Source organism: Camarhynchus parvulus, chromosome 20 (assembly GCF_901933205.1).
Source record: "Camarhynchus parvulus chromosome 20, STF_HiC, whole genome shotgun sequence".
Classification (NCBI taxonomy): domain Eukaryota; kingdom Metazoa; phylum Chordata; class Aves; order Passeriformes; family Thraupidae; genus Camarhynchus; species Camarhynchus parvulus.
The window spans coordinates 2135415-2206492 of NC_044590.1; the positions used below are offsets into that span (position 1 = coordinate 2135415).

At 44.2% G+C, this 71078-nt stretch overlaps 3 protein-coding genes across 3 annotated transcripts in view; 1 reads left to right on the plus strand and 2 right to left on the minus strand.

Moving 5' to 3' along the window:
* Positions 1–17241: 17241 nt before the first annotated feature.
* CBLN4 (cerebellin 4 precursor) lies at positions 17242–22178 on the minus strand. Its single transcript, XM_030963342.1, has 3 exons — positions 21858–22178; positions 20322–20438; positions 17242–17881 (listed from the first exon to the last, which is right to left on the minus strand). The coding sequence occupies exons 1-3, from the start codon at positions 22125–22127 to the stop codon at positions 17684–17686; spliced, it is 585 nt and encodes a 194-aa protein (XP_030819202.1). The 5' UTR covers positions 22128–22178; the 3' UTR covers positions 17242–17683.
* A 9474-nt stretch (positions 22179–31652) lies between these two features.
* LOC115912146 (formin-like protein 19) lies at positions 31653–52340 on the minus strand. Its single transcript, XM_030963556.1, has 15 exons — positions 52269–52340; positions 51267–51353; positions 50200–50373; positions 47991–48139; positions 44788–45199; positions 44129–44291; positions 41923–42034; positions 38255–38345; positions 37629–37715; positions 35853–36005; positions 34816–34945; positions 34647–34679; positions 33131–33234; positions 32363–32446; positions 31653–31757 (listed from the first exon to the last, which is right to left on the minus strand). Exons 1-15 carry the CDS (start codon positions 52338–52340, stop codon positions 31653–31655), a joined length of 1956 nt encoding a protein of 651 aa, XP_030819416.1.
* Positions 52341–70625: 18285 nt separating this feature from the next.
* MC3R (melanocortin 3 receptor) overlaps positions 70626–71078 on the plus strand; it is a 978-nt gene continuing 525 nt past the window's right edge. The window contains exon 1 of the mRNA XM_030963351.1: positions 70626–71078. This exon is cut by the window's right edge and continues 525 nt beyond it. Coding sequence (XP_030819211.1) covers positions 70626–71078 — 453 coding nt within the window.

A 71078-nucleotide genomic window follows, 5' to 3' on the forward strand; every position in this document is an offset into this window, starting at 1 on the left:
GGAAAACAAAGGAGGGATTTGCATATCTCTTTATAATGATGAGTTTGCAGTTCTTCCCTTGCAGCAAAGTGTAAATCTGAGATGTGGGATCCAGAGCTGCTCAGGTTCCTGGGAAAGAGCTCTTTGTGCTCCTGCTACTACAAATTCCTGCACTGTTTTACCTTTAAATCTCCAGGGAATCCTCTGCTTCCCAGGCAGAACCCCATTCTGTATTCCAGGCAGCATTCCCTGCGAAGATACAGAGCTGGGTCAGATTTTCTCTGGATATTTCCCTGTTTGGGGACATGGGCTGGGCCCTGGATCATTCAAATAAATCTGTGCCACCCTCAGCTGCCTTTGGCAGCTTTGGAGGTGAGCAAATGCACATGGAAGGACTTTGAAACAAAGCAGGGTTTATATAAATATCTGTTTGTAGGAAACTGGTGGATACAATGTGGATCAGAAAACAGAATTATTTCTTCCTAAAGATTCAGGACTCAATCCAGAGAGGTTTTATTCATTGCAAAATCATAGAAGGGATGCAAACATCGCTCACAGAAGTCTCAGGATCTTCACTCCTGTGTCCTCGTGTCACAGAGAAATTTAGAGAAATTAAGATATATTAAGCCACACAGATATGAAGCAGAAGCATAGGTTTAAGTTTTAAGTAAATAGAAGTGCAAGTTATAGTTTTAAGTTTTAGGTTTTAAGTAGAAATATATTTTAAGTGCTTTAAGAAATTGTATTAACTAGCAAAGGCCCTAAGGCCTTTAGAAGTTCATGTCAGCTTGTGCCTAATCCCAACAGAAATTCTCTTTTCTCTGCCTCTGCATGTCCAGTCTCAGCTGGGCTGCACGGACTCCTCAGGCTGGGATGGTTTAATCCTGGATCAGAAAACTCTCAGTGCTTCACATCCTCTGGGATCTGCTGTGCCCATTCCAGCCATTAACACCAAAATTACAATAATTCCATTTAAATTATGGCTAGACATCCCTGCTTGGGCTCAGCTGCTAAAGGCAGACCTGGCCCTGAGAAAGGCCCACTGGAAAAAGTTGATTCTGGTAATTCCCTTCCCTTGGCAAATATATGAACCAGCCCAAATTCCTCATAATTGCAGCAGGTAATAAAGATGCATTTTAATAGAAGGAAGTAATAGTGGGTGACGTTTTTACAGAGATGACAGATGATCTGTCCCTGTGCTCTGCATATCTTTGCTGCAGGAGGAAGGCACAGCCTCTGATTTGAGGCACTAAATCAGTTATGAGGAAGCAATAAACCCCTGGCTGCGGCTTTAAAAATGTTTTTCCTTCTAAAACACCTCCTGCAAATGCTCCAGGGGCCAAGGGGTGGCATCAGGCAGGAAATGCTGGCCCCAAGCCCAGCAGGGTTTTGGGGTTTGTTCTCTGTCCCTTCAGTGTCACTACAGGACACAAAACAACACGATGTGGACTCGCTGCTCTTTTTAAGGTGAAAAAGGATCTTTATTTTTCTGTCTCCGACATTTATAGATTTCCAAAAGTGACAAAGGGATCTTTAAGGTAAAAAAGAGGCTTTTATTTTTCCCAAAGTGACCCTGGATTGGAGGGTGACAGTGCCACCTCTCCAATGACACTGGACAAACCAACAGCCTATCAAACTTTTCCTCCTCCATAAAAGAATGCAAAACAATGAGTTATTTACAGAAAGTGTGTGAGAAAGTTTGTTAGAAGAATGTGACCATCAGAAGGCTTAGAAAATCTTAAAAAATCAGGGTGACACTTCAGCAGCCCAGCGGGACAGAGCCAGCCTGGAGTTCTGGTTTGGCATGAAATGCTCAGTCTGGTGCTGAGGGGTGTGAGAGCTGCTGGCAGCAGAGCCCACGGGGCAGAGCAGCAATAAAGCACAAATTCCAACAGTGGTCACTGGGGTTTTCAGGTGAGGGAAGAGATGAGAATGTTGGCTCTATGTTCAGAAGGTTTGATTTATTATTTTATGATATATATATATATTACATTATAACTACACTAAAAAGAAAAGAAGGAAAGGTTTCCTCTCAGAAGCTAGCTAAGAATAGAATAGGAAAGAATGATAACAAAAGCAGCTCTCAGACTCTGTCTGAGATAGCTCGGTCCTTGATTGGCCATTAATTATAAACATCCAAGCTGGGCCCATCCAGATGGACCTGTTGCATTCCACAGCAGCAGATAACCATTGTTTACATCTTGTTGCTGAAACTTCTCAGCTTCAGCAGGAAAAATCCTAAGAAAGGATTTTCACAAAAGAAATGTCTGCGACAGGGAGGGACCCAAGGAGCTCCATCCCATCTTCCTGGAGACAGGGAACCACGGCAGCAGCCCTGGCAGGGCTCTGCTTCTCCATAAAAATGATTTCCTGTCTCCACATAAAAAATCCTGCCACTGAGCTTGTCTTTTAAGTGAAAAACAAACCCCTGGAGCTTATTCAGGCTGTCTTTTTTCCTCAAAGCCCACTGATGATTTTTAGAGCCCTTTCAGGTGCCCAGCTCTGGGCTGACCCTGAGGAGGAGCAGCTCTGAGATGAGGATTTGCCTCGCGATGACAAATCCAAAAGCTGAGTTTGAAACTCCGTTTATTTCTGACAAAGCCTCTGTGTGATGTGAGCCTCATTCAGGGAGCTGGTGCTTGATGACTTGTCAGAGAATGGAGAAATAATTCTGCTGGAAGGGGCTGGCTCAGCTTGGCAGGCTGGGCAGAGCTGGAGCCAATGTTTTGTCTGGGAATGAATTTTCCTTCCGTGGCAATTGATGCTTCCAGATGGCTCCAATGGTTCACGGGATCAACATTTTTATTCTCCTCTGCCAGGGTCTGGATTGGTTCATATTGACCGCGTTCATGATTTGGAGCTTGCAGAACTTTGAACAGAAGTGCAGCTGAAAGCTCTGTGTAATTTGGGCTTTCATGGTTTGGAATGAATAAATTAATTACTGTACCACCTTTTCAGCCAGAAGAGTATAATTAAAATAGGAGAGCAGTTTAATTCCTTTGGTTTGAAAGCATCCAGAGAACACTCCAAATGGCAGCTACTTTCAAAGATCAAAAACTTCCTTAAAGCAGTTTAATTCTCTATGATTATGATCAACTTTTTGAAAAAAAAAACCCATGCAAATACTTTTACCACAAAAGGTTACTTACTCATTAAAATGGTGAGAAAATGGGAGTATTTTTAACAAATGCTAAAAAAAAAGTTCTACTCTGATAATAACTATATTTAATCTTACCTCTCATTCCCAAACAGAGCCAGATTGTCTGAAGGGATGGGCTGGCACTGCTCCATGGATCTCACTGCAGTTTCTGTCACTTCCAAGGGTTCCATCCATAAAAATACAGCAGCATTCCAGAAATCACGAAAAACTGAGGGACATTTCTGGCCCTGCCTCCCAAAGCACTGCAGTCAGGGCAGCTCCAGCTCTAATTCCAGGAGATTTCTGTGTTTACCTGATGATTTCCAGCTCTTGATGTGTTTATTTTCTGCATTAGCACTGCTGTGGCTCAGGGATTCTCTGACCTTGGAGAATTAACAATTTAAACCTCTTTAAAATGGATTCCATTGGTTTTTCACAGCCATAAAACTCTGAAATTGGTAAAATTAGAAATGTAGAAAGATCTTCTGCAGCTTTGATTGGTGTTGGTTCAGTCTGGTGATGGAAGAAGTGGGAACCTCACTCCTGGGTCTGATGGGTGATGCTGGAACCCAAGGAAACCCCAACATTGATTCCAGAATGTTCCAGGAAGTTTCCCACTAAAGGATAAACTTCTGATTTGTTAAATGGATTTTATTTTAAGATGGCTGATTATGAAGCTGGGCAGGATTATTATAACATCTAAAACTCTCCATTTGTCAATTTGCCTGCAAGAGGAAACAATAAAAGGAGTTTCTCTGTCAATATTTATTGTATCAAATATTTAACAGTGGCTTCTTGGGAACTGGAATGTAAAACAGGACTGTTGATCTTGGATCCAAGGCTTTGTTTTATCAGGCTACAATTGAAATCTGCAAATGTCAAAAATGGTTCTTAAACAACAGGAAAATTTGTGTAGCAATTGCTGCATAATGAGGAAGCTCAGTAGCAGATAATTTTATAAAAATAAACCACTTTTGGTTGTGAAAGAAAAGAAGCCTAATCCCTCATGGAACGCAATAAACATTATGAAATGGATTGGTTTGCCAGTAAAGCACCCTTTGGTTGGATGCTGCTTTATTTTCATCTGTGTGTTATGAATCTCTGCAGAAAGATGATTTCATTCCCTCTCCCTCTTCCTCCTGCACACTCTCCCCTAGCACCACCCCAGTCCCTCACTTCCCATTAGAGGCTCATTTTATTCATTTTATTTATAATTAACCAGAGATTTAGTCATGTGCTGTTTGTTTTGAAGGATATTCTCAGCTATTTTGGAGACTTTAAGCAGGGTGCATCGAGGTTAATTACCCAATAATTTACAGTATAAAACACCCTTGCAGGCACTTTGATCTCCACTAATTGTGGCACTGAACAGAGTAAATAAGAGTTTGCTTACATTCCAGCAATGTGCCCATGGAAAAAGCCCTTTATGGGATTTATGATGTCCTTTCTTTCTCCTTGGCTTCAGTGGGCAGGGAATGATCCAGAGGAGTGGAGTCTCTCCATATTCATTTCAGAATGATTTTCCTCTCTGAACACAATTCAGGTGTCAAATGTACAGCAGCTGGCTTTCATTGCATTGTAGGATATCCAACATTGTGCTCTGGAGGCAGTAAATACAAACAGGGTTTGATGAAAGGTGACTCTGAGGGGCTCAGGACCAAGAGGAAGAAAACCAAAAGCACGAACTGAAGCTCAGATGAACTCCTAAACAATGAGATTTTCCTCTTTCCTGGGGCTTTTTCTGCTCTTTTCCTGCTCCAAAAACATCTGTTCCCAGGTCTCCAGGTGGCAAAAATCTGTGTGGCTTCACTGAATTCCTAAAAATGGGCAGAACACTCCAAATGAGGGCAGAGAGGGTGTAATGGTGGGACCGGGAGCTCTCAGCACAGGGGTTCTGTGACCCTGGGGCTGAAATTCCTGCTCAGCTGGGAGTGATTCCCAGCGCAGAGGGAACATTCCCAGCTCCCACTTTGTGTCCTGATGGTGACTTCTTTTTTGTGTCCTCCTGGTGGCTTTTTTGTGATCCTACTTGTGGCTTTTTTGTGATCCTACTGGTGGCTTTTTTGTGATTCTACTTGGTGGCTTTTTTGTGATTCTGCTGGTGGCTTTTTTAGTGCTGCTGGTGGATTTTTTGTGATCCTGCTGGTGGATTTTTTGTGATCATTCTGGTGGATGTTTTGTGATCATTCTGGTGGATGTTTTGTGATCATTCTGGTGGATTTTTTGTGATCCTGCTGGTGGATGTTTTGTGATCATTCTGGTGGCTTTTTTGTGATCATTCTGGTGGCTTTTTTGTGATCATTCTGGTGGCTTTTTTGTGATCATTCTGGTGGATTTTTGTGATCATTTTGGTGGATTTTTTAGTGCTGCCCAGCTGAGGATCCCGAGCCCAGCTCTCTGTAGGACAGCACAAAGCAAAGGGGCTGGGACACAGCAAAGATCTCCAAGGAAAGGATGAAACCTGTGCACTGCACCTGGCCTGCCTCACTCCACCAAACAGGCAGGAATTCATGTTGCCATGGTCATTTACTCTGCCAGAAACAGAGCAAATTCTGTTAATTTTTGGTTGGTTTTAGGTTAGAAGTGTCATGTGCAGCTTACCTTGTCTGTGATATTAACAGCATAAATCTCTATTAGTTCAAGTGGTTTCCCTTAATTTTCCTATCATGAATTTTACCTTTGCACAGCACCAGTGCAAGGATTTTATGTCTCAGATCCTGTACAGGAGGGAACTTCATTCAGGTGATCAGAAAGGGGCTTTGGGGTTTCCTTTTTCTGCTGCAATGTCGAGCAGCTGAGGAAGAAATTGGGATATTTTTGGGTGCTGCAAAGCTGCATCTCACACCTTGTGGCACAAACCTCTCCTGTTTGGAGTGAGCAGCATTAATTGCATTTAATAAATGTTAATGTTTTGAAGAAGGAGCCTCAGCAGCTTTGCAGCTTTCTGTGCTCTTCTGAGAGGAGCAGGAGGAGCCCCTGAGCTCAGCAGGTGGAAATGGATTTGTAGGGGATTCTCCAAGCCCAGCAGAAGGCTCACATATGCATCTGTGTGCAAACCTGAAAATAAGAAATGCTGCCTTAGAAATGCCGTGGAATAGGACAGACATTGCTGAGAGAGAAATGGAGCTAGAAACAAGTTTTAAAGGATGGCCTTGCAAATAAAACTAGATACTTTGGGGAAATAGAACTGTGAAAGATGCATTGTATTGGGATCCACGAGGGGTAATTTTAAATTATTGGCTTTAAGGCATTGCCAGCATGGTGTGGTTAAAGCTGATAGGCCAAGAAACACTTATAGTGTAATTAAAATACAATATTGTGTATTGTAATTAGGAAATAGTCGGCTTCTGATTGTAATGGTGAGAATTATAACATTTGTATTGTCTCACCCTTCACAGGAGACTGAAAATGGAATAAAATTCTTTAAAAAATTCTTTAAAACCTCTCAACTGCCCCATCTCTGGGTCAGAAAAGGGCTTAATCCCCCACAGGAGACCCAGCCTGACTGCACAGAGAGGATGAAAAGATCAGCCTTGGACATTTCCTGCTGCACATGGCCAAATGCTTCACCTCCCTTTTTTCTTCTCCTCCTTGCGGTTCTGAATCCATTCAGAAATTCCCATTAAAGCTTCCTCAAAAGTTTCACTCCCAGATGAAGCAGCCATTCTTCCTCCAGCTGGATTCCAGCTGAATAATTTGAAATAAAAACTTGGGGCCTTTCAATTTCTCACAGAGGAAAATGGGATTTATTTGGGGAATAGATTCCCCTCACCACTTCCATTGTCCAACATTTCTTAAATTCTTTTAAAGAAAGTTGTAACAAAGTGGAAAAGGGAGAGTGTAAAGATATTTTTTCTCATTTTTGGCTTCTTTTATTGCAGAAAAACCTTGGTGGAAAGCAAAAAAAAGGGATGAGGAACTTGGACTGGCTCTGAAGGTATTCTTACTTATTAATATTTTGAATACTCTCAATTAAAACTCTTTGCAGATTGTAGAAAGACAAGTTTGGAGGATTTTGAAACTTCCTTGCTTTTGACCTTTTCCTCCAACATTTTCAAGGGAAAGACTCAGAAAAGTGAGGCCAGGAGGAGCCCTGAGTTGTTCTGAGTTGTTTAATGATATTTTACTGAAATCAACATCAACCAGCAAAAATAACCCAGAATTTTATAGGCTGGCTGAACAGTGATAAAACCTTTGGAGTAATATATAGAAAAGCTTTCACTACTAAGGGTCAAAACCTACTCATTCCTGAGGATTCATTTGAGCCAAAAATTGTGGAACAAGGGGTGATTTATGGAGAAGAGGCCTTAACAAACCAGCAGTCACTTCATCTTTGAAATGCAGCTGTAGCATCCAGTGTGGAACTGGGCAATCTTTATATTTAAAGGGAAATCAATATCATTGATTCCACACAACGAAAGCTGCTCCATATGAAACGATTACAAAATCTGGCTGTTGGGAAAAAAATACAGAGTTTTAGAGTCAAACTGATTGAAAATCAGGGTGAGTTTCTTACAGGCAGACAGGATGATGAAAATGCACAATGAGCAGCAGGAATTACACATTTGATCAGAATAAACATGCCAGGAGTTTGGGAAAGCTTCTTTTATCCTTGTTTCCTTCTGGTGCACACTCCCCCTGCGGCACAGCAATTTGCTGGGGGCTTTTATTTAAGTGCAACATTTTCATGGATCTTTTTCTCCTCCTCTCCCACGAGATGCTCACAGCAGTCAATGAAATCAGTGTCAAAATCCTAATCCCAGCCCAAGATCCAGTTTGGGACCATTCTGGAGGGCAGAACACTCAGATTTAGCTCTGTGTGTCTTGCAGCATCCCTCCCACCCCACACCTTTCCCAGGGGAAGGGAATTCAGCTCTGCCAGGTTTCCTGCCACAACTAAAGGGATATTTCTCAGTTTTAGCAGCACCATTCCGCCCTAGCACTGAATTTCTGGTTTAATAGTTTGATCAGTCTTATATAAAGCCACGTTGGGTAATTAAACTGGCACCCAGATCACCCATGGAAATGCACAGTGCTATATTTAAAGGCCCAGAATAAAGTAAATTATGACTTAGGCTGCCACAAGCCAAAATTTTCTATGCAAAGCAGCTGCTCCTAAATTTCTTTAAGGAGGTCCTTTGTTAAAGCCATGCAGTTCCTCAGAAGAAAAAACAACCTGTCTGTCAGAGATACTTCAATTATCTTTATTTTACACTGTTTTTCTTCTGGAAATAATGGTAAAGAAGGTGCTCAGGCTGCTTTTATCTGAAGCAATAAACCTCTAGGATGTTCAAGTGTAATTAATTGCATTGCTTCAAAGTAAGGGCTTCCAGCAGAATACACAAGCCTTGACATTTTTGTTATGCCCAAACTCGATTAGGCTTATGCCAGAATTAAGCTGCAGGATTATATTTTCATTCCATTCTTAAATTCTCATTAAAACCAAAATAAGGGAAGCCTCCAACAAAAGCTACACTTGAGTAAAAAGTGATGACACATTCCAAGACTGAGGGATGTGAGGATTGAGATCATCGTGTCATAAATACATTTTCTTTCACGTTTGTCAGCTGTTAATTGACATTTTTAAAAAGGCATTTTAAATGCTCCAAAAGCAAGCCAGGGTTTGCAAAGGAATAACAGCACAGCCTTCTTTTGCAGCACAGTTAAATCAGCTCCATTTGCTGTGGGTTATAAAGCGATTAAATGTCCTTGGGGATGGGCTCCAGCCCAGCAGGATCCCCAGGGGGATTTCAGGGAATTTCACCCCAAAATCTCCTCTGGGGCTCGGGGAGGATGGGACAGCCCCACAGGAGGGACCTGCAGCACAGCCCGTGCCAGGGGCTGCTCTGCCACTTGCTGCTGCTTCATCAAACACAAGGAATTGGGTGATTTTAACCCAGATTGGGCGATTTAAACCCAAATGGAAACAGGAAACAGAATCCTGAAGACCTGATCTGTGGTGAGGGTGAAAACAGGGAGAGGACAGGAGGGAATTCAGCATTAACTGAACAAAAGGCTCACATTTCCAGACTCTCTGGCTGCTATTTTTCAGTAGAACTTTTTATTTTTCAGTGGCTGAAGATCCTGAGCTAGAGAAACAGCCCTGAGCTGCTCCTGACACAGGCTTTTAGTGGCTTGCCCTGAAATGTTATTTTTCTACTTTTATTCTTCTATTTTGACCGTTTTGCTCCTGGCAGCAGGCAGAGGATGATCCAATGCTGGATTTCTGTTATTCCTCTAAAATTGCTCCTCTCATCACCCCAGCACTGCCTGTTCCTGTCACACGTGGTCTCCCTGTGCTCACAGCACTTCCAATCCCTCTCATATAAGAAAAGATCTCTTCCCACAAATCAGTGGGGTCATTCCTAAGCTGCCTTTACTCAGTTCTTACTCCAGACATGTGGGAATAGCCCTGAACTCAAACTCTCTTTTTTCTCTGCTCTTTGTCCCCACTCCTGACCCAGGGAGGGGATAGGCTTTAGTAAATAGGGCAAAATTTTTTACTAAATAAAAATAAATCTTTATCACATTTATTTATTTATTTATTTTGCTTATCTATTTATTATCTCTGATTTATCTGTTTATTTATTTTGTTTCTCTCTTTATTTCAGGCTGAATTACCCGTGCCTGCACTTGGCATCCAGAAAGCCCTGGCAGGAGGCAGTGAGAGGAACTTTAGGACAGCTCAGTGGTGATTCGGTATAACTTTGTTCATCAGGATTAATTTTGCCTTCCTGCTTTGGTTGGAGAATGGACAATTAACAACCAATTTCCTTTCATCAAGGAAATTGATTGGAATTGAAAAGGAAATAGAAAGGAAATTTCCTTTCCTTTTCCAAGTTGTGGTCCCATTAGAAGATATTTCTCTGTGGCCATGTTTTTCAGGCTGTCAATTTCATTTCTCTTGTCTATAACTTTGCAAAGTTGTACATAGAAAATCCCAGAGTGGTTTGGGTTGGAAGGGAGCCTAAAGATCATCTCATTCCAGCCCCTGCCACCTTCCAGCATCCCAGGCTGTTCCAAACCCCATCCAGCCTGCCCTGGACACTTCCAGTGTGTGCTAAATATGCAGGAACTGGAACAAGAAGGAACCAAGCTGAATCCCAGCATGAAATATGCATGATCTTCTCCAAGGATTTCTGCAGAAGCAATTCCATTTTGCATTTGGATGTGACTTTTACTGGAATCTCAGGGGTGAATTAGGGCTCTGTGTGCCGAGTTCAGTTCCTCCCCCCCTGGAAATCTGAAATTCAAGGCTGCAGCTTGGAGCTCTCCTCACACACCACTCTGCAATTTGTGTCATTTTCTGGAGGCAGTGTCCTACATCAGGTAAGAACTTTTCATTTTAAGGATTTGTTGGATCCATAGATCATCTGCTGAGCAGATCAGTTCTGGCCAGACCAATGCAGTGAAGCAGAATTTTTCTTCCTTTTACGTGCTTGAGGTCACATTCAACAAAAACTCATATTCAACCCAAACCAGCAGCAGATGTTCTCATCACCTCATACACTCACTTCAACTCGCTGGATTTGCAATCCAGACTCTCAGTCAATTTTGCTCCAAAAATCCCCCAAGGCTGGCAATGCTACATTTAAAGGCCCAGAATAAAGTAAATTATGGCAAATTTCCTGCCCAAGGTGAGGGTGGGTGGGTTCTTCTGCTCTCCCCTCTGACCTTTTCCAGTGAGTGCCCAGCTCTGGGCTGGGGCAGCCCCAGGTTTGCAGCACTTGGAGCCCTCTCTCAGGGCAGGAATGGATTTCTGTGCTCCCAGCTCCTCTGGGGCCTCCAGAAACCCAGGAATGAGCACAGAGCTGGGGAATTCTCCAGTATTTGTGTCGCATCCCTTGCCTTGCTAAAACCCAGCAGGTTTTTATTTCTTTTTAATGAATATTAAGGTGGTTCACCCTGATTTTGTCTTTGGAGCCAGAGGCAGCGCAGCGCTCCAGTTCAGGGACTCCTGCAGGTGCAGCCCAGCCAGAGGAGTTTGCTCGCCTGCCTGCACACCAAATCACCTCTGAAAACATTTCCCACCCCTGGAAAACCCCTGCTGCTGCTGCAGCAAAGAATTGAGCAGATGCACAGCTCAGACATGGAAGGGAGTGACCCCAAATCCATGAGATCACTTCAGATTTTGGCTCTGGACTAAAGATCCATCCACGGCCTGCTGGGTCCTGCCCTGCTTTCCTGGGTGCTGATGATGGAAAGCATTATAATGCTGATTTACCTTTATAAACAGCTTTTGGGATCTGTTTAGAGTCTGTTTTCTGTGGCAGAAATCCTGTGATCCTCAGGCAGTTCTGGTCTGTCTCTCACCATCCAGAAGACACCAATAATGGCCACATTTCCACCTTTATTCAAGTGGGATTTGGGTTGTCATCAGTTTCTATCTCACATCAAAATTCAATCCATCTTTATTCAGCTTCAGAACGTGCTAAATTGTTCAGATATTTTAAAACTCTTCTTCCTTAAGGTTTCTGAGTGAAATTCTACATTTATTTAATAAAGCAGCCAGGATTTACTACACCAGTGCTGGTAAGCACTTTTTACTCTCCTCAAGATAGATTAGAGTTGACTGTAGACTCTTTTTTTTTGCTACAGCTGCACAAGTTTACAAGTCACAATTGAATTACCAAACTGAGGAAAAGAAAGATTATTCCTGTGGGTGCAATGCAGGTTGCAGACTTGTTTTCTTTTAAAGAAGGCTTTAAAGAATTAGCAGTAAATGCTATCAGCTGCAGCTAGAAAATGATGCTGACTTATTACTTTGTGGGGACCCTCCTGGGCATCATGAAAAGCAAATTTCTTGGCTGAGCTTTCCAGAAAAAAACCCAACAATGCCCTTTTGAGCACCTTAAACTCAGATCTACTACAGAGGAAAAAACTCAGCTTGCCCCTGAAGCTGCACAACCTGCAGTGCTTAAAGAGTTATTGATTGATTTATTTATTGTTTAAACAATGTGCTCCTGTTGTGATTTTTGGAATGTTATTTCAGCAAGTTTTGCAGGTGCTGTTGCGCATCAGGCTTTGCTCTTTTTTTCCTGCACCCAAAAAATAATTAAATATTGTGAGCCATCACTTTTTTTTTTTCCTCCACAAAATGTGCTTGCTGCATTTTGTCCTGCTCTGCTGAGCAGCCTTTCACTGCAAAGCCTCAGATCACTGACATTTCTCCTGTCAGGGTGAGCTCCTGACAAATCATCAGAGTTTAGAGGCGCTCACAGTTCTCTTGGCTGTTGTCATTACTGGAAACCTCATTGAAGCCACCACCCTGTCTGAGCCAGGACTGACACCTACCAGCACAAAAGAGCCTTTTCCACATCCCAGAGGGATGTGCAGGATTGTGATGGTGTTCACAGGGGTTCTTGGACGAGGGAAGAGATGAGGATCTTGACTCCGTGTTTCAGAAGGCTGATTTATTATTTTATGATATATATTACATTAAAACTAAACTAAAAGAATAGAAGAAAAGATTTTCATCAGAAGGCTAGCTAAGAATAGAACAGGAAAGAATGATAACAAAGGTTTGTGGCTCGGCTCTCTGTCCGAGCCAGCTGGGCTGTGATTGGCCATTAATTAGAAACATCCAACATGGGCCAATCAAAAATCTACCTGTTGCATTCTACAGCGGCAGATAATCAATGTTTACATTTTGTTCCTGAAGCGTCTCAGCTTCTCAAGAGGAAAAACCCTAAAAAAAGGATTTTTCATAAAAGTTGTCCACGACACAGGATATTCAATCCAGCTCCTGAACACCAGAGTCAGCTGAGAGCTCAGCACAGCTCCTGTTCTGACTCTGATCAGAGCTGCAAACCCTCAGCTGCCCCTGAGCCCTGAGAAAAGCATCTTCTGCTCATTGAGGAAATCATTGCTGGCAGCTGAACCCTGCCCACTGAATCAGGGTTTGCAGCAGAACAAGCCCAGACTGTCTCACTTAACCACTATTGAATGCAAGGCAGCAGAGATAGATGGGCTTGGAGTTATCTCCTCCAGAAGCCTTTATTATTGTGGTAGAAATCCATTGAAGCACTGCACAAAAAGTAAAACACTCAGTGCTGCTGGAGAATTCATTTCTTACACAGCCCTGATGTTCCTCAGCATTGCTGTGCTTTAGGTATTCATTCTTCAAATGGTTCCATTATTTGGCTTTCTAGAAACGAGCCAGAGTTTATTTCTCTCCAAGAAATGAGGGATGAGGTGTCCTCAAAGAGATCTGTAGCTCGTGTTATCTCCTGTTCTGCCTGTAAATCTGGGTTGCACTCAGCAGTTCCACCCTGCCTCTGATCCCTGCAGCTGCTCCCTGGAATTATTTCCATTTTCGTGGTATTGAAGTTCTCTCCAGTGTCTTCCTTCAGTGCCCAGGGAGATTTATTAATGAAAATAAAGAAAAAAAAGTCAAAAATTGCACAAATTTCGTAGTGTTGGGTAACTGAGCTGAGTTGGTTAATTTGTACCAATAAGTGCTGAATGTTTATCAATATTTCAATATTGATTTTAAATATTTGTGGTTGTCTGAAAGTCCACGGGAAGGGAAGGGAAGGGAAGGGAAGGGAAGGGAAGGGAAGGGAAGGGAAGGGAAGGGAAGGGAAGGGAAGGGAAGGGAAGGGAAGGGAAGGGAAGGGAAGGGAAGGGAAGGGAAGGGAAGGGACATAGAGCTCCCTGCATTTATTTCTCTGTTCTCAAACCTGCTTGTAAAAATGCTCTGTGTGCAGGGGTGTTCCTCTGGGGGCTAAAACAAAGAGTTGGCAGCTAATTTGGGAATTCTTCAGGCATCTCACACTCTTCCACTGCATTCATCTTTCTAGGAGTGGTATGTAGATAAAATATGGAAGGGGAAAATACAGCAGAATTCCATTGCTCCAGAACCATCCTTTGTATTTAAAAAATGTCCTGTCTCAGAAAAAGAACTGATCCAGCAAAGTGAACAGGACCAGGATTGGATGTGTTGGCACCTGGGAATCATTTCCCAAACCCTGTTCCCATTGTCTCAGCTGGTTGCAGCACTTGCTGAGCCATAAAAAGGCCAAAGTGATTGAATTAACTCTCATAAAATGCTCAGACACTGCTAGAAAATGATGTAACCACACATAAAGCCTTGTTTTAAAAAAAAAGGGAATATATTTTCCTTCTCTGTGTTTCAAAGTTGGTTTTTCTTTTTATTTAGTGACAAAAGAGCTTGTGAAAATTTCAAAGCTACCTCGGTGCCTTTTCAAAAATACTTTTGCCACCAAGTTCTTTTGAGCAGGATTTTTTTGGGCTCTGCAGTTCTGTGGCTTGTGCAGCCCAGATTGCTGACAGCACAGAGGATCCAACAGACAGAGCAGATTTCTGCACTGGGGAAGCAGAGGCAGGCAGGGAGAGCTGGCTCTAAACAGCATTTACATCCCTGAGGAGTGAAAGAAAGGAAAAAAGAGAGGGGATTTCCCCTCAGTTTCACAAAAAAAATATGGATAAAACATGAATAAACCAGATTTAAAAAGTAACAATCCTGCTCTCATTCATAAAGAAATCACTGATAATAAAATAAATCTCTGATTCTCAGAAAGTAACTTCTTAATTTTGTCCTTACCACGTGTAAGGCTGAAAAGTTTTCTGGCACAATCAGCCTTTGTAAGGCACAAAGCTCCTGCAAAGTGGGTGAAGGATGTGGGTGTGGATCCTCCCCTGGGGCAGCAGGGGCAGGATTGTGCCCTCCCCAAAATCAAAGAGGCTGCTGGAAATGCAGAGGATTTTAAGTCAGCTCTAACCCTTACAGAGCAGCCCAGTGCAGGGCTGGAGTTCTTGGAGACCAATCAAACCTCCAATCACAAATACCCCTAAAAAGTGAAGTGTGTCCTGAGCTGGTGCCCCTCAGCAGGAAAATGCTGTGGCAGGATGTGGGAAGGCAGAAGGAAAAGGAATTTTATTTTCCATCCTGGCTCGTCCTCTCTCTTCTGGGAGCAGGGCAAGATCTGGCAGCTCAAGTTGTGTCTAAACCCCACAATTTGCTCTTATTTAAATGTTCAGGTGTGACCTGCCTGGCCCCAGAGGCCACCTCTGTGTGACCACAGCAGCTCCATTTAAACCTTTCCTTTAGCCAGCAAAACAATTAATTGTAGAAGCTTTTCCATCAAAATGAATCCTTTCAGTGAATAAGTCCCCAGTCTCTCCAGCTCAAGTTTAAATAAGCATTAATGACTCTGAAGAAATCAGAAATGTTTTGCTGAGGGGCAATCAAAGCAATATTGAGAGAGCTCAGGATTATTGCTGGGTGCTCAAGCAGCCTTTAGAGCTCGTGTGCTCACAAATTAAAGAAGTTAGATACATTTGATCATTCAGAAATTATACTGACACCTTTAATGCCATTTTTCTTCTGTCTCAGTAGCAACATTTCTTTTACATTACAGATATATCCATGGGCAGGGGGAGATGGCAGATTTGACCAATTTTATACAAAATACCAATGCTCCATCTGAAATAAACTCTTAGGACAAGTAACCTCTTTATAACATCATGCAAACTATGATCTGCAGTTCCAGGTGGTTGAGATATACATACATTTATATACACACATTTGGGGGTACAGCAGTAACACATTTTGATTGGTCATCACAGCTTTTTGAGATTTTTCAGCAATGGGAATCATTCATCTTCTTGCCAGGTCCTTCCACTTCTTGCCCAACCGCAGTGGTCAGTACAGCAACAAAACTGTGTAAAAAATCACCTCCTACCTGACTCACAGGAGTGCAAAGTGCCCACCAACCCTCCTGAAACAGCCCAAAATCTCCTGTGGGGTGGGTGAAGAAATCAGGAATTTGGGCACAGAGCTGTGCCACCAATTCCCTGATATCTTCTCAAGAAGCACCAAGCAGCCATAAATCAGATTTTCAATCGGCGCAATACCAACAGGACACGCTGCACTCGGCCAGCAAGGGAAGGAGTTGGAAACAGATCCCAAAAGCAGCAAATCCCAGCCCAAAGTGGCTTTCAGGGAAGCTCCCAGGTGGCTGCAGATGCTTCCACCCACACACATTTTCAAATATCCAGAAATTTTTTATTTAGAACCACATCCTTCATGATATGCAAGGCACAAAGATCCATCAATTCAGTGTATTTGGGGCACGAGGGATGAAGGTTTCGTTAGCAGCTCATGTGAAAATCATTTTATTGAATATTGAATATTGAATACTGAATATTGAATAGATCAATCTGATGGCACTGGAGTTTGATGGCAGAACCTAAAGCAGAGGTTTCATCCAAAATCCTTTGGAATCAATGTGATTCTCAACACCAACTTCAGTGAGGCCAGGATTTCTGCCTAAATTCTATTTTTAAATTAAATGCATAGGTTATTTCTAGATCACTCTGATTACTAACTAACTCATGGCAGCTTTTCTGCCTCCCGAGATATTTTCTGTGAATCCCAAAAGTTTCCATTTTGCATATAATAATTATATCCAATAAAAAAATAGTATGAAGTGACTCCCAAAATCCAAATGTCAAGAATTCAGCTAACATATATTAATCTTTATTGTGGAACAATGTGATAATAAATTAAAGTTTATGAATTCACATGACCTGTACAAAAAAGCTGGGAAGCTTTTGCACCAAGTTAGGTACCAGTTATTTGCCTTTCATATTTGTTAAACAAATAATCTAAAATTTTATACACCTGTGGAGTTAAGGCAAAACCAGATAAGACCTTTAACACAACAGAAGGGCTGGAAAATACACAGAAATACAAACAAGAGGGGTCTCATCTCCAGCTGACAAAGTGGTTGTGTCTAAGGAAGGAATCCCTCAGGAGCGGAATAAAGCAGTAATTATCAATCAAGTTAATTAAAACTGAAGAACAAGTGTGAGGCGTCGTGCAGGGCAGAGCTGTTCAGCAGAGCTGTGCCTGCATGCCCACCTTTAACCCTGAATGGTTGGAATCTGCTTTTCCTTTTGGGAACCAGTGGGAAAGAGCAACCCCTTCCAAACCCAACCAAAACACATCCACAACCCCTCAGATTCATGGAGGCTGCACTTGGCTGGGACTGAGCTTAAATATTTGGGTGAACCATCCAACACACAACACAGAGAGGAGAGCTCAGACCAGCACTCAGTAACAGGAATGACCTCTCTAGGACAAGGGAATGGATGATGGCAGTGCAGCCCAGGACACAAACATGACCAATATATCAATACACAGCTCTTTGGCAGCAACACACTAACTCTTGCTTGAAGTCTGAACTCAAACCCTCCTACATGAAAGACTTGGTGCCAGTCTTTTCACAGTTAAAGAAAATCCACTTCTTCCCCGAATCCAGGAAGGGAAATTGGAATAAATCTTGCAGGCAGCTCTAGGCTGAAACCTTAAGCGTTGGTATTTATTGTCTGCTTTAGTCTCAGGCCAAAGATATCGTATTTGGACACACAGAATTCTGTGGAACTTCTGAGTAGTTCAGATGGGGCCAGAATCCATGGAGAGAATCCAAAATCACCCATGAGAAATCAATAGAGAACCATCACTCCATGATGACAGAAACGATCTTCACGGAACAAGGATGAGTCCCCACCGGGATGAACGCCACGGGAAAATCAACTTTACAGGGGGAAGACCAGGAAGCCAGAGAATGTCGAGTACTGCCACCCACCAACCAGATTTCCTTTCTCCAGCTTCAGGTAAACCTTGTCCTCCTTGTCCAGGTAGAGCAGGACCCCGTTGGTGGCGGCCTCACGGGTGACGTCCTTGTCCCCAGCGAAGGCAGAGATCACTGGCTTCCCATTCAGCATCAGATTCACCTGCAAGACAGCCCCTGAGAAGCTCTAATTAACTGCAAAACATCAGGAACTACCCCTGAATATTAACCACGGTGCAAGGGACCAATCTTCAGTGAGTTTTGGGTTGTTTGAAAGTAATGATGACATTTATTTGGCACAAGAACGCAGATGTTCATGAGCTGGACCTGTAGCTGGGTGAGGCATCAGCTCACTTTGCCTGTCTCAAGGGTTATATAGTCACACAGGAAAAATAAATATATATTTTCAAGAAATTTGGGCACCTAGAGATGTTACAGGAGGTGTCAGAAGCACCGAAGTGGGCTGGGAGCTCACACTTCACTGGGAACAAAATGCGTGTCCCTCTCCATACTGATGGCAGCTTACTTCTGAAGTTTAGAACAGATCTTTAGCTTTATAAACTGGCTCCATTTTTTTCTATGAAACACTTCTGAAGCCTGCACAGCCTCTGCTCTGAAAGCAGCAGCTCTCAATAAAGATGGGCAGGGCCTGGGGGAATGGGCAGATCCAGGCATTTTTCATTTCCCCCATGGCAAGCTCTCAGCTTTGCTGCTTTTCCTTTCCAAACAGCTCTAATGCAGTCACAGGGGGTGAATTATGGGATGCTTACCCATATCCACTGTGCTGGCCCTGCATATGGTCCCATTAATTTTAATGGGAGTCACCACAGAATAAATTAGTGCTCAGCAGAAGTCAGGGCAGCAGAGGCTGGTATTTATTTGGGATTCACCTGTCTGGGAAATCCACTTAATCAGGTGTCTCCAGGGAACCAACTGCAGTGTAATGGTATTTAATGGCTCTAACAGATGTTGTGGGGGCAGAGCAACATCCCTTGTGAGGGGAGCCTGCAGGTGATTTAGTGGGGCTGAGATTCAAACCAGTCTGATCCACTGCAATGGTTTCTGGTTCTCCTCCCCATTTACCCCACAGGAAAAGGGCATCAGGGCTTTACTCATTGCTTGGCTTGGGTTTCTCACTCTTTCTGCTCCATCAGGTTCCCCTGGAATCATCTGACAGGAATTTAATCACACCAGAAGGCACATGGCAGGTTTGCAGGGATGGTCTCACACTGAATGCTCTAAAAGGGGCCAAGGAAACCCATCCATCACCTCAGAACCTCTCATCCATGAAAGATTTCATGCCATGCACCAGGCTGGAGCATTCCCTGCCACGAGCCCCAGGCTCCCAGGTTTGAGCTCCTGGTTTGTGAAATTCCAGAGTCTGAGCTGGACTTCCAGAAGCCAAGGCTTGGCATCTCTCTTGGCAATGGGCATTTTAAACCCACTGAAGGGGCTGACATACACTTATTCAACCTTCAGCATGCCAGGGAGTGAAAAGAACACTTTTTGTGCACATTAAACAGATTGAAAGCTCATTGTAGAGATTTTTGTGAGGTCAGTGTTTCACTTAAGGCTTTGCCATTGACCTGATTTGGAATTAGGATTTTCCACTGCGCGCTGAAGGGGCATTTCCCCAGAGATGGCTCGTGGCTGTCACCAGCTCTCTGCCATCTCCACTCCCCCAGGAGCTCCAGCACCCCAGAGAGGGCACAGAGAGATTCCCGAGCTCTGCTCCTGCAGAAACCCAGCTCAGCCCAGCCGGGCAGCCCCCAAGCCCCATCCAGGAGCAGCAGGGAGCGGGGAAGGGCTCAGGCACCTCAAGGGACCTGGAGCTCTCCTGGGTGGAAATGAGAGAAGCCACAGAGGCAGCTCTGGAAGCCAGGAGGTGTCACAGCAACTGCCTGGCCTGGCAGGGAGGTGAAGGAATTACTTCAAGGAATGTGCAGTTGGCTCAGCAAGGGGATGCTCAGGAATTTAAAGGCTTTTCCCTCTTGTGTTTAATCAGGCAGCTCCATAGCTATTAAAGAAAGGCAGAATTGCCCCTTTTCTCTAATACATCACACACCTTTCATACATTGTGTGATGAAAAAAGGAGTTTGAATTGCTGTAAATGTTCCCTAGAAGACATTGCTATAGGGACATAACCAACCCAGAGGGTATGCACCCTGAGGGCATAACCAGGTACCTGGCACCAGATGCCAGGGCACAAATTGTTCCAAAACCTCTCAAATCTGGTACCCAGAACTCCTGTGCTCCACACAGTGAGTTTAACCTGGAGACAAACACGACTCTTCAACAGCATTTCAGGGAAATTCAGAGTTCTCTTTTACTCTTGGATCATTCATTCTGTGGAATGCTTTATGTCACCCAGATATTCATGGCATGGAAGTGAAGTTGTGGTGATTTATCTGAGGTGAGGATCCTGCCTTATTTCTGTTCATTTAAAATTAATGGACTCTACTGCTAGGAAGTCAAAACCACAGGTTGCTGTAAACAAAGCTCTTTTTCCTTAAAATCATATTCAATGCTCCAGTGCTCAGTCAATATTCTACCCTAAACAAACCAGTTAAATAAAGATTTTGTAATCATACTCATCGGCATACCTGGATTGTTTGACTCTGGTAGACTTTAATTACGTGGAAATTGAAACTGTAAATTCCTTTCCGTGGTGATACAAAGACAGACTCCAACGTGAAAAAATTGCCCACGTTTACAAGGATCTACAAACAGAAAAATACAGCATGGGGATTAGTACAGGTAGTGAATGCTAAAGAAAAATACAGATTATTTACTTTAGAAACCATTTGCCCATGGAAAATTTAGTTTACATCTAAGCTGGTTTATTCATTTTCTCTCAATTACTTTGAATAACCCATTAAATGGATATTCAGTTGTATTTATAGGACAACTTTGCTACAAATAAACTAAGATGGGATTTAGTTCTTGCTATTACACCATCCCCTCAAGTCCTTTCTTCCACACATGTTTTAAAGAGCCATTTTTATTCATCACTCCCCAAAAAGACATGAAAACACCAATTCTGGGAGTGGCACGTGGCTTTTGGCTGAAGAGCAGGGGCCAAGCCAACGCTGCCTTCCCAAGGAGCCAGGTGTGAGCCAGGACTGCAGGAAGAGCAGGAGTCAAACCCAGCTCAGCCAGGCTGAGCTCCTGGAGCCCCTGGCACAGCCCAGCAGAGCCTGCCTGGGAGCCCTCGCCTGTTTGTACCAGCACTAACGATAATTTGGGTTTAATTAAACAGAGAGAAGTGACACGGGGGAACGTACAAGATGAGTGCATCACCCATACGCTTCATATCCTCTGTGATGACTGCATTTTGCTCCTTACCACCTAATTATGCTTTATTTTTAATGGATATTCCCAGTCTTTGTGCCAGGCAGAGCCCTCAGAAGCCTCCAGGACTGTCCATGGAGATTTGGGGTGATTTTTAATGGATATTTCCAGGTTCCTTTGTGCCAGGCAGAGCCCTGAGAAGTCTCTGGAGTTTTGGGGTGATTTTTAATGGATATTTCCAGGCTCCTTTGTACCAGGCAGAGCCCTCGGAAGCCTTTAGGACTGTCCATGGAGTTTTGGGGTGATTTTTGGTGCCAGCACTAAACTGTGGGGCACATCTGGCTCCAGCTGCCACCACAATTGACTGCTCAGCTCAGCAGGGTGTAGGGACAAGAAGAGCCACCAGTCTCAATGACTCCAGGAGCTGGGATTAAAGCGTGTGCTGGTACCTGCCCGTTAATATCAGTGCTGGGCTGAGCTGGACTGTCAATTGTGCCGGGAAAGTTAAAGGGTTTTCCCTTAGAATTCTCTCTCCTTCCTCCCTCAGAAGCTGCACAAAGCATCTAAACCCTACATAGGCTGCCCTGAGCCCCCCGTGCCCAACCCCTCGGGCCGATGTCACCGCACCGGTGTCACCGAGCGCTGTCCCCGCGGCACCCCCGCGCTCGGTGCCGCTTCTCCCGCAGGTGCGGAGGGGCCGGGGCCGCACCCGGGGACAAGCGGGGAAGCTCCGCAGCCCCAGGCTCAGCTCGCCGTGCCCTGCCGCTCTCCCCGGGGCGGATTCCAGCTCTGGGATGCGGGGAGGGCACCTGTTGCTGCGGGGGATGCGCTGCCCGGGGGATGCTCACCTGGTCGAAGTAGATGATGCGCGTCTTGTTGCTCATCTCGGAGGGCTCGTGGTTGGTGCTCCGCACGGCCGAGAAGGCCACCTTGGAGTTGGCGGCCCGCACGGAGATGCCCAGCGGCGAGGAGGAGGACGAGCCCTTGGCGTCGGGGGCCGGGTTGGAGTCGCACACCACCAGGCACTTGCCCTCCAGCACGATGGGCTCCGTGTCGTTCTGCGCGGAGGCGACGCGGCCGCCCAGCGCCAGGGCCAGCAGCAGCAGCCGCCAGCCCATGGTGCGCACCCGCGGCCGCTCCGCGCCCCGCTCCGGCCACCGCGGAGCCTCCGCGCCCTCTCCTCCTCCTCTCCTCCCGCCGCCGCCGCTTTATGCCGTCTTCTTCTTTTCTTCTTTTTTTTTTTCTTTTTTATTCCTTCCCTCCTTCCCTCTTTCTTTCTCTCCTCTGGCTCTCTTTAAGCTGCCCAGAGAAATCCGCGCCCCTCTCCTCCTCTCCTCCCACCTCCGCCGCTTTATGCCGTCTTCTTCTTTTTTCCTTTTTTTTTTCCTTTTTTTTTTTTTTTTTTTTTCCTTCCCTCTTTTCTTTCTTTCTCTCCTCTGGCTCTCTTTAAGCTGCCCAGAGAAATCCGCGCTGCCCGCAGCGCCCTTCCCTCCCCTCTCTCCACATCAAAAAGAAGCGCGAGAAGGGGAGGTGGGGGGAAGCGAAGCCCTCAGGTGAATTATTGCTGAGAGGGAGGAACGAGGAGCGGCGGAGCAATGAGCCCGTGTGGCGCTGCCATGCCCAACGCTAATTCCAGCCGCAGGTCCGGGATGCTCGGAGCGGGGAGTGGGAGCTTCCCAAAGCTGCCAGATGCTGCTCTGAGAGCAGCGGCAGAGCTGCGCACTCCCCTCTCTCTCTCTCTCTCTCTCTCTGTGTCTCTCTTCCCCCGCTGCTCTCCCCGGCACGAACCCACAAATCCCCAAACCGCCCCTCGGCAGCGCTGAGGTCACAGCAAACCTGCCCAGCTCCCACCCCTCGGGGTTTCTGTTGGAATGTTGGGGGACACCAGACAGGTGATGCACTTTGGACCTGGTTAACAGAAGAGATTTGATACCAGGATGCCTTGGCATTTACAAATGGAACTTTGAAAATTAGACCTGGATTGCAAGAAGATTCACTCAAACAGGTTTACCGAAAAAAGAAAATCCCATTAAACTCTGCAAGCAAGAGAGGCTGTTATATGCATAAGTTTGTGTGTGTGATTTTAACCTAATCATGGTAGTACACATGACTAGTCTGCCTGAAATAGCATATGGGTGTTTGGTGTGGAGAGCTGAGGGTGAAGCATTAATTCTGCAGGACTCAGCCAATCTTTGAGAAGCCATAAAGCAGCCAAAATTCTTAGCAAGCATCAAACTCCCTAAAATTCAGAAAGCCAAACTCAAATTTTAAGGAATCCCACTGGTCAGGCAAGAGGCAGAAATATTTCTGGTTTTAGGAAAGCATCAATATCCTCTTGCTCAGTGACACAACAAAGGTGGATGGGAGGGTCCAGCAGGGAAGCAGGATTTACTGCAAGGAAAGGAAACAAATACTAGAAATCAAACAATGCAAGAAATCAAACAAATACTTGCAGCACAGCTGTGTACCTCTGGTAGAAATTTGATCTGCAGATTAAAAGATTCACTCCTGTGCACATGAGGGCTCCAACAAAAAAAAAGCTGTGGCAAAAATATTTATTGTAAATACAATTTTATAAATAGTTCCACACTACTCCAACATCTCCTGCTTCAAACCTCTTCTGTCCCTGGCCTTTTAACACTGCACAAGTAGCAGCAAATATAATTCCATCTGCACAGAAATTTCGATTGGAACTTGAAACTGCTGATGACTTTGAGAGATCAGTGGTTTGTCAGAGATTAAAAACGTTACGATCATTTTAGAAACTGGGTTTTGATTTTGCTTTGTTGTGGACAATGACATCAGGTGTCTCTATAGACATTCCTCCTAAAATCCATTCTAACCCTGCTCTCTGCCAGTTTGAAGCCATTCCCTGTGTGCTGTCTCCCTCCATCCCTGTCCAAAGTTTCTCCATCTTTCATTTCAAGGCCACCCTGAGCTCACCCCTGTGCAGGTGAGCAGTGCCAGCTGTGCCAGCAGAGCTGCTCCATCCCTCTGCCCAACCTGGAGCCCCCTCTGGGCTCCCCCAGCAGCTCCAGCTCCTGATGACTTTCACTGGAGTGAAACGGGCTGGAATTTGGCCGGGGGACCCCACAGCTGGAGCAGTGCAGAGCTGGGCTGTGGCCATCATCTTCCTCCATGCGCTGCTCCAAGAGACATCAGGGCTATCAATGATATCCCTGATCCACAGATCCACACCTAAGGAAGCAGCCTGGAGAGTCCCTGTCACCAAAACACCTGATCCACATCAGGAAACACATCCTCCTTTTTCCCCACCCAAACAGCAGGAAGAGAGCCCCAAGGCTGTTTGTTACAATCCTTTTTATGGGTGGCTGAGCTGGGCTTTAATTGCTGAGGAAATGAGGGAAGTTTGCTGTGGGAGAGGTGAGCTGAAAAGTGGAGATTGCATTTAATTCATAAGCAGCAAGGTTAATGATTGCTCTTATTTCATCTGACAAAGAATTCCTCGGTATTGATCCAGCTCCCTCTAACAGCGATTTTGTGTTTCTTCCTTTGAAAGAAAAATGAGTAAAATAAATAGCAGCAGCACACAACAATGGAAATTCAGTTAGATTAAGCTCACAGCTTCTTTTCCTTTCTGGACACACACTGTGTGCCTGAAACTGCCTCCAGCTGGGAGAATTTTGCTGTTTCACAGGAGACTTCCAGCGCTGAGGCAGCTTTCTGACAGAGGGAAGAGCCATGGGATAGAACCCCACGTTTGCATTTACATTTCCTTTTACCTCTCGCCTTGTAAACCTGCATTAAATACAATTTCTGTATCAATCTTGCATGAAACCTCCCAAATCTCTTCTGAAACAGAACATCCTGCTTTGTATAATTAGTCATTTGCCTTACAAAAGGGAGGAATAATCTGCCTCACACTTCCTCTCACGCTCGGTGCTTGTGCCTGGAGGCCTTTGGAATTTTTCTAACCCCTCAGTAACAGAGCCCTCCTTCCTCTCCTGGCTTTTCTTCTTCCCAATTATCTTTCCCTTCATTTGCTGAGCCTGGAGAGGTTTTTGCAGGGTTCCCCTCTGGGTCCCCCCATGCTCTGCACAGTGCTGAGCCCCCCTGAGCAGGAGATGGGGCTGAGGGGGATCAGGGGGGCTCCATCCCATAATACTGATGGCATTCCCCACCTGTGGTCGTGGCCAGGCTTTTCCCTGGGCTCTGCCATCCCCTCGGGCTGGGATTGCAGCTCCTGGGCTGGCTGGGCTCTCCGTGTGCTGCTGGCCCCGGCTCAGCTGGCTCGGGGCTCTCTGCTGCTCAAACTGTTTCTTGGCCAAAGCCAAGGCAAGTTCGCCTGCCTAATGAGCCTAATGAGGTTCTTAAAAACAGCCTGTAAATGCTTTATAAAGGAAATTTCGCTTCATTTATAGGAGCATAAAATGTAAACAGATCTTGTAGGAATAGAATGAAATCTTCAGCTGTACACTGACTGCAATGAGTAGAAGGTTTTGGTCTTTAATTCACACTGATGCAGACTCAAGCCTAGGTTTTCCTTGCTTTATTTTAATCTAAAATCCAATTTTCCTTGTTTTTTTAAGTAAACTTTTTTTATACTTTCCCTATGTTAATGCACCTCACCTCAGTCCATCCCATCTCCAAGAATTTTTTAAACTTTCTGCAGCAGCAGAACAGAGAAAACAATAAAAACCCATTTCCTACGTGTATTTGTTGGGCTGCTTTAATTTCCCTGCCACTCTGCTATGATAAATCTGTGTTGTGATGGCCTCGTCAGGAAAAGGGAATTTTGGAGCTGCCTGTGAATTTTGGAGGTGATTAAGGAAATGAGTCAGCAGGATGCCTGCGTGTGTAAAGGCAGCACTGCTCAGATCTGCTGACAGCTCTGGCACCTGAGCTCTTTATTCAGCATTTCTGAGCAGCCAGACCTTCTCTCTGACCAAAGCTGAGCACAATCCAGCAGCAGGTGAAATCTGGGCTTTGAAATCCTCCCAGGCAGATGCTGGGAGCAGCAGCACCTTCTCCTTGATGGATGTCTGGGAATATTCCAGTTTTCCTGCTGCTCTGGGTTTACATCAGTGTAAAAGTGAGAGCAAAATGTGACCCTGGAAGTTCCTCTTGCTCCCCCTGAGGCCCCAGGTAGGAGTCAGTTGTTTGCAAATGTCATCATAAATCTTCATTAAACTACCCACAAATAGCTTGATATTTCTTGTATTTGTGTTTATTCAAAATACATATTGGATATATATATTCAATATATATTGAAATATATATATTCAATATATATTTTGAATAAACATAAATGCAAGAAATATTTACATGTTTAACCCTGCTGTAAAAACAGAAGTCAGGTGGATTAAGGCAAAAAACCAAGTACACACATTAACTGCTTTTAAAGCAGGGATTTGCATTTAAAACCTGTTATAAAGCAAAATGTAACTATTGGTTTACTATTACTATTGTATTTCTGTTATTTTTTGCACGAATTCCAGCCTTTGGGGATGGTGTCAGCACAGCTTTCCTGCCTGCAGAGAGGGAGAGACAAGAGCAAAAAAAGGATTTACACACCTGAACCACAAAGTTTTGTGCATTTTGGGCTGAGGAACTTGGAGAGCAGGGGCACCACAGCAGGGCTGTCCTTCCACAGGGCAAGGTCAGTAATTCCATCAAATGAAGGGTTTGTTTAGGGTTTGATTTTCCTAATCAGCTTAATTCCTGACAGCAGAGGGAGAGATCAGATAGTTCTGCATGGCAGGATTCAGTGTGAGCATTGGTGACAGCAACTTGGGATATTGTCTGGGAGTTATTTACTGACTGAGAAAAGTTCCTGGGCTGGAATTGAGCAAATTTCTATTTATAATTGCATTATTTCAGGCCAAGTCCTACAGAGCTCATTCAGGAAAATTTCTAGGAGCTATAGGAAGAATTTTGGTATAAATCTGCTCATCAGTAGTTGATCTTTCTGGACAATAACCTTTGGGGTTTTTTAGGTCAGTGCTTATGAGCAAATGACATCACCATAGCAGAGCTCATCAGTTATTTACCCTTATGCAAAAGTGTCAGTGATTTCTGTTTCTAAACACTTTGCAGCATTTCTGAACTGCATCCAGGGACTTCAAATCTGCATCTGAAACCTTTTGTTTCAAGTGTCTCATTTGTCAAAGGAGCTTAAAGCAATATTTAGCTACTTTGTGGCTTTCTCTCATTTAATTACTGCTGACTGCCATTGTATAAAATGTCCCCAGTGGGCAAAATTCATCCCTGGGTAAACAGGCAGCAAGTGGGAAGGCTTAAAGCTCATTTAGCAATGCCTGCAATCATTTCTGTGTACTCCCAAACCCCTCTGTGCTGCTCACACACATCACACCATGCTGGGAGGTGAAGTCAGTGCTAAAGAAAATCTTATTTTCACCAAGGGTTCATCCCTGAATTAGCTGGAGCTTTCAAAGTCTCTCCTGCTCTGTGTTACTCTGGGCATAAAGCAGCTGGTTCAGCTTGCAGTACATTCTAAACAGGGAAAAAATTCATTTTTACATTGAATGTGGGGAGGAAACTTACCAGGTGAGCATTTTGGCAGCCCATTCATGCAGGGACTGGAGCCTTGCACCTTGAATATCCACACCCCAAATTCTGGGAGTGAGGCAGGGCAGGATCTGTCCAGGAGCTCTTTGAGGCACCATCAGAGCAGCCCTGGGTTTGGAGTTTTCCACATTTTTTTCTTTAAGATGAGCAGTTTCAAATTTGTTTGTGGTTTTTCTGAGCCATCAACTTCTTGAGCGCAGGAGGATTTTCTGAGAACTCTTCCAGCTTTGGTTGTTGTACAATGAGCACCCAAAACCCTTTCAAAAACCCCACTTTTATTCTCTTTATCTAACAGCATTTCCCCTCCTCCTAAAACTGGTCTGGATTAGAAAGGCATTAATTCAAAGCAGAAACCAGCATTCATAAGTGATGTCAAAGCTTTCCTGCACAGAACCCCTTCCAGGTGACCACGATTGTAATTTTACTGCTCATTTATACAAATTAGCAGCAGCACTCTGCCTGGTGCCTGCAGTTCAAATAGGAGAAGGGGGAAAAAAAAAAAGAGGAAAACTGGAAAGCAAAGTTCAGCCACTGCCCTGGGATGTAATTGCCCATTTGTGGAAGTTAAATTTTTTTCCACAGACTCCAGCGCTGGATAATCTCTGCTCTTTGCATCATCGGTTCGAAGCCCGGGGAGAATTCTGCCCCTGGGGAAGATGTTTGTATTTCAAGCTGTGAATCCCTGAAAACCCCTGGTGCCCCTGTGGGAGCTCAGATCCCTTCAGCGAGCTGTACCTGAGCCAGCTCCATTCCTTCAGCATTTCCTGGGGCAGGTTCAAGTTCCCTGGGACGTTGGATAAAGTCAGGGATTTCCCCTGGGAGCCCCAGGCCCAGGCGTGGCTCTGCTGAAGGCCATTAATTCTAACAGAAATACAGAAATTATCCTCCCTGCTCCTGCCCCCCTGCCAGAAATGAGCATTTGAAGGAAACAAGCCATGGAAAGAAATCTCCTTTTGCTCCTGGAGCCAGCGGCTGTGACACTGCTGAGCTGTCAGCAGAGGAAACTCAGTGCAGGTTTGACCCACAGCTCCACACAGGCAAACACTGAGACTGATTTCAGTGGCCAGAACTTCTTATAGCACCTTCACTAGAACTCCATATTCCAGAATGTGCCAAAAATCAGCTCTGTGGGGAAAAACTATGTAAAATGTAAAAAAGCATTTAAAGATGTAAAAATACTGCAGCTCTGGCAGGTCAGATTGCTCCTCAAGTAATATTTTCCACAAAGAGGAGCATCCCCCAAAGCTTTTATGACTTTTGCAGGACAAAACCATCACCTGCTGAGGAGGGATTCCCAGGACATTTTCCACAGGGAGACTTGGAGCTCGTCTACAACATCCCAAATAAATGGTGAGGTGTAAAAAGCATTATTCTCTATGCCACTAAGACACAATAACACAATTTTAAAAAGCTGAAAAATCCCAGCCTTATGCTAAATAAGTTAAGAAATAAAGAAAGAGGCAGGGAGCAAGGTCTAGTTATTTTTTACATATAAATCAGGATGTCTCAAGCTCCCAGGCACTGAAGGAGCAGCTTATTTAGGAAAATGGAATCAGCTCTCACTCCATAGGAAAGCTTTGTGCTCTCTGAAGGGGATAGAACTTCATGCCAAGAAGGTACTTTTCTAAAATTTTAATTAATTTTTTTTTTAATTAATGCTCCAGGATGTTCACACAAAGGCACAGATATCGACCACTGGGCAGGATATATTTTTAATTGGCAGAGGCCTTGCCAGCTGAGCCATAAAACAAGTACAAGCTGTTAAATAGAATAATGGAGAAGAAAGACTTGGGGAAAAAAGTAATGAGAAAAAAAAAGAAAAGGAAAAAATCTTTAGCTGAAAGTGAGTTAACAGGATTTTGGAGCTGAAAAAGCATGAAATTTGTCATGAGCATCACGACTGCTGCTCGGGGATGCAGGGATCCTGATGCCATGGAAATGGCACTGGGATCCAGGATTGTCTGACATGAGTGCCATGTAGATGAAGGGAATTCAGGTTGTGGAGCTGCAATCACACACATCAGAAGCTGCCAGTGGTGCTCACAGGGCAGCACATGCCCTGGGCAGGCACTGTGGGATGGGGCTGCAAGGAATTAAAAGGGAACTGGATTTTCCTCTCCCAGGCAGAAATGAGGGGTGGAAGCTGCAGATCCTGTAGGTATCACTGCTCTGATGCTGACCCGAGGCAAACACAGCCAGCTTTGTGTAAAATTAAACACCTGGATCGCTCCTGCAAATGTTTTGATGTAAAACAAGTCTCAGGGGTGCCAGTTTTGGTTCTGTTTCATTCCTTTTGCCTCTGAGGAGGGTGACTGGGAGCACAGCCCCAACGGGGCTGTTGGGAAGCCCAAATGTGACATTTTTCATGGAAAAAATCTTCCATCCCCACCTTCCAGCAGTGCCCAAGTGTCCCTGCAGTGCTGGTGGTCACCCTTAGCCCTGGAATTCTCCGTGCAGGGGCAGCCAGGCTCTGTCCCTGAGCTCCTGGGTCCCACCTGGAGCAGCAGAGGTGATGCTGGAGGTGGAGAAGGGTTAAATCCCAGCTCAGAGAGGGTTAAATCCCAGCTCAGAGAGGGTTAAATCCCAGCTCAGAGAAGGGTGAAATCCCAGCTCAGAGAGGGTTAAATCCCAGCTCAGAGAACGGTGAAATCCCAGCTCAGAGAGGGTTAAATCCCAGCTCAGAGAAAGGTTCAATCCCAGCTCAGAGAAGGGCTCAATCCCAGCTCAGAGAGGGTTCAATCCCAGCTCAGAGAAGGGCTCAATCCCAGCTCAGAGAGGGTTAAATTCCAGCTCAGAGAGTGGTTAAATCCCAGCTCAGAGAAAGGTTCAATCCCAGCTCATAGAGGGTTAAATCCCAGCTCAGAGAGGGTTCAATCCCAGCTCAGAGAGGGTTCAATCCCAGCTCAGAGAAGGGTTCAATCCCAGCTCAGAGAGGGTTCAATCCCAGCTCAGAGAGGTTCAATCCCAGCTCAGAGAGGGTTCAATCCCAGCTCAGAGAGGGTTCAATCCCAGCTCAGAGGGGTCTCTGAGGGCTGAGGCCACCTGAACCTTTCAGGGTTTCAGCCCCAGCTCCTCTCAGTGCTCAGGGCCGGGAGAGTGCTCAGCATTTCCATCAAACCCCAAACACTGGGCAGAAAGACCCAAAATAAATCACATAACTTTCCTAAAATAAATAATTTTCACTTTTCTCTCAGCCCACACTGCTTCCAAACCTGAGAGGGGAAATGCCACATTTTATCAATGCCCTTTTACAACAGTTTTCTGCTTTTAATGTTAAACACACAATTTTGTCTTTGCATCTCTAGGCCTCTTCTCCTCCCACTCCTTGAGCTCCAGATAATTATTCTAATTAAAAACATGTAAAAGCCAACAAAAACAACAGAAACACTTCCTCTTTTGAAAACCATGGATAATCCCATATCCATTCCTTAGATGCTTCATGACAGTTTTTTATTTTGCTGCTCTGACATTCTTCTCTTCCTGCAATGCAAATCTTCTATATTGATTAATTTCTGTAGCATTTGTGGCAAACTTATGACATTTGCCATAAAAAGTGCTATCTTTTCATCCTGCTTAGTGGGCACAAGGCAAAATAAAACACTCAGCTAGATACTTTCTTCATGACATAGCAGGTTTGCAATGTTTTCATAGCAAAATAAACAAGACTTTGTTTAAATATTCTCCTCTGTGGGTAACAGCTCCCCATTTCATTATAAAATGTGTGAAGTATTCTTTAGAAATTAGATCACCGTACAGAATAATGAAAATAATAATTAAAACTGGGTCAGAAGCTGGGGTATTCAAAGGAAAAGACTGAAAAGAGAAATTGTAAAAGGTCAAAAGTGGGTTTCTTTCAATATATGGGAATCTCAAGGTACAAAAGCACAAAATTGAGAGGCTCCTCAGTGATCTGGGATGTTACAAGTTAAATACCACATAAAATTACACATCTGAAATGGAATGTCTCTCAAAACCAAGGTGTTGTGCTGCACGGGCGAGATTGGCAAGGTGCTGCTTATCAGTAAAGAAAAAACCGATTAAAAATTAACAATCCTGGGCTCCTCCTTCCCTCCCCGCCCATGGAATGTGTGTTCTCACGGTGTGAGCTCAGCACACGCCTTCCTGAACTCACAGATGAAGGAGCAGATCCACCCAAAGAGCTCCTGGGAGTCCAGGTCTGCGGGCTCCCCAAACCTCACCTGCAAGTGGAAATAAAAATATTTAACTTCAGCACACCTGGGTGATCCAAGGCAGGAGCTTAAGGGAATTCAAAGGGCAGGGAAAAGTGAAATACGTCCATTATTGTTAATATAAAGAAGAGGAATAAAAGGTAAAAGAAGAAGGGGAAGAGGAGGAAGAAGCAAACTTTGAGCTGTCTGAAATCTCCAGGGAACTGAGACCCGAAATATCCCAAATAGAAGTGATCTAAGGAGCTGTCACTGAATCACCTCAGTAACCTGGGTAATCTCTCTGGCTGGACCACAAAGCTGCAGCTGAAGAGGAGAAAATTCAGCAAATCCTGAAGTTTTCTGGCTCTGCAGCTTGGTAGATGAATCCATTCATTAAAGACAATGTGTACAAAATGTCCCAAATCCAGGACCAGGATATTGTTCCAGTTTCAGAGGTTATCACTGCACTTCTGTCCCTTTCCTTAAGATCTCTGACCACTGTTAAATATGGGATTTTCTTTCTTTTCCTACAGCCAGTGTAAATATAAGGCAAGTGGGAATTTCTTGCACTCCTCTCCCCTCCTTTCTTCCCTTTTAAAATAGAAATGTAGCTTTATTTTCAATATGATATGTACCAGTACGTTGCTATAAAGCTTCTTCATTTCCTCACATCTTTTTGACAGCTGGGAGAGATCCCCTTCATATTTCTGAATTAAATCCTGTAATAAAATAAAACGTCTTAATTTGCTGTAGGAGCATAGGATTAAAGCAGGAATTAAACAGCAGCGAAAACAAAATCATTCAGGGTGAAATTTTCATGTCATAAAAATTTCACATTTCACAAAAGAGGAGCACACACATTCCCTTGCAGGAATTAAGACATCAAAGACAAAAAAAAAAAAAAAAGAAACATTAACATTAGAGAATTTTAAGTGTATTATAAAATGACAAAACCTAAATCCATTCAAAGTGGCAGAGCCAGAGAGGCATCACAAGGTCCTGATTTCCAGAATATTTGGCTTTTTTGCCTGTGCAGCAAACACTTCCAGTTCCAGGTGCTTAAGGGGCAGAAAGAGGGCTTTAGAAACAAGCCTGGAAATAAAATTTCTTCATTTTGCCTTGTTTGTTACACCCACATTTTAGATATTTTTTTTTTTAATTCTGAAAAGCATTTAAAATTATGATAAAATATTGGGTTAAACTCCAGAGTGCCTGGGAAGGGAAAACAGGAGGTGCAGAAACCCTGCAAACCCTTCCCACACTGCAGATCACAGCACGAGACCCCCTCAGAAGGGAATACAAAGCCACTTTCCCGCAAATTCTCCTCATTCCCAGGTGTCAGCACCAACTCCCAGGTTACTCCTCCCTTACTCCAGCCCACAAGGAGGTTGTGGTGGATTTACCTTCAGCTCCTTGCAGAACTGGGACTCATGGGGTGTTGCCTTGCTTGCTTTGGGTTTGAGGAGCCTCCTGCACTGGATAAGGTTCTCCAGCTCTTTCCTTAAAACTGACAAAAGGAACAGAAAATGAGGAATTTCGCCAGCAGGAAGAGGTGTCCAAAGGGCTGCAATTGTCTCATTTAGGAAAATAAAGGAGAATGTGGGTCTACAATATTTATCTAGGAGCATTAAGTTCCTGGTGGGAGGTAGAGCTCCTGAAAGAGGAATTTTCTCAGGGAAAAAATGTGATCACATCCCTGCAAGCGCAGGATAATGGAGAGGTTGGGAGCGTGGTACTGCAGCAGCCACAAACCTGCCCTTCCCCAGGCTGGGCACTGGGATCAGCCATGGAGACAACACCCTGGAGTGGAGGGTGGATTGGAATTTTTGGAGCAGGATAAAACACACTGAAGGAGCCTCGAGCTGCTCCCAGGGCCCCAAAGGGGCTCAAGGGTTTGCAAAACCAAAGGTGAGAGTGAGCATCATTCAGATCTCTTACCAAAGGCTGAAATTGGCACTGTTGGTCTGGAGTTATGGCCAACACCCACGTCACACCTCCAAAACACAGATTTTGACAGATTTCAACAGAATAAACATCATTTCCACCCACTGACACTCTGCTGTCAGCTCTCAAAGGGGTCAGTGTAAAACCCACTGAGCTCACAGCCCATGGGACTGTTCCATGGGGAGATGGAAATCCATCCTATAAAATCCATCCTACAAAATCCATCCTACAAAATCCATCTTACAAGATCCATCCTACAAAATCCGTCCTACAAGATCCATCCTATAAAATCCATCCTACAAAATCCATCCTACAAAATCCATCCTACAAAATCCGTCCTACAAAATCCGTCCTACAAAATCCGTCCCACAAAATCCGTCCTACAAAATCCATCCTACAAAATCCATCCCACAAAATCCGTCCTACAAAATCCATCCTACAAAATCCGTCCTACAAAAATCCATCTGACAAGATCCATCCTACAAGATCCATCCTACAAAATCCACCCCACAAAATCCATCTTCCATTTGAACAACCTTGTTCTGCCCCTCCTGTTGACTTCACTGGAGCCCTTTTCAGAGCAGGAATCCAGTTTGTTTCCAGAAAGTTCTTGAACTCCAGGAAGTTCCTCCTGCTGCATTCCCACTCCCATCTCCCAGGGACTCTCCCAGCCATCCCTGTGATGGAGCACTTGTACCACTTAACTTCTGTATTTTATGATAAACTCTATTTATCGTGGCCAGTACATTTTTTTTACATTTCTAAACCACCTGGACACACTTCAATATTTCTTTTCTTTTTTTAATTCCTCACAGTAACATGGCAGGTTAAGCATCTCCATGGCAACACTTTCACCTCAATGTTTTGAACCTTTAACTCTCTTTACAAACTACAGAGGCGCAGTGAAAACCTTTTCCAAATGACTGCACAGTGCATGAAAATCTGCCTCTGAATGTAGAAACCACATTTACATACCATCAACTTCAGCACTGAGGCCCTTCATGGATGCTGCAAAGGAAGAGAGAGGGGGAAAAACATATAATGCCATTTATAATGATAATATCATTTATACAGTGAGAAGGACAGAAGCTGAAGGAATTAATTTTTTATTTGTTGATTATTTTTCCCCCTCCCCTCCTCTCACCATCAGGAACAGCTTCAAACTCTGTCAGCTCCTGGGGGAAGGTGGCCAGCTCGGGCTGGTGTGAGAGGATCTGCTCCACCAGGGCGTGCAGAAGGGTGAAGGTCCTGTCCCTGCCCCTCAGCAGGGAGAGCTGCAACAGAGCACAGCAACAGCACACCCTCAAAAATAAATAAAACACGGAAAAGGAGCAGCAGAGATGCCAGGTACATTTGGCAAGAATAGAAAACAACAGAATTAAACCTCTCCTTTTCATGTTGCTGTTTCACACACACTCCTGGCTCATGCCTGGTGTCTAACCAGGGCCTGCAGCTCACACAGTCGTCACACACATCTTTTATGAAAAATCCTTTCCTTAGGAGTTTTCCTCCTGAGAAGCTGAGAGGAACAAAGTGTAAACATTGATTATCTGCTGCTGTGGAATGCAACAGGTGCATCTGTGATTGGTCTCATGTGGTTGTTTCTAATTAATGGCCAATCACAGTCCAGCTGTCCAGACTATCTGGTCAGTCACAAGATTTTATTATCATTCTTTTTCTATTCTTAGCCAGCCTTCTGATGAAATCCTTTCTTCTATTCTTTTAGTATAGTTTTAATATAATATACATCATAAAATAATAAATCAGCCTTCTGAAACATGGAGTCAGATCCTCGTCCCTTCCCTCACCCTGGGACCCCTGTGAGCACGGTCACACACAATTCCTCATGCCAGGGGATTTTAATACCAGGGCAGGCAGCATTCTGATGCTCTGCCTCATTGGAGGCACAGCGTGTTCAGCAGCACCAAGGCAGAGCTGCTGCCTGCAGTGGGGACACAGCTGGTGATCACAGGCACCAGAGAATTCAGGGTTCAGCAGCAGCCTGGAACCAAGGGCAGGTGGTGAAATGTGAGCTCCTCATTAGGAATTATTGCCTCTCTCCACACTGAAAATGATTACATTTATTATTTAGTAGCATTAATATGCTAAAAAATATTGGCATATTAATGCTGGCAAACCTCAGGACAGGATGGCTTCAATTACAAGGAGATATCTACTCACTTTGGCCAGAGAGGACAGTCGGAATCCTTTGGCCACCTCTTTCCCAGCTTTTTCATTCAGGTGGTTCCCCATGGCTAAAATGTACTCCAAGACAGCCACAAACTTTGGGCTGGACTGCAGCTGCTTGCTTGCTTGGATGTTCTGGGCGATCAGCTGGAACACACAGAGCTCCCTCAGACAGGCTGAAAATGGGGATAAACCCGCGGGGTCTGTCCCTCCCTGTGCCACCCCTCCCTGTCCCAGTCCCTCAGGGATTTTCTGCAGGGCCAAGCTCCCCAGGACAAAGCTGGGCTGGCACAGCCACCCCAAAAGGAGTCACATCCTTTCTGGCTGCCAAGCCAGCCCTGCCAGAACGACTGCAGCCTCCTGTGCACAAAAAGGGTTTTGCCCAAATCTCAGGGGTCAGGGGAAGCAGAGTCTGGAGCTCCATCCTTCACCTCCCTCCTTTCCATTTGCACCAGCTCAATGCTCTTATCAGAATTCTTAGCACAGTTTCCCCGCAAGGAAGAATAATAATTTCCTGTACTCAAACTCAATATAATTCAGTTTTCCCGGGGAAAAGCCACCTCCCTTCTAGGGATTTAAGCACAGAAGGGGATTTTGTTTTGAGTTAAAAAATCTGTATTTTTTTAGCAGCGCACCTCATTTCATCAGCCACCAACACAGAAATTCAAAAACAGGGAGAGGATGAAGCACTTGGGTGCACTGAGAGCTGTTGTTAAAGCATTTATAGCCCAGCTCAGGGCCAGAGGGTGCTGAAAGCCAAAATTCACATCGTCCCTCAGGATTTCAGGTGTATATTCTGTGGTTTAAAAATACGTGCTAGCATGCATAAGAACACACTTAGGCACTAATTAGCTCTTCAGTGAACATTAAATATCCATCAAAGCAAACAGTGCGTGGAATAACTTCCAAATATTCAATATTGGGCTTCAGAGGAGGACAGCAAAGGTGCAGCTGCAGCAGGCAGGGTCAGGAATGTCTGCACCTCCCCTGTGCTTTCCATCTGCTCCTCTCCTGGGCTCCCCTCGCTGTTACTGTGCTTTCAATCACAGCCAGACAGAGGATAACCACTTGGTCTCACAGAAATTCCACATTTTGTTTTCGTTCCCGTGCAGAACGAGGGCAAAACCTCTGAAACATTTTGGTGGCGTGGAAATGCTTGTTGTGAATCAAAGCACGGACAAAACCTGGCAGGTAAGGCAGGGTTTGGAAGAGCAGGATCCAGTCATGAGAGTGGCACTTGTTTGTTTGCATTCCCCACCCTTGGGTCATCCTGGGGAAAGGCAGAGAGGGACTTGAGCTCTCGCTCCCAAAAATTCCAGTCCAGGGCTGTGATCCTTAGGGGGAGCAGCTCCTTCAGCCTTCAGGAAATAATAAATCTCTTGGAGATTTGTCAAATGAACATCCTCCTTGCCTTAGACTGATTCTTTCAGCTCATGGGGCCAGAACCTCCCCACGAAGGGAATTGAATTCTAATGGTGAAATTCACTTCTGGCTTATCCAAAGAGGGTGGAAAGTTTAAAAACTCCAAATAAAATGTTGAAGATATTTTCCTGTTCTTTTCTCTCTCTTTTGTGGAAGTCTATTCTACTGCCACACCCATTGTCCTGAACCTTGGTGGAATAAGGACAATATCAAACACACAAATGGAAAAAAAAACCCAAAAATAAACCTCCCAAACTACAGAGCCTTGAAATCTGCACTGAGGCGATTTGGGCCTCTCTTATCAAGCTGCCAGGATCACAGACACTCCAGGAGGGCTCCTGTACTCACAGGCTCCAGGTCTCTGATGCTCTCAGGGAGCTCACGGATGCTGAGCAGCAGATCCAGCCTCTGGCCCAGCTGGGGGATTTTACACATCTGCACAGAATTGAGCAGAACCAGCATAAAAACTCACATTCACACCAAAACATTATTTACCGAGCAATTCAGCTGTGCCATTGTTTGCCTAATTTCTGGGCTCATTTATTCATTTTATTCTGTGGATACACTCTGGCACAAACCTGCAGATTCACTGTATGCTCCTGGGCAGACATGATTAAAATCAATTGCAATCCTTTCTTGTGAGCAAAAATGGTTGAACACCTATAATTCTTATATGTATATAATATATATATAATATATATATAATTATGTCTTCTAGATTTTGGGAATCTAGATCTAGGTCAGGATAAATACTCTGTAGGAAGAGGAGGGAGTGTGACTTGGAGACACAAAGGGATCCATAGCTCTCTTTTTGTTATTTCCCTGTCCCAAGTCTTCATCAGAATAATCCTCTTATACTGATTCTGGGTGAGATTGTAAATTGAAGTTCTAAACAACAGCTTCTTGCAGTGGTTTTAGCTTGGAGAGTGTCCTAAAAATAGGATGTGGTGTCATTTAATATTGGAACTCCTCACCTCTAACATGAACTGGTCAACCACGTGCAGCTCTGAGCAAGGCCCCTTGAAGGACAGGTACCTTTCTGCATCTTTGGGTGTGGGCAAATATCTGTAAAGAGAACATTAAAATCAGGGGTCCTCTTCATTCTGTATTCTGATGAAATAATTCTGCCATTCCTTGCCCTGGAATTCCCTGCATTTTGTGAGGTTTCTGTGTTTCATATTTACTGCTTATCCTTTGGAGGGATTTGAACCAACTGGGAGAGGGGAAGCAAAAGTGATCTGCAGATACTTCTGGATACCTGGAAATGATTCCATGTAGATAAAGCTTGAAAACAGCCAGAATGTCCACCTGCAGATATTCAGAGAATTTAGAATGACAGAATAGTTTACAAAAGGTAAAACCATGAGAGAGAGGAGTTCAGGCCCTGATTTCCAAAGAGGTTGGATCCTTTCTTATCTCTGTTATCAAAGAATCACAGAATATTCTGGGCTGGAAGGACCAACAAGGATCATCTCTGTTAGTTCATAATCACAGAATATTCTGGGCTAAAAGGGACCCACAAGAATCATCTCTGTCATCACAGAACCACAGAATATCCTGGGCTGGAAGGACCCACAAGGATCATCCTGTCCCTCCTGGCTCAGACACCCCAACAATCCAAACCTGGTGGGTTTCTCTTCTTTACTTTGATTTTTACAGGGTTTTTTACTTGCTGAAACAGTGACAGCACAAAGCACAGACCCACAGCTTCCTCACGAGGGCACAGAATATCCTCCAGGGGCACAGATTTCGAGAATATTGATGTTTTCAGATATGCCTCCACTTGGAAAAACAAGCACAGCAGCACAGCTGCCTTCCTTTGGAGATCTGCCTGCCTGTCTGAGCCACCACTGGGGGAATTCACAGCATTTCTTCAGAAAAACCAACCTCATGTCACAGCTCACATGTGAGCAGTGTAAAGAAGCTGAAATAAGCATTCAGGTCTCCTCTCTTTTCTTTCTCTTAAAACAAGCTTCTAAATTTGCAGCAAGAGTGATTAAACATTCATGGGCAGAGCTATACGTTTCCAGTAAAAGTCAGGGAATTTATGCAAAGATGGAAAAAAGCAAATATTTTAGCACATTATGCACAAGACAAACACCAAGATTCATTTTACTGTTGTCAATAATTAATATGACATTTCAATTGTAAAATTGCTGGGGTTTGAATTAACTCTAGTTTGCAGCAGATGAAAATGTAATCCTTTCAGCCCACTTTACCATCAAGGAAAAAAATGAATTTTCATGCAAAAATAAGTTAGCTGTTAGCAAATGAAAGGGTGTTTACTCATCATTAAAAATAGTTTGAGCTTTTAAGCAAATTCATAGAACATATTTTAAAAGGTGACAGCAAACATCTTCATTTAATCAGAAGTCTGATACCCCATAAAATTCTTTAGCTGCATTATGCATAGAAAATGGAAATAACAGATTATCTGGAAGGTTTAAAGCTTAAAGCATTAAACAATGGGAGCCATGAGAAAGGAGGCACAAAACCACGTGAGTGCATTCCATAAATATCTTTGTACATGAATGCAGCTCTAATGGAATTTGCACAATGAAAAAGATTCCCATTTCTCTGAAAAAAAAAGTTAAGTTTAGAGAGACATGGAGTGCTTTGCTGGTAAGACACGAGGATAAAGAATCATCCAGAGATGGAGAGGTTTCTCTATCAAATTCATTCCTGAAGTTGTCGATGATATCCCACCACTTCCACTGGATGCATGAGCAGGACACTCTGCCTTGAAAATGGAATTTTTGCTTTGACTTTAAGTATTTTTCACTCTCCAGTAGTAGGATTTCAACATGTTTAAGTATTTTTCACTCTCCTGATGTCTCAGGTTTGAGTTTTTATATTTTTCACATTCTGTGCTGCTTTAGTGTGTGGGTCTGGGTTCACATCAGGGATGGTAAGCTCTGTGCACAGAGCAGGGAGACAAAACAATTCCTGCTCCAGCTGGGCACCAAGGACAAATGATCCAAATCTCAGCCCAAGAGCACAAACCCCGTGGGCTGGAGAGAGAAAAACAAGCAGGGTGGGACTGCAGGGGCTAAAGCTGGAATGGGACAATGAACTGCAAGGTGCAAATGGAGCAGAACTGATCCCAGGGACAGACCCCGTGCCCGGCCGTGCATTTTGGGGCCATTTTGGTTCATCTTGGGTGCAGCCCTGGCTGGGCTCTTGTGCTGCCCAAGGTGCATCCATGGAGGAGATCCTTTGAATAAATCCCTGCTTTATTCTGTAGCTCTGCCCAGCCTCTGCTCCAGCTCAGCCTCTCAAGGCATCCCTCCAATAAAAGGATTTCGACATCTTTAAGTATTTTTCACTCTCCAGTGGTAGGACTTTGACACTGTGCTCTGGCTCAAGACACCCTGACAGGTACAATTTGCACTGAGATCAATTTTCCAGCCCTGGACTGTCCTGTTTGGGCTCCTGTCCTGCCCACAGGTTCCCACATAACTGGAGGCCACAGTTCCCCAAGGTGGAATTTGCCCTGGGACACCAGAATGGAGTGGGAGCTCTCCAGAAGTGCTGAGTGCCCTCCTCGTGTTGTGCCAAGCCCACCACAGAGCCTGGTACCAGGGGAACCTGCAGGGGTGATGCTCCAGGAGAATTCCTGCCTGCTCCTGCCATTCTCCACTGCCTTGGGAATCCAAGACCTCATTTTGAGACGAATCTCAGCTTTACACTCAAAACTCTTGGGGTGGAAAAAAAATTCAGTTTCCTTTCAGTGCAAGATTTGCACATGGGTTCATCGATTTTGGCAGTAAATAACAATCCCAGGGACAGAAGCCTTGAAGCCAGACAGCATGGTTTGAATCCTTGAAATTATACAGCACAGAGCAAAACAACAATCGATATCCCTCACACATTCCACTGCTGGGAATATTCCCTCAGCATTATTGCCATCAAAGAAAGACTTCAAGGAAAAAAAATATGATATTTCAAGCTTCATTGCCATCATTATTATTATTATTGTCTGATGGCAAAGAGCCCAGAGGCCATAAATCAGTGATGCCACAGCAATTTCAGCAGCCTGGAGATCCTGGACTGAGCCTGCAGTGCCAGGGCTGAATCCTGAGTGTGATAATTCACTTGTGGGGAATTTTGGAAGGAATTTGAGGTGGGATTTTGAGTTGATTTTTGATGATGCTGTTTATTTTTCTTATTTTCTACACGAGTAGGAAGGGTGAGTTCAGCTCACACCGTTAAGGCATGGCTCAGGAGGTCACAAGACACTTAGTTACAAGGAGTTTCACACCAAGCTTCTGCATGTAAAAATGCTTATTAAAATGGCCCAAGTATCACATGGGGACTGGGATGGAACAGATCCCACTCCAGGATTCCACTTCTTTCCTTTCTTTCTACATCTCAAACTATCCAAAAAGATAAATTCCTGTGAATTTCACACACCAATAGTTTGCTCACACTGAAATCTGTCCAGTTACAGAAATCTCCACTCTGCACTAAGCCCCAAATCCCTGCCACTCAGACACACAAATATTCCCAAAATCCCATCATCCCACAAACCTCTTGTCTGCCTTCCTCCTCTCCCAACCAACTTTCCAACCTTCCCTTCATTTGCAGAAGATTCTGCCTTCTCCAAAAGGCCCCAAACCCAAACAATTTCCCCCAAAATTACCTTCTCAGTGCTGTAATCTGCTCATCTGTGAGCCCCCCACTCTCCTCGTGGATGATGAAGAGTTTGTCCTTCAGCTCACTGGGTTTTACACGGAAACTTTTAAGGAAAATGTCTGGAGGAAAAGGATTCTGGGATTACTTGGAAGGAAGTGCTCAAGGGAAGGGAAATCACCAAAGTATCTCATCTATGCTTAGCAGAATTATAAAAGAAAGCAGAAACAAAAACCAACCAGAATAAAAAATATTTAGCAGCTGCTACGATAAGGCAAAATCTCAGTCTTCATATTTTCTTTAAATTTACAGAGCAGTCATCAAGGAAAAACAAATCTGAGGATGATTTTCTTGTCTCTTACTGATACCTGCTCCCTGTGTGGCAGAAATTTCTTTTTTCAACAATAATCCACTAGAGAACTTAATTTTAATTTCTATTTTCTCCTACACTGGCCTTGAATTTAGTGTGGAGATCTCTCAGAACTCTCATTTTCCTCTGGTGTTCCACTCAAAACCTCCAGAATTTTGAACCTACTGGCATTTTGGAGCGTCATCTTTTTTAAATTCATTAATTTAAGGACTGTGGTTTGCAGCACTTGCAGGAAGATTAATCAGAATTCTCAGGATCAAATTAACTTTTGATCTGAGTACTGTCCATTATAATAAGGATATGCCAAAACTCTCACTGATGAGGATAAGATTAAGAAAGGGATGTAGAACATCTCTGTGAAAAACGCTGTGAGAGGAACAGGATCAAAAGGAGGAATTGTGCTATTTGCAAAGCAAAAGAAAGACATTTCCTCAAAGAAACTGCAATAATTTAGTAGATAAAAGTGCTATTACAAGATTCTTTTATCTGCAACAGCACTTTGCCATCACTCTTCCTTTTAACCCTTCAAATTCTTAGCCAAGGGATGCAATAATTCTGAGTTATCTCCATTTACATGTCCCAATTAAAACTTTACACGCTCTCCAAAATACATTTTTTCTTATTCATATTCATCAAGATGAAATCATTAAAACTTCAGAATTGACTGCCCCAAATTCTTTACACATGCAACCATCTTAAAGCATCTCTAGGTTATAGAAATTTGTTGGAAAGGCATCTTTGTAGCAGAAAGCAGAGTGCACTTAGAAGAACAATTATTGCTGCTCCTTTAACATCCACCACTTCTCATCAAGGGAATAAAAGAGCTTCACAATATTTTGTTAGGGAGAGCAGGGCTGGCTGTTGAGCTGCTTCATTAGCTCTGAAAGGCTGTTCCAGGTCAGGCTTTGGGTGGAATCACACCTGAAGTAGGAGAGCAAAGGGTTGTGCTCAGGAACAGGATCCTGAGCCAGGGAAACGCCAAGAATTCCTGCCTGGAGCTGCCCCAAAGGCTCCTCACCCCAGCCCACCCCCCTGCATGGGATCCTTGAGCCCACTGCAGCTCAGCACTGCAGGTTCTGCCTCCCAGCCTGCTCCTGGGGACTTTGCAGCCCATTAAATGGGAAAAGCCTTTGCAGTCAGAGGCTTAAACTGACCTCACAGGTGTTGAGGATGAATTTACACATCTGCCCCAAGACAGCAGCATCACAGCCTGTCGCAGACATCTTTTATGAAAAATCCTTTCCTTAGGATTTTTCCTCCTAAGAAGCTGCGAGGCCTCAGGAACAAAAATGTAAACACTGGTTATCTGCTGCTGTGGAATGCAACAGGTGGATCTCTGATTAGCTTATGTTGGATGTTTGTAATTAATGGCCAATCAAAGCTCAGCTGGCTCGGACAGAGAGCCGAGCCACAAACTTTTGTTATCATTCTTTGCTATTCTATTCTTAGCTAGCCTTCTGATGAAAACCTTTTCTTCTATTCTTTTTGTATAGTTTTAATGTAATATCTGTCATAAAATAATAAATCAGCCTTCTGAAACATGGAGTCAGATCCTCCTCTCATCCCTCATCCTCAGACCCCTGTGAACACGGTCACACCAGCTCAGTGGCACAGCCAGGTTTGGATAAAAAATCAGCTTGGGGGTTTATCTCTACAGCAAAGGCCACTTTGGAGCAGCTGAGCCCTGGAGTCTGGTTCTACAAAGAGAGAAGCACTGAATTAAAAGAGGATTTCCACCCAGCCTTGATCACTGCCTGTGAGTGGCAGAAAGCACAAACAGCACACGCAGGCAGAGCTCAGCCCAGGCTCCCAGAGAGGAGCTCACAGCCCCTGTGGATCCACTCACTGAAGTTGTGTGCAACTTTTCTGTCCAGCAGGATGTGCTGATTCACTGGAGGCTCGGTGCCCGAAGGCACTGCTGTGTCCTGGATCTGGAACTGCTCACACAGCCTGCACACATCTATTTTCCTCTTGCACGGGTCACACGATCCCCAGACAGATTTTTGAATCTAAAAATACAGGAGGGACACAGGGTAAACAGAAAGCCAGGAGAACAGAGGCCCTTTGTTCCAGGCAAACACAGAGAGGGGCATCCAGGTCATTTTGTGGCACAGCTGCATTCCTGTAACTCCCATAAATATTGTCACATGGGTACAATATTTAGGTTTTTTCTCTTTAACAGCTGCCTGTCGCTATAGGACATGACAGAACACAAGCACACACCGTTGTTCTCAAGGTGAAGAAGAAAAAGGAAGTTTATTTTCTGACTCTAACATTTATAGATTTCCAAAAGTGACAGTGGATTGGAGGGTGACAGTGCCACCTCTCCAATGACACTGGACAAACCAACAGCCCATCGAATTTCTCCTCCTCCATAAAGGAATGCAAAACAATGAGTTATTTACAGAAAGTGTGTGAGAAAGTTCACCACAAGAATGTCAACATCAGAAGGCTTAGAAAATCTTAAAAACCCAGGGTGACAGCTGCCCTCGGTTTCATCCTCACCTTGTCCCAAGGAACGAGATCCCAGTGAAAGGCTTTGGTTCTCTTGGCTGCTGGAGGGACACTGCAGGGCTGTGGCAGGGCAGGTGGGGCTGGTGGCACCTGAGCCCTGCCCAGGGCAGGTGGCAGAGCTGCTGCTGGGGCTGCCTGCCCCTCCGCAGGCTCGGCAGGGTTCCTCAGGCTGCTCCTTGCAGAACCCCCTCCACAGCGGGCAGTCTCCTCTCGCTGCTCGCTCAGAGGCGCCACACACTCCTCATAGTCAGCTTCGGGGGAGCTGCGTCCCGCAGAGCCCTGCAGGGGCAGGGGGGCAGCGCTGCCGGGCTGGCAGTGCCTCCCCAGCAGGGACAGCCACTCCCTGCGCAGCCTGCCCGCAGCCTCGGGGCTGCTGCTCTGCACGCTCAGCGGGACCCGCAGCCTGAAAGGGAAAAAAGTCATCCGGAAACAGCAGCAAGAGTGAACAGCATCCTGCCCAGCACAGGGAAATCCGGGTGATTCTGGTGGCCTCATTCCTCCAGAGCTGTTCTTTTACTCTGGGCCATCCTCTGCTGCCTGAGCTTGTGTGCAGCGCCTCTGTAGAGTATTCAAAGCAATCCCATGGCGGGGAGGAATGATGAGGAGGATGCCATTGGTATCAGAAATCTAATTAATTACTTTATTATACTATATTATTCTATATTATACGACACTACATCTAAACTGAAGCTGAACAAGCACTCAACTCCTCTGAACAGAATCTTGTGGCTGTCTGCTGACCCACAGTCTGGACATGTGCTTGGCCCTGACAGGCCAAGGAAACAAAACCCCATCACTTTGGGTGAACAACCTCCATATTGCATTTTACTTTGGCACAAACACAGGAGCAGTAATATATACCAAATAATATATTTTATATACATATATATATATATGTGTTACCAAATATGAGATAAAAATTATACTATATTATTCTATATTATACTACACTACATCTAAACTGAATTTGCACAAGCACTCAACCAGATCTCATGACTGTCTCCTGACCCAGAGGACACAGCTGGCAGAGATTGCTCAAAGAAGCAAAACCCCATCACTCTGGGTAAACAATCTCCATATTGCATTCTACTTTGGCACAAACAGAGGCGCAGCAAATGAAATAAAAATAGTTTTTTCTTTCTCTGAAGCTCCTTACTGCTATTCCCAGCAAACATCCTTGGGAAGTGGTGCCCTGCTTTTGTCCGTGGAGAGCCCTGCAGGCACAGCTCTGCTTTAGCAGCCTGTTTCCAGCAGCTGTACTCACAGGTAGTGGCGGTCCCTGGTGTGCAGGGAGAAGGAGCTGCAGGCGCTGTCCCTGCTGAGCCCCAGGCTCCCAGCTGCCAGGGCAATGGTGGCTGCAGGGCTCCTGTCCCCCAGGCTGTACAGGGTCAGCTCTCCTTCCCGCAGCTCTGCCAGGCACCTGAGGGACAAGGGATGGACACACAGCTCATTGGTGTCTTCTCTGCACAGCCTGGCCCTTGTTAAAGCACCTTCCAATGCCAATAAATCCCCACGTTTTTACAGCACCCTCCATGGAACAGTCACAAATATCAACAGCAGAGCATAAAATCTTTGAGATGTTCTTATCTGAGAGTTTCTTGCTTTCATCTGACACCCAAATAAAGTGTGACATAAAATCTGAACTGCCTGCCGTGCCCAGTAGTGAGAGCTAAAATTACATCTGACCATCGATTCAGAATGACCCAAGTCCTGTTAATTTTTCAGCCATGCTCTGTCCCTCCTTCTCCATTTACACCTCTTGTTTATTTGGGGTAGTGGATCTTTGGGACTCTGAGCTTTTAAAGGAATCCACCTGTGACTGAGCAGTGCATAAAACTCCAGGGTTTGTGTATCTTCCAGGTTTTACACCACCAGGCTATAAACAAATCACCAAATTTAGTTCCCCATCATCCAGCCCAATATCCCTCTCCTGGAAATCCTGTTACTGCATGGCAGCTCATCCTGGACCCCCTCATTCCCAGGAAGGAATGGGTTAAAATATTCTGCTCTTGAGGGCTTCCAGCACAAGTGACTCTGCCAAAATTTGGGGAAAAGCTCTTTAAATTATAATTAATCCTGGAGGAAATGGCCTGAGCATACAGAGCTCCCATTCCAGCAGAACGCTGTGCTTCAGCCTCTCCTCTGGAATTCTGCCTTGCTCTTTTTAACAAAGAGTTTGGGTTTTACTGTGGGTTTATTCTTATTTAACATTTTGCCTTTTCCTTTTGCTGGAGGGTTTTTCTTTATCATTCGGTCAGTTCTACAAAACTCTCCCGCCACTCTCTCTTCAAGGTGTGGCTGGTTGATTAAGGTGTTTTGTGAAGAATTTAAGTAAGTTTAGCTGCTCCAGAACAAATTAAACGTAATATAAAAATTGCATCAATTCCCATACAAGCAGTCAAAGTGATAAGAATTGTTTAATGGAGCTGGCAGTGCTATTGATCTCTTCTTTCTTCCAGCAGGGACTTATGGTTTAATCGGATCTCCAGGTGCTCCCACCATCACTTACTTTACCAAAAAAAAAAAAAGGAGGAAGAGAGAGGATTAACATCAAGAAGAAAACAAAAAGGGGTTTGAGGATAAATAGAAATCAATTTTTGTTTGTTAACAAACCTGTTCAGTGTTGCAAGGTAACAAATCCTGGACACACTCGAGGATAATGTTTACAACACATACAGTGGCAGCCTTTTAAAAGCAATTAAAATCATTTTCTGTGAAGTGTGAAGTCTTTTGACATAATTATCCTGTGCAGATAATTACAATGTGAATTTTTTTTCATTAGCTAGACAGAACTTTTTTTTCCTCTCTCTCCTTTGATGGTTTAAGAAATTTCCAGGTGTTTTAGGAGCTGTCTCAGGTTTGTTGGCAGAATGGGGAGCAAACCATGGAAAACCACTGGGTTACTGAGAGTGGAGGGAAAAGTCAAGGGAGAAACAAAGTCCCAGCATCAAATGTATTCTGAGCGCCATCACCTTTAGAGATTTGTACTGCCAGTGCTCTCAGCAGGCTCCAGATCACAACTTTGGTTTTTTGGGTACCACTACTGCCCTGACAGCTCATTGCAGTGCTTCCCTCATGCAGACTGGACATCTACCTTTACACTTTAGAAAAACAACTAAATAATAAAGTTATTATCAGCACATTCAAATCTAAATGCATCTATCAGAAGTTTTAAGGAAATCCATAGCTCATACTTCACCCATTCAGTGGAGGTTAAGGTGTTCTGTTGTAAATCCAGCAGCCCCTCGTGGATCACATCACATTCTGCAGCTCTCCCAGGCCAGGACTCCACTGGTCTCTTGTAAGAATTGCTCTGTATAACTCTGCTCAGCAGGTAGATTATCTAGATAATAAGTGGCAGCAGAGAAAAAAATATTTTCCACGTTAATTCCCTTGAATAAGACATCAATAGTTGGATTTTACAAGTACAAAGCCACAGTCAAATGGGTAAAATAAATCAACATAAAATAACCCAGGTCTTTCTGTGATGCAAAACTCCTTAACTACAATTTGTTTTATGGCCACAATTCTAAACCTTAGGAGAATATAATTCTACTCTGAAGGGGTTACTGTAAACCAGAACTTTTTAATTCACATACAAAGCAGTCCAGGACAAAGTTTCTGTTCAGCTCAGTTCAAGCCCAAGCAGCACTCGATTGATTCAGCTGAAAATCTCAGACAATGCTCAAAGATGAACCACTGGGTCTTTTCTCAGCATGAGGACAATCCTCATTCATCCTCAAAATGGGGCATTTTGTGAAAAACCTTATAGAGAGAACAAAAACTGCTTGGAAAGCTCCAGTGAGGACTCAGCTGAGCACATCACCAGCTCTGTTTGCCTGTTTTAACTCTCCAGAGCAGTTCCAGCCTTGCTGTGGCTGCAGAGCTGCCCCCTCTGTCCCAGCTCACCTGGGGCTGGCTCTGCAGCTCCTCTGACCTGCGCCAGAGCCCCGAGGCCAGGCTGCACCCCGAGGCCAGCCTGCACCCCGAGGCCAGCCTGCCTTTGTTCCCTGTACCAGCAGAACAAACCCACCCTCCTGCCCTGCCTTTGTTCCACATCCCAGCAGAACAAACCCACCCTCCTGCCCTGCCTTTGTTCCACATCCCAGCAGAACAAAGCCACCCTCCTGCCCTGCCTCTGTTCCACATCCCAGCAGAACAAACCCACCCTCCTGCCCTGCCTTTGTTCCACATCCCAGCAGAACAAACCCACCCTCCTGCCCTGCCTCTGTTCCACATCCCAGCAGAACAAACCCACCCTCCTGCCCTGCCTCTGTTCCACATCCCAGCAGAACAAACCCACCCTCCTGCCCTGCCTTTGTTCCACATCCCAGCAGAACAAACCCACCCTCCTGCCCTGCCTGGAGCACTCAAAGTGACCCCCATGGCAGGGAGGAATGATGAGGAGGACTCCATTGGTATCAGAAGGCTAATTAATTACTTTACTATACTATATTTTATTACACTACATCTAAACTGAGTCTGAACAAGCACTCAGCTCCTCTGAACAGAATCTTGTGGTTCCTGTGATCTCCTGACCAACAGTCTGGACAAATGCTTGGCCCTGATAGGTCAAGGAAAAAAAACCCATCACTTGGGGTAAACAATCTCCATATTGCATTCTACTTTGGCACAAACACAGGTGCAGCAATATGTACCAAATATATATATATATATAATATTATAATATACATAATATCATAATATACTATTATAATAATATATCTATATTACCAAATATGAGATAAGAATTGTTTTTTCTGCCTAGGAAAGAAATATAATGTATATAAATATATATTATTATATATTACATTATATATTATTATATATAATATATTATATATTTTATATTTTATATTATATATTATGTAATACAAAATATATAGTTTATATATTATACATTATTCTATATATTATATATTACTTATCTATTATTATATATATAATTATATATATAACCAAATATGAGATTACTTGGTTTTTTACTTCCAGAAAAGAAATATAATGTATATAAATATATATTATTATATATATATTATTGTGATATATATCATATATTATTATACACATTATATATATTATATATGTGATTTTATATATTACTATAATATAATATATATTATAGTAATATATAATATATTACTATAATATAATATATATTATAGTAATATATAATATATTTTATATTTTATATTTATTACCAAATATGAGATAAAAATTGTTTTTTCTTTCTCTAAGGTTCCTAGCTGCGATTCCCAGCAATTATCCCAAATATCCTTGGGAAGTTGTGCCTTGTCTTTCTCTGTAAAGAGAAACGCAGCCCCACCTGCCTGCACAGTGCCTGGCACCTGCTTTGTGCCTCCATCCCAGCTGTTTTTCCCAGCAGTGCCTTCCCAACCCCACCTTCCTCTTGTCCTCCAGGGACACAGCCTCCAGCTCGTAGCGCTGCCTGCCGTGGAACAGGATGCTGAAACGCCTCCTCTCCGAGTCCTCGCAGCCTCTGACTTGGGAGAAAGGGAACTGCTTCCTGATAGTGCCTTTCTCGATGTTAAAAATGGTCCTGCTGCTGAAATCCAGCTGCAAGAGAAAGTTCTGCATCACTCGAGGCCATCTTTGTTGAAAGGCAAAAGCAGAATCCCAATTTTGTTTAGATAAAAGAGCAGAATAAATATAATTGAAAAATTACATTCCACCATCAAGATATTGCCCAATTTTGTTTTAGTCACAAAAAAACCCAGATATTCCTCGTAAACTGTGTTTCCACCTCTTTTGATTAATATTCATCAATTTATCACTCTGAAATATTATTTCTTTTTAAATTCTCCATATCTCAAAAGCCAGTGCAGAAACTTCCCCTTCAGCACAAACTAACAGCAGAACCACTCACCCAGTTCCTCACTCCAGCCTCTGAAATGCAGGGGGTGAGAAAAGCCGTTCTGAGTTAAAAGTTAAAAGTTAAAACTTGTACAGACCACACCAACAATGCCCACACTGTGACCTTTCCCTCTGTCCTGTTTATAGTAGGAAACCTCCAAAGCAGAACCTTCCTCAAGATTATCTCTGAATTTTGAAGGCTGCTGGTAATTAGAGAACTGAAATTAAGCTAATCCAGATTCCCGGACTGATAACTTCCACATCTACTACACATCTCCATTTTTCCACTTTATGTCTAAAGAAATATTTTCATTCCAAAAAAAAAAAGCGTGGATAATGCTGGAAAAAATTACATTTTGTACAGTTAAGATGTAGTAAATAAAAACCACCCTGTAGCATGCATGATTTGGACTTGTTCATTATCAAATGCTGTCCAAACTACAAGAAGTTTTAGTGAAATCCAGGAAAAAACCATGAAACCTCAGTCCCTGACTTCATGAAAGCAGGAAATCACCATCTGGCAAGGTGGTGTTGCCAGAAGCTGCCCTTATTATATTTTTATACACTGCACCAAAGGTGAGAATTTTTAGGGTTACCTGCAGAATCCGTTTCTGCCAGCGGTAGTGTTTGTATTTGTAGATAATGAAGTTAAATTGGGACCCAGTTAACAAATCCTGGGGATCCTGGAAAACAGAACAGAAATCAGCAACACATCCCACACTGGGATAATGTTTGGCCACCCAAACCCAGCTGTGCTCAGGTGAAATCTCTCTCTGTGAGCAGAAACAGCTCCGGAGCCCTGCAGGAGAATCCCACCTGGAGACAGATGGAAAAACCCTCCTGACTTTTGTTAATTCCCTTAATGAAGGTGGAGAGGGACATTGTTCCCTGGGGCAGGGACAGGACACAGGGAATGGCTTCATACTGACAGAGAGGGAGTTTAGATTGAATTTAGAGGAAGAATTCTTTACTCTGAGGGTGGTGAGGCCATGGAGAAGCCTTGCAGTGCCTGGAGGAGCTGCAGGAAAGATGGAGAGAGAGGATTTACAGGGGATGGAGGGACAGCACACAGGGAATGGCTTCACACTGAAATTGAGGAGGGTTGGGTGGGATATTGGGAGGAATCCCTCCCTGTGAGGGTGGGCACAAGTTACCCAGAGCAGCTGTGGCTGCCCCTGGATCCCTGGAAATGTTCCAGGCCAGGCTGGCCAGGCCTTGGGACAGTGGGAGGTGCAGGGAGGTGGAACAGGATGAGCTTTAAGGTCCCTTCCAACCCAAACCAGCCTGGGATTCCGCATTTCTGGGGTTGTGCCCCACATTTATTAATGTAGGAGTTGTTGCTGTCCTTGGAATAACAACCCTTGTGTGGGTTTGAGCTCCCCAGTCCAGGCCATGCCAGCATTTCCGTGGAGCAGCCATCACACAGGGCACAGGCAGCACAGCCAGCTGTCCCTGCCCTGCTGGGTTGGGAACTGGGCTCTTTGTGACTCCCAAACCAGGACTGCATCCTTGGGAGCAATCCACACACCCTCCTCACTCAGCAGGGCTCTCCAGAACATCTGAACATATCACCAAACACATCAAAGGAGCTGCCTTACCTTTTCAGCATACACCTCCTTCTGTGCCAAATGCAGAGCTCCTTCAATGCTCACTTCTTTATTTTTCACCATGTTCATGATTTTGAGGATTTTTTCCTGGCTTAACTAGGGAAAGAGAAAAATAAAGTCAATCAAATGTTTTTAGAGACTGGTTTTTCATCAGGCTGTGGAGGATACAGAGTGCTTGTGACACAGCCACGGTAGCTGCCATAAAATTACAATTTCACTCATATTTTATATTCTACTGACAACCTGCCCAGCAAATATAATCTCCCTTTGAAACCTGGTCAAAGTCCACAAGATATCAAATATACAGGGGCTTTTACAACTTGAGGAGATGTGGTGGTAATATCTGGAGATAGAACTGCCAGGGGGAGACCCTTCTGCGTTAGAAACCCTGGCAAGAAGTGAAAACATCAATTTTGCATGGCAGTCTGTCTCATCCTGAGTGCAAAGCCCTGCACACAGGACAACATGAAAGGAAAACCAGGAGCATTTGAAATGTTCAGGGTGAAGAGGGGGCAAACTGCTGTTGGTACAGGGAGGTGCAGCTGCCACGGGGACTCGGTGAAGCACATGAAAAGCCAGAGTTCTCCTTTTTCTCTCCCCAAAACAGGAGCTTGAGCTGCCCATGAACTCACACAGGAATTTGTGTCACTCCTGAGTGCAGCAAGGCAGTGCCAGGGTTTTGGGGGGGAAAACCAACCCTGCTTTGAGCCAGAGCCTGTGTGACAGCCACTCCTCAGCAGAGATCAGAGCTTGGAAGAGCCTGGAGGTTTTACCAGCACAGCTCAGGAAATTGGACATTTCTTATCCAGATTCCATGATCCAAGTTGTTCCCTGTGCCCTGAGAACAGCTTCACCACCTGGAGAGATTCCAGGGGTTTCCAAAAGTTCTTCTCAAACTCTCCAGGTGGACACCCAGGTGCAGAGCCCAGCAAGGCTGTGCAGGAGCAAGGGAAGGGGACAGGAGGGTTGGGAAGGGGTCAGGAGGGTTGGGAAGGGGACAGGAGGGTTGGGAAGGGGACAGGAGGGTTGGGAAGGGGACAGGAGGGTTGGGAAGGGGTCAGGAAGGTTGGGAGGGAGGCAGAATTCTTCTATTACAAAGCAGGCACATTAAGGAAATACACGAGATTGTGTTAATAATGCCCTCACTTACCTGCCAGGCCACAGCAGCTTGTTCAAAACAGATTAAATTGTCATCACCCTCCCCAAATTCAGCAGAGCCACACAAGTGCTTTGAAAGAAATCACAATTGAAGGAAGAGCGTGGGGCTCTAGACATTCTCTGGAAGGAGAGGTGAGGTTTTTTATCTTTTTGGCCTGGTATGAAATGTGTTTAGTGGGGAGAGAGGAGATTTCTGCCCTGCTCTGGGGCAGCTGCCAGTGCTGCCCTGCCATGGCCCCTCCCAGGCCTTCCTGCCTCTCCCATTTACCCTAAAGGACCCACTAGAGGGTTTGCATGTAGGAATATCACTGGGAAAACCCCAGATCTGGCAAGACCCCATGAAGAAAAAGGGTTAAAGCCACATCATCCAAGTGGTTCTTGATCAGGGCAGAGGGAAGCACCCAGCCCGTGGGGCACTGCTCAGGGGTAAAACACCAAATGTGCTCCTCTGGCTGCTCTCTCTGACCCTCACCCTGCACTATAGGCATAAATCCGACTGAAGTTCGCTCTGCCTGCATGCTGAATGTGTCATTTAAGTGATTTTCAAAACAACAGACACAATCTGGTTTGCCTTAAAGCTCCAGCCTGCTGTTATCAACTTCCCTCTCCTAATTCAATCACTTTCACCAGGTTTGAACTCGGCCCAAAATGTTCTGAGTGCCCCCAAACATTTCCAGGGCAGTGGTTTTCCCCTAGGACTGGGTATCTCCAGTTTGAATTTCCATGAAATCTCAAACCAGGTGACTGATGTGGCATTTTTATGTGGCAATACCACCTCCTGTAGCCTAGAGACAGACTGATATTATTTGTCAAACAGAGCTGCTATTCATCAAATAAATTATCCATCTGTAATAATGTTTTGCATTATTTTTTGCAGATCCATATCTGGCTGAATAGTATGTGTCAACATTTATTCAAAGAAGAAGGGATTCATCAAGCAGGAGCTTGATTTCCTTGAAAACATTGGAAATTCTGCCACTTCCAGGAGGAGCCCAAAGATATTTTATTGTAATTTATTTCTCACTGGTACAAAGGTACGGAGTGATTGATTGCAACAACATCAAAATCTCCAAGAACAGTTCTCAAAACCATGAAGATAAAAACTGGCGCCCAGTGATGTGTCCATAGCACAATACCAACAATTTTAACTATTTTCAATATTGAAAATATCACCATACTGAGGAATTTCAAAGCCTTAACATTTCTTAAAATTCCCTCTGAAAAAATGACACTTTCTAGGTCTCACACTTCAGATTTTCCCTCAATCACCACCATGGAGCCTCCTGCTCCATCAGCCCTGAGAACTCACCAGGAAATGACACTTGGGAAGTAATTTCACTGTGAAAATTCAGGATAAATTGAGTGGAGCTGCTTGCACAGGAGACTGATGTAGTTTTGTGCTATTTGAACACTGTTTCATCAGCGATCTGCTGAAGGACTGGAGATTATTTTTATTAAATTTGCAGATTTTGATGGGCAGCCGGAAAGAACCGCGAGGGGGATTCAAATTCCAAACAGCCTTGACAAATGAGAGCAGCAATAATCTATAATTCAGCAAGCAGAGAGGGAAAGAAAAAAAAAATCTGGATGTTCAGCAGGAGCTGCCAGCCTCACAAGCACTGGCTGAAGAACACAATTTTTGCAGAAAAAGCCCAGAAGTTTGAGCAGCTTGCAAAGTGACAGCAGCTCCCAGCATGGTGCTGCTGCAATAAAAGGGAATTTCCCTCGGGGAGATCCCAGACAGCAGCAAAACATTGAAATGGGAGTGCTGAGCACTGACAGGGGATCCTGCTGGAATAGGGGGGGAGATTTCCATGCCTCCAGAAAAGAGCTGGATGAGTCCAGCTCAGGATAATGAGAGTAAGCAGAGCTTTGGAGAAACGGGATTTCCAAGGGAGGGATTGGGATTTCACAACCTGGGGCAGGCACAGGGTCATAAAGAGCTGCTGCCAAAAGGGAAGAGCAGGAGGCTCCCTCTGTGGTGGGGTAAGGAGAAACAGGAGAGAAAATTACAGAAAAATAGAGAGAAATTACATTACAGCAAAAGAGAGAAATTAAAGCAAAAGAGTAAAATCACATTACAGCAAAAGAGAGAACTTACAGCAAAAGAGGTTCTGCTGAGATGTTTGGAAAATAGAAGGATAACACTGAGCCATGCAAGGAAAATGATGGAGGCTCCCACCACTACACATCCTTAAGAACAATTAAGCAAATTAAACAATTAAACCAATTCTTCCTAAGAAGAATTAAACTTTGGCCCATATCTAACCTTGTTTTGCACTTTGATTCAGCGCAAGCCTGCAAAGAACTGAAGGTTCCGCTGCTTGCCCAGGGGAAAGGGGCAGGCAGAGATTTTAAAATGTTGGAAAACTCCATCCAGCCTGAGAGCTTTTATTTCCAAGGCAGAGACATTTCCTGGGAATCTCCTTCAGGCACCATTGCTGCTTTATCAGAACCAGCCTCAGCATCACCACAGTCTGGCCTGAATATTTTAAATTGGACTTGATTTCAGAACAATCCTTCAGTGTGAACTTACCCAGCAAGTTCTTGGTGTACTGAGGGACAGTTTAAATGCTCTGCCACCAAATGGACTGAAACAGAATAAAGGAGGTGGCTTGTACAGGAGCATTTCAGTTTGCTACTAAAATAATAACATTCTGTGCCTTTAGTGCTTGTAATTAAAATAATCTACAGTGATAAGAAGTATCAAGGATTATCATATTTGCTTATTAACATGACAGGTTAATTTTGTGAAGAACAAAGAGTGCTGGGATACTTAACAGCCACATCGAATTTTTTGGAGAAAAACATGCATCCTTCTGCTCACCATCTCACCTTGTGCCCCTCATGTCTTATAAAAGAAAGATTAATTCTGGGCTGCTAAAATTGCTAAATGCTGAACAAGAGATTTCATCCTGCTGGAGGTTTATTAAATCACATTAACACCTGCTAAGCAAGAGGGATGAGGTGTGACAGAGAGAAAGCAGCACTGATTTCATGCACGTTTCACTCAGGATCCAGGGGCTCCACCAGTTCCCTGTTAATTAGCTGGAACATTCAATGAACAAACTCTTCATTATGTTCTAATCAAAACATGGACTAAGAGCTTGCAAAAAAAAAAACAACAACAACAAAAAAACCCAACGAGCATCCCTCTGCTGATGTATCATTTATGACCTGCCTTCTCCTGGGTTGTTGATAAATCATCCTGGCAAAATATTGAGGTAAAATTCTCCTTGTCCATCTCCTCCTGAACTCTGACAGATTCAGCAGGATGTGATCCTTGTCTCTGTAAATAGTTTTGTTCTGTTCTCAATACTCTAAAAATACACTATTAAGAATTTTAAAAGACACTATTTTTTCCAAACAGGCAGATTCCTCAGGATCAGCTACTTGGACACCTATTTCAGCTGGGTCTTAAAGTCAGAAAATAATTTCTGTTCAAAAAAAAGGCTTGGGGATATTCATTGTGCTCCCAGGAGAATGAATATTGGGAATATTCATTCTGCCACTTCCAGAAGGAGCTGGAGGAAAAAAAAATCAAATAAATATATAAATAATATTAAAATAATAAAATACAATAAAATATCCCAAAGATATTTTATTGTATTTTATTTCTTACTGGTATATGAAAATATATTTTATTGTAATTCATTTCTTACTGGTATAAAGGTGTGGAGTGATTGATTGTAACAACATCAAAATCCCAAAGGAATTTGGGCAATATTGAGAATGGAACAAGGAGCTCCAAAGGGCTCAGGAGCAGGAAATTTAACTTTTTTTGGATACTGAGGGGGACACAGCTCAGGATGTGCTTCAGCCCTGTCCCTCAGGCCACCAGAGCTGCTGCCAAGGCTGGGTGCATCTTCATGAATACACAGATCAGAAAATATGGAAAATATTCAAATAGAATTGATCCCTCGGTAAGTATACAGTGAAAATCCACTTTAAGCTACCTTAGAAAAGACCGGGGAAATAAAAAAAAATAGGGGAAAAATCAATCATCTTAGAGAGGTGGCCTTTAAGAAAAAGTCTAATGAAAATTGTAGGGGAAATCCATGGGGATAAAGTACTTTAAAGCAGTTGATTAAAGTAAAGCAGGGTGGGAAAGCAAGAGGGTCTGACCTTGCACCGTGATCTGAGCAGCTCTCAGACGAAAAGCCTCAGCAAGACACAAAGGCTGCTTTTCAAAGGAGTTCACAAGAAGTTGAAAACTCATTTTTCTCAGGCGCAGTTTGTGGGTATTTTGGTGCTCCCACAGGCTGAGCTGTGCGTGTGCTTCCCTGGGGGGGTGGCGCTCAGTGACAAGTGGCACCACCTGGCCGTGGTTTCCTGTTTGCTCCCACCCAGCCAAGCCAACATTCGATTATTTCCACATCTGTGCTGCCCTCGACTAGCAGCAGTGCAAGGGGGAAGGTGAGAGATTGCTGAGCTGTCTGTGTGTCTGTCTGTGCCAGGGCAGGAACACCAGGACCAGGGGCAGCAGGGAGAGGGGAAACCCTGCCAGGGCTGGGACTGTGCCCTCCAACCCCTCTGGCATCAACAGCTGCTCCAAAGCACCCCAGCACCTCCTGCAGCAGCGCCAGGTGGGAGCTGGAGGCGATGCTGATATAGCCCACATAACAGCCCATTACACCAAAACCTACTGCAGTTTTATGGCACTTCAGGTGCAGCAATTGACGTGTGGCAAGCTCAAGAATTCCGTGTTTGGATCACCCATCCCTGCCCCTGCCCTTCTGATTTTCTCCTCTGCCTCTGCTTGGAGGAACAGAACTTTCAAAATGTGCCAGAGCAGCCCCTGCCCTTTTCTTTCCCCTGTGACAAACCAAAAAGCCACAAATAGGTTTTGTTTTCCTCCTGCTGTTTGTGGGATTGCTCTGGGCTTTGCCAGAGCCTGGCCTGGCAAATCTCTCACACTTGGGGAGCCAAGCAAGGAGAGCTGGATCCTCCCCAGCCCTCACCCCTGCCAGCCAGGAGAGCTCAGAGCCTGCACAGAGCACAACCCTTCTTTTCCCTGATTGCCCTTTTCCTTGATTCCTCTTTTCCCTAATTGCTCTTTTTCCTGACTGCTTTTTTCCCTGATTCCTCTTTTCCCTGACTGTTATTTCCCCTGATTCCTCTTTCCCTGATTGTTCTTTCCCCTGTTCTTTTCCCTGATTCCTCTTTTCCCTGATTCCTCTTTTCCCTGATTGCTCTTTTCCATGATTCCCTTTTCCCTGACTATTCCTTCCCTGATTCCTGTTTTCCCTGACTGCTCTTTTTCTCTGACTGTTCTTTTCCCTGATTATTCTTTACCCTGATTCCTCTTTACCCTGATTCCTCTTTTCCATGACTGTTCCTTCCCTGACTGCTCTTTTTCCTTGATTCCTCTTTTCCCTGATTCCTCTTTTCCCTGATTCCTCTTTTCCCTCTGCCAACCCCATCATCTGTCCCAGGCACAGAGGAGCTCCCCACAACTCAATTCTCCAGGTACTCCCAAATTTTGGAACAAGCAGAATGCTCCAAGCCTCTGTGTGTGGCAGGCACTCAGACAAACCCACAGTGCTGCAGGCTGATGTATATTCAATCCTGGCAGATCAATCACCTCAGATTCCAGTGGGATTATCAAAAGACTGCTTTTGCCTGCAATATAAAGCACTTTTTTCTCCCCTCCAATTACCTTATGGAAATTTTTAGCACAGATAATATAAAGTGTTAATAAATCCTCTCTAGCATGGCAGGAGAAAGACTGATCTCCTCTCCTTGTATCAGGAAAACTTTGCACATCTCAACTTTCTCAAGAATAAAGCACAGAAAAATGTTGTCTCCTGCACACCTTCTGCAAACCCTCAGTGATATATTAGAGCAGGCTGAGCTCACATCACATAATAGTCCATTACACCAAAACCTGCTGCAAATCCCCTGCCAGTAAAGCACCAAGTCATCCCCAGTTTCTGACAAACCATCTCAGCTACGCACAGCAAGCAGCACTAGCACACCAGCCATAACACTTTGTGCTTTACCTGTGAAAAAGTGTCTGCTGTTCTTGTATTATCCATGTCTGGGGAAATTCTATTTGTTTCATCAGTATCCTACGGGGTGCCAAAGAGCAGTTTATTCATGAATCACACCTGCTTCTGCACAGCATGCTGCTCCTCTCTCTCTCTGCCTCTCTCCCTTATGAAATCTTGCAGCCAATGGCTTTTATTAAGTGTTACTTCCTTTTATGCTGAGAACTGAAAGAAACAATAATGATGCTTGGCTTCCTCATGGCAGCTCTGTGGAAAGACCAAAAAAATGTAGAAGCTGTTTGTTTGCTTTTCCTGAACTGATATTTATGTTCCAGTGCCTTCCTGAAATCACTGAGCCCTGAATACTGAAATGATGATTTATTACCGTTTATTATGATTGATTACATTGCATCTGTCTGAGCACCCAACATATGTCAGTTCCCACATAAACTCCATGTAAATGTAAGGAAGTTTGCCTGAGGAGCTCCAAACACAATGCTGAACGTTCCCAGCAGTGTTTTTATGCACAGCAGCAATTTTAACACATCTCCAAACCCCAGCATGGGGAGCTGCATACTGGGGGAGAGCACCTGCAGATTAATGTACAAAATTCTTCTAAAGATAAATTTTAAATGCTGTTTATCTTCAGAGGAATCTTATGCATTAAGAGGAATCTTGTGCATCTTTAGAGGAATCTTGTGCGTTTAAATGCTCTTTGCTGTCTGTACTGGTGGAGAGAATTGTGATTAGGAGAGGGAATAGCCAGCAAAGCATTCCTGAAATCAAACCCCAGCCCTGACAAAAACTGTTCAGCAGCTGCACGGGAAACACACCTGGGTTTGCCCACCTTTGTGTGGTGGCTCCTGCAACATCACAACCCCGTGTCAGAATCAATGGGGAGACTGAGAGTTCTGAGGAGACACAGCTGGAAGGTGAAACTTTTCACATTTTGAAATTTCTTCTCCCCCAAGCAGAGGCAGAGGAGAAAATCAAAAGCTCTGAAGCGTCAATGCAAAGCAGATTTTTTAAGAAGCAACAGGAATTGAAAACGTTTGGGGTTGATGATGGGTGTCCTTCCTCTGCTGCTCTTCTGTTTTTTAACAGAAACAAGACAGGAAGCAGAGGGGTCAGGGCAGAGCAGGTGCCTCTGATCACTCTGAGCCCAGGGTGGGCTCTGGCTCACAGCACAAATCCCATCCATCAATGCCTGAGCTCTGCAGCAAGAAATGGGAGAGAAAGGATTAGGAAAGAACTCTCCCAGATCACTAGAGGCACTGGAAATTAAATGGAAGGTCAATACATGCTGATATAACCAGGGTTTAATCGTTTGAACTGATTTAAAGTAAGTCTTTGATGGAGTGTTAGCCTAACACAGCCAATAATGTGACAGGGCCTGACTAAATCCAGGTCTTCTAAGGAAATATTTAATAAAAGATTGTCTTTCAATGCCCTCAGTTCTGAGTGCTCTATGTCCAGCGTGGCAGATGGAAAATTTTCACTAAACTAGAAAAAGGATTCATGGGAAACACATTTCTTTGACAGCTTTCTGAAGCCATTTGGTTAAAACAAAATAACAACTAATTCACTCAGAATCACATTTCTAGTACTGGCCTGTTCCCCCTTAGAACACCCAGCCCTTGAGGAACAACGATTTTCCCTTGAAATTAAAGAATCCCAAGGAACTTCTCTTTCAGCAGCACAGAACGTTTGAGGGTGGGGAAATGACAGGATTCTCTCCCAAAGGTTCTGCAGGGATGTGAGAGGGTCCTTTCCCCTCTGCTGCCTGCACGTCCTGCAGGGCCACAGAGGCTGGGAGCAGGCACTTCATCAGAACAGCTCAATTGCTACTCTTGGAGCAACATTTTCAATTAATCTGAGGCCCTTAATTACACCTTCCTTGCATAAAGGCTCTGGTGTAATTTCCCCTTCTCTGCTCTCAGTGAATGGATTCCCACAAATGCCAGAATCAGGAGCTGCAGCAAACACGGGGAAATTCCCTGCAGGAACAAACCACCCTGCAGAGGGGATGGAAATCATGGGGGAAAGGGCTGGGAGCCAGCCTGCAAGAACAAGAACTCTTTGTGCATCGTCTGAGCAACGCACCAGGTGAATGTTTGGGACGAGCAGTGCAAGTTTTGCTGTGGAAAAACATCAACTCTGTCCAGCCTGGCCTGGGACACTTCCCACAGCTGCTCTGGCACCTGTGCCAGGGCCTCACCACCTCACAGGGAGGAATTATTTCCTAATATCCAACCTAAACCTATTCTCTGTGCGTTTGAAGCCATTCCCTGTGTGCTGTCCCTCCACCCCTTGGAAATCCTCTCTCTCCACCTTTCCTGCAGCTCCTCCAGGCACTGCAAGGCCACAGTGAGGTCACCCCACAGCTTCTCCAGGCTGAGCAATCCCAATTCTCTCCTTAAACCTCATGGTTTTTTAGGCTAAAAGGACTGCATTCTCTCAGATTTACTCCCAGAGGTTCTGAACACCCTTTCCCAAACTTCCTTCCAGCCACAAGCTGTGAGCATCCACTCCAACCTCCTGGTCTCTCTTATCTCACAGTGACTTCACAGGCCAGAAATTAAATTCCCTGCCTGCTCTCAAAGGGTTTCCAATATCAGATAACCACATGTGGACTCATTGTTTTGTGCTTTTTGTGCAAGTTAAAGAAAAAAAACCTCCTAAATCTATGACCAGCATGTTTTCAGTCAACCTAAATATGTAATATTTATTTATTTTAAATTATTTTAAAATTATTTTAAAATTAAAATTATTAATTATTAAATTTAAATTATTTATTTTAATTGTTTATATTTCATTATTTTAATTATTTTAATAGGCAAAACTCTCTTTTTCATTTTATTATAGTATTTTCCTAAACCTTTTAACACCTAAGAAAAGAACATGATGAAATAAGTTATTTCAGGCTTAAAAAAATGAGAGCTGAATGAAATGATTCTTTAAATAAACACACAAATACAGCATGAACTTCATAAACACATTTTTGCCTCTCATTCAAGCGTGAATGTTCCAGCAGGGCTGGAATGCTCTCACAAGGAACTTCAGAGTTTAAAAACAAAGCCTTTCCCTGAAAACTCGCTTCACCTGAAAATTACTGCCTAAACCTGTTTTATAAAAGGGCTCTTTCTTTTTTTTCCTGTGGAAATGATGCTGAAACAGAGAAGAAGTGAGAGCTCCTTGTGACTTTATGGGGGTTTGACCTCAGCATTCCTCTTCATTTCCCACAATGGAGATTCCAACAAGAGCTGAACAAAATCCAACCAGACCCCTTAGACAGAAACCCTGTCCCAGGAGGTTTTGCTTTCTCTGTTCCCTCGGTGCTGATCAAGCACAGAAATTGATGGTACTGCAGATTCCAGCAATTTCCATTTGGCCTAATTTTGATTCTGGTTTTAAGCAAGGAAAATATTGATGCACAACAGTTTGTGCTGCACTGAACTGGAAGATGCATTAAATGCAAGGGGGGAAAGAGGAGGGGAGTATGAGAACAGAAGAGGAGTAATTTAAAATTAAAACTTCTGTGAAACTAGATTCAGGTTGAGGGTGACATCTAGTGATGCTCAGCATAAATTCTGCCCATTTTTGCAGCACTCTCATTCATGAAGAAAATTTAAACTTTTGTATGTTTCACCAGGTACACCATAAAAGAAATATTTTCCCATAAAATGTGAATTTTAATTTTTTTTAATTAATTCAGTATTCTGAATGCATAATGGGACGATCCATAAAAGGAAAAGAAATAAAAGTAGGAACTTGGAGGTAGAGAAAATTCATCTGCTTATTACAATGAAGAAGTTGGTACATGAGGTCTGATTGATGGGAGTGTCATTTTTTGGCTTCTTTTCTTATTTTTCACTTATTTGTAGAATACATCTGCAAAGCACACTGGCAGCTTGACACATAAATAAAGCAAATCAGTAATTAGCAATGGAGCTATCAGTAATTCCCTTGATTGATAATGCACAAAGGACTCAGCTGCTGAATTTGGAACAACAAAAATGTTTCCAGCAGCTTTCTGCCTTTGCCAGTGGTTCATGGTCAGCATCAAGGGAAGGGACAGCCCACACATTTCCAAAAATAACAACCCTTCAGCTACCTGAGCAATTTCCTTTGGGCAGCAAACAGCAATAGAGGAAATAATGGAATCACAGAATCTCTGGGTTGAAAAAGAAATTTAAAGCTCATCTCATTCCATCCCCTGCCATGGGACACCTTCCACTACCCCAGGTTGCTCCACGCCCTGCCCAGCCTGGCCTTGAACAATTCCAGGAAATGCTAAAGCACCAATTCATAATTTAATTAATTTTCCAACTGCTTCGGACTCATTTCATGCAGAAGTCTCACCCTCTGAACCTCCCTGGTGGTGTCACCTTGTTCATTCTGATGCTGCACCCCAAAGCCAAGAAGTTAAACCCAAAGTGTTCCAATGCCCAGAGGAAGTGGCAGCTCCACAGACCTGCTCCTCTGTAACACAAGGTGGCACCAGAAACTGCCTGAATTTCAGGCTGTTCAAAAGTGGATCATAAAGCAACAAGTTTGAAGGGTTTGTGAGTTTAAATGAGTCAGAAAACCAGGGGCTCTCAGTGGCTGTGGCCAGGGAATGGCTCCTGGGAATGCTGGCACTGTTCAAAGGAGGAAATCCATGGAAACCAACCTTGCCTTTGGGCAGCACTTTGGCACAGGGGCTGGGGGAGCATCCCCACTTGGAGAGAGGTGGTTCACATTCTCCACTTCAAGGGAGGCTCCTGCCTTTTGTATATAAATCTATCTTTTCAAACCAGGACAGATTTATATACAAAAATAATTGATAACTACCAGAAGGCAATAATAGAGCACAGATTTAAAGAGGGGGATGAGGAGGGGATTGAAGGGTCACTCTGCCCCTCTGCAGTAGGTTGTGGAGCAGTGACACAAAACCCCTCTGTGAAGCAGGGAGCTCCTCAGGTCAGCCTTGATTGCTTGGAGGTTCTGGCACCTGCGTCCTCCAAGGCACTGCCTGGAAAAGCAAGGCTGCAAAACATTTTGGGAACTTTCCAAGCAGCCACAAAAGTGTGGAATCGGCTGCAATTCCGTTATTTCTGCCATCAGAAGTGGTGCAGGATGAGTGACAGATGTCACCTTTTCATGACAACCCCTTTTCTTTTCAAGGCAATATTCAGAGCAAACAAAACTTTAACCTCAGCTTCTCCTTTGTGCCAAACAGGAAAATGTGCTATTCAGAAACACCTAACTATAGACTATTATTAAACTCAAAGATGTGTAAATAACCTTGTAGACTCCAACTTAAAATAAAAAGAAGGAAAGAAATGGCAGAATAACTAGTTGTCACTTCTGTTTCCATAATAAATTCATGAGAGGTTACACGAATCATGTTGGCTTTCCAAATCTATTTTGTTTTCTAAATTAAGGAGCTTCTGTTTCTGACAGAAAATATTCTGTATTGACACCCTGTAGTCTGACATTACTCAAAACAGCTGGCTCACTTTGCAAACTGCAGAATCTGGAAAAAACCCCACTTTTTTAAAACTGAAGAGCATTTAAATCCTATTTTATTGTTGAGGACCAACATTTTGGAGGGCAGAAAATTCCTTCTTATCCCCAAACCATAGCAAATAACCAGCCTCTCTCTGTCCTGGAAGTTACTGGCAAAAACAACACAGATAAAACCGCTGAAATTGGAATTTTTATAATCATAGAGCAGGAAACCCTTGGACAAAATTAGAAAGGCAGAAGTTAGACCTAACTGGTAAATAAAATTAAAGGATTGGGTCTGGTTGTGGGTTTTTTTCTGTCCTTCTTGTCTGGAAAGCAGCAACACTGGACTGCAAGTACTGCAACAAATTGAGGAGCTTTGTCCCAACATCCATCCACCCACAGCATCCACAGCTCAGTAAAATCATCTTTAAAGCTTGCCAGCCTCCAAAATCCTTCAGTTCTCTCTGGTCCAGGCATGAGGTCAGTCAGCAGCAGCAGTGGGGCTTGAAAATGCCAAATTCACCCATCCCTCAGCCCCAGCAGCACAGGGCCAGGAGATTTCTGAAGCTTCCAGGGAGATGGGGAAGGTGTTCCAGGGATATTTGGCCCTGATGAAGCTGAAGAGCAGAATGCAGCTGGATCAATCACATCTGCTTGTCTCTCACTCCGCAAATGAGAGAACAAAACTGGCACTGAGCATTATTAGTCCAAAACACTTCAGTTCCCTTTCACATGAGAAGCACCTGCAGGTGCTGGTGAGTGTTTTGCAATCAGGTCTGCTTTGTCTCCTTGTACGCAGGGATGAGAAGGAAAATTGTCCAAAATGTCCCACAGTTGAGGCTGTTTAAATTAACCTTTTAACTGGCTGAAATTATAGAAATCTTCATCTGAAAGCCCCCTCATTGCAATCAGGATTTGGTGCTCCATCTCCTCACTGATGACAGTTTGGCAGGGCTGAAGGAAAACACAGTGGATAACATCCCAAAGGATGCAAACTCCTGGTGCTTGCCTTCAGCAGGGATCCAGCTCCTGGCTAAGGTGAGGATTTACTCTTCCAGTGTGAAAACCTGTGCCAGCAATGTGGTGCAGACACATTTAACTTCCTGTGACCTCAGCTGATGCCAGATTCATCCTTGCCTCAGACTGGAAAATAACATTATTAGCTATGGGCATAATGGGAGCTGTAGGAACTACAAATTCTTGGAGGAAGACATGGAAATCTTTCCATTATTACATCCAATACCTGGTATGGCAAGTGATCCTGAAGCCTGTGACTCTGACAGGACAAAAATTGCTCTTGGAAAGCTGTTACCTCAAGACATCGCAGAAAACACAGCATTTCAGTAAATCACTGTGTCTTTACTTTGGTTTCCTCACCTGCCAGGTTCTTGTGAGGCTCCTAAGTCCAGATTTTTTTGAGTTTAATAATCATTAATTGAAAATAATTTTATACCATTTTATATATTTTGTAATGATTTTATACAATCATAGAAAATGTCCCAAAGTGTGTTTTTGCTCGTTATCATAACCAGTGATCTCTCCATGTTTCAGTGAAATTTATTAAAGAGATTTTTTTCTTGATTTAAGTCAGTAGTCAAGCAGTTCATGTTCTACAAGTGCTGAATCAGATCTGAAGTTTCCTTTATTTTGTCAAGTATTCCATTATCAGAAACTTAAACTCTGCTGAGGCAGCCCTTGAGCACGGAGCAGCTCTGCAGGTCAGCAGAGCCCTGAGCAGCCCCTGTGCAGTGCCCAGGTGATGAATTCCAGCCTGGGCTTACAGATATTCCCCATCAAACCCGAGTGCACACTCCAGAAATGTGCACAGAATTCAAAAGCAGCGTGTTTGCTTTGCTGAGAGAAAATATTTCGTCTTTTAAGTCCTTTTCCATAAAGAACAACTCAGAGGAAAAGTCTTCAGGAGTTTTTCACTTGCTGGTTTGGCTACTTGAAACATCAGGACAACAATAATTCCCTGCTGCATGGGAGAAAATATCTGTTTATTATCCTCTAATTTCCTTTAAAATTTCCACTTTTGTCTGGCAGAAACCACTGTTAAAAAGAGTGAAAATAAAGGAAAGTGATACACATTTATCAGCCATTATCAGCCCAGTCTCATGTCAAGCATTAAACAAGATTTTTCAGTCAACAACAGCACAGGGGAATTCTCTTAGGAAATTCCACAATCCACATTTATCAGTAAATGCTACTTTACGTTTCCCTGAAAATTAAACAAGTGAAGAAACAACTGAGTAATAACAGCACTAAAAAAAAAAAAAATCAGCCGTGCTTTTAAATGCTTTGTAAAACATGGCAGAGGTTTCTGCCTGGGAAAATTGTTCATTTCTGCTGGTAGATAAAACAGCCAAACCTTTGCTTTGCCTTCATCACAGCCAATATTTCATTAACTGTGCTGACATCCTCTTATTTACAGCTTATTTTTCTTAGAAAAGGAGTTATTTTAGGACAGAACACGAATGAGAGTAATGTAAGAGGCATCACAATAAATCTAATTTCCACATTTAACCCACTGCATCTCTGTGGGCTCGGGGCAGGTTGTCCTGACCTCTATTTAAGGGCTGCTCAGGATTCTTTAAGGGATCCATCTGCTACGATTGAAGCACACAAAACTTTCATTAGAGATTCTTGGGCTTGACAATAATTTCAAGTTTGGAAGCCTCAGACAGTGAAGGGCAGAGAAGCAGAGATGGTGGCAGGGCTGGATCAGAGGCTGCTGCTGAAGGAAAGGTCTGGCAGAGCAGAACTGACAAATCCAGCTTTGTGCTCGGGAAATCTCATTTTTGTGGCCAAGAAAGGAATGGGAATTGGGTCCTGCACATCCCTGGCAGGGGCACAGGTCAGTAACCCCAAATACAGAACAGCACAGAGGCATTTTCCCCCGAACACGCTCTAAAAGGATGAGGCTGCTGATAAATATTGTCAAATCTGGACCTTTAACATCATTTTTACGAGGTTTTAAACAACCATTTTGGAAGTACAGGTGGGTTTTTCCTCAGTAAAACTGTCCAAGTTGCAGAACAGGTTTTAACTGCAGCAGCCCAGCCAGGTGCTGGAGTTTGTACACAGAAAAGTTTTGAACTCGAGGTGCATCCCAAAAGGCTTCTATTTCTAAGCCCATCTCCAGAAGCCACCTCAGTAAATCGCTCTGGAGGCTGAAAAGCTCCTCTGCAGTCAGAATCAGTCTAAGGGTCAAGTAAAACAAGCATGAAAATCCCCCCTTGTCTCTATAAACCTCTGGGGGTGTGAAAGCTTCTCAGAAATACTGAGAAAAGGGTGATTCTGGCAGCCAGGCCCACAGAGATTTCTTTCCCCCCTGTTTGATGAGCACAGCTATGAGAGCCTGAGTCATGCCAGGGTTTTGAAATGCACATTTCCTCTCCATCTGCAGGGAACCAAACAGGCCAGGAAGAATAAAATACGGGAAGGAGATGCAGAGGTGGGGAGGGCATTTCAGACCCTGATTTCAGCAGATGGTGACACTTTCTGGGCATTGCCAGAACTGCAGGGACACCTCAGATGTGCCATGAGCTTCCTGCCTCACCCTGAGCCAGCAATCCCAGCGGTGCCAGCCTTGGCAAAGAGCTGGAAGAGCAATGGACAAGGAAAACTTGGGGAATACACACAGATATTCCCATCCCTAACTCTCCAGCCTTCTCTTCGCCACGTTCTGATGGAAAGGGGACATAAAACAAGCTATAATTTTATTTATACACCATGGATTGGAGCAATGGTCTGCCCTTTCTCTGCTCTCCTATCCAAGATGAGTGGATTTCACTGTCCAGGAGACTGAGGACAGGATTGTGTGACACCATTCTGGCAATTTTCCACTCCTCAGGGGCAGAGCAGCGCTGCCAGGACACAAACCCACTGCAGGACCGGGCTGGATGTGGGAGCAATAATTGCCATCGCCATTATTTTTACATTGCAATAATCCCAGTCACTCCCTGGATCCCTGGACATGAAGCAGGAACTGGCAGCTGAGGAGCAGCAGCTTATTAGATGAGAATACAAAATATTTTGTGACAGATCGTGGAGGTTTTCCAGTGCTGAGCAGAGAAATCCTTTGGAAAATAAGGAGAATACAAAATATTTGGTGACATTTCAGATCACTGAGGTTTTACAGTACTGAGCAGAGAAATCCTTTGGAAAATAAGGAGAATACAAAATATTTGGTGACATTTCAGATCACTGAGGTTTTCCAGTGCTGAGCAGAGAAATCCTTTTGGGAATAAGGGCTGACACGTTGCTGTCTCTGGTGCAGACACAGCTTCTCCTCCTCTCAGCACTGGCCCCAGAGCCAGTGTGAGTTTGCCATCACACAGGAGGCTCCAGCCCACTATTTTTAGTGCTTAATGGCAAAGCTGATGGTGCCATTAATCCACTTGGGTGTACAACATTCCATTTCCACCTCAAATTGCACCTCAGTGCAAATGGTCGCTTGTCCTGATGTCTCATACATTCAGAAACTCACGATGCAACACATTTAATGACTTCCTATCCCAGCATATTACCTGTGCAACTTGGTGAGCAAATCCCCAGCTATTTATTCACTTAAAACTACTGCATTGGACACTGTCCTTGTAAATATGTCACCTGGAGGTTAAATTTGGGAAGTGTTGCCTCTTGGTATTGAATCATGGGTGCAAGGCAGTAATTTTGTGAGCTCACAATGAAACTGGGAGAGATCTGTGACTTTTTTAAAGCTAACAAACCTGCAACAGAAGCCCCAAACAGTACTATAAGTGACGTTGCACTTGATTCCAAAGTATTTCTGCAAAGACATGAGGTGGGAAGGGTTTAGACATCAGCAAGTGCCTTTAAAAACTCAAACTAAGAAAATTGCGCCACAGAAAAATACAAGGAATGAAGTGCAAGGAAACTCTACCTCATGCTTGCCTGCTCACGTGTGATAAATGAAAATCTCCTCAGCCCTGCAGAGGTTTGAACGGCTACAATCCCAGTTGAGACCAGTCCTCGTGGCCACCCAAAGGCGCACGGAGGGTGTCCGAGCACCCTGCCTGCCCCAAACCCTCCCACGGAGCAGGCAGGAAGTTTTTCGGGATGAAAAGCCCGTTTTCCAGAGGGATCTTAGGGCAGATCCAGGCTGCTCGGTCTCTGCAGAGGGCGCCAGACAGTTTGGGATGCGCGGGATGCTGCTCCAGGTGCTCCAGCTGTCACTCACCAAGGTGCTCGCTCTCCAATGGCCAATGCTCCGCTCGCAGGCTGGAGTAGGAGTTGGTTTTTCTTTCTTGCATCTATAAATCCCTTAGTTCTCGGCTCCTTTCTTCCCACGGAAATAGCAACAGATGCTGGGCTGAGCTGCAGCATGCTGGCAGCCCGGCTGCCCCGGCAGAGGGGGATACTCCCTGCTTTTCATCACCAGGAGAGCTGAGCCCAGCAATGTCCTGCTGCCGATTCCTCCCTGCAGACACAACTGTTTGCTGCCCACAGGCTTGGGAGCTCACTGTCTTCTAAAGGAAAGAGCAGCCTGGCATAAAACCCACTGTAAATGCAGATTGCTTGATGTTTGCCCTTGTAAAAGTGACTAAAGCCCTGCTTGATTGCACCCCATATGCACAGCAGCAGCTTGGAAGGACTTGCTTTCCCTTTTCTATTTTTTTTTCTCTTTTTAACCTGTTCTGCCTCAGGTGCCCGGTCAGTGGTGAGCTCAGCTGCTGTGCTGACAATGAACACCACACGCTCTGCATTCTCCTTGCAGCCCCTGCTGCTGAACACCACCGAGGACTTCAACGACTCCATCCCCACCAACCGCAGCGGCGACGGGTTCTGCGAGCAGGTCTTCATCAAAGCCGAGGTCTTCCTGACTCTGGGCATCATCAGCCTGCTGGAGAACATCCTTGTCATCCTGGCCGTGCTGAAGAACGGCAACCTGCACTCTCCCATGTATTTCTTCCTCTGCAGCCTGGCCGTGGCAGATATGTTGGTGAGCATGTCCAACGCCCTGGAGACCGTCATGATCGCCATCCTCAGCAACGGCTACCTGATCATCGACGACCACTTCATCCAGCACATGGACAATGTCTTTGACTCCATGATTTGTATTTCTCTGGTAGCCTCCATTTGCAACCTCTTGGTCATAGCCATCGACAGGTACATCACTATTTTCTATGCCCTCCGT

Excerpts from the sequence above, each read along its gene's own strand:
- CBLN4 (XM_030963342.1), bottom strand. The coding sequence starts at position 22,127 with ATGGGCTGGCGGCTGCTGCTGCTGGCCCTGGCGCTGGGCGGCCGCGTC. Across the intron at positions 20,439-21,857 it reads GCATCATCTACTTCGACCAG|ATCCTTGTAAACGTGGGCAA; the intron begins GTGAGCATCCCC and ends TTCTGTTTGTAG. Across the intron at positions 17,882-20,321 it reads ACCAGAGTCAAACAATCCAG|GTGAATCTGATGCTGAATGG; the intron begins GTATGCCGATGA and ends GCTGTCTTGCAG.
- LOC115912146 (XM_030963556.1), bottom strand. The coding sequence starts at position 52,340 with ATGGTGAAAAATAAAGAAGTGAGCATTGAAGGAGCTCTGCATTTGGCA. Across the intron at positions 42,035-44,128 it reads AAAAGTTGCACACAACTTCA|ACATTTTCCTTAAAAGTTTC; the intron begins GTGAGTGGATCC and ends CTTTTCCTCCAG. Across the intron at positions 34,680-34,815 it reads GTTTGAAGCTGTTCCTGATG|CATCCATGAAGGGCCTCAGT; the intron begins GTGAGAGGAGGG and ends CTTCCTTTGCAG.